We start from the raw sequence: 72,089 nt of genomic DNA on the forward strand, positions 1-72,089 counted from the left end.
CGTTTAAACAATGGTGATTGTGAGCGATTTTAGTGCACTAGCTTCATTTGGGTCAGCCATTGTTTAGAAATCCGAGCAAACACACACACACACGCAGGTGCTCTGTCACACACACACACACACACGTATACACACACACACACACACACATACAGTTGTATAGTCTCCCCACTCAGATGTCTCTCCATCTCTCTCTCTCTCTCTCACTCCCCCCCCCCCCCCTCACACACACACACACACACACACACACACACACACACACACACAGGTACAGCAGGTACAAACACACTGTAAAATAAGTGGGGCAAGTCACATGCTGCCTCACAGATTTCTCAGCACCTGGGAGGGGAACAAAGCCGTTTGGAGTGAGTGGGTTTGCTGCTTGGCCAAAAGGACACGCGGGGTGCTGCCCACCTCCATGGGAGGCGCAGTATGCTCAGCACTCATGCTGTTGGACATGCCGGTATCATTCGCTGGTCCAAAGCACCTTTCCAAGGGGCTGGAATGGCAACAGTGGGGAAACATAACTGAGACCTGGTTTGTTAATCCTTTATAATTTGCCATCTGTCAAATTCCTACATTCACAGGTATACATACAGTAGAGGGATTTGGACACTCTTTTGTGATAATTCCACAATGGTCAGCAAGTGGACAGATTCAGATCATAAGTATGTGTCCATTTACAGTAGGTATACATTTTCTGGAATTAATGATAATCGTTTGATAATTTTGCACAATTTACATTGACCCTAGGAGATCAAAGTGTATAATGACAAGCTATAGCTCCTCTATATCCAGTGTGAGGTCTGAGCGTTACATGATGCTATCAGGTGCCATGGCATCTTGCTTGTTTTCTCAGTTGAAAACATAGCACACCTTGAATGCAAAACTGCAAAAAGGAATATGCTTCCACTGTAAAGGATCTGCATTTTTGTTCTAAAATATGTGAGTCAAGTATGTTTGTATTTTGAGTATGTTTCAGTGATTTGATTGTATTAAACATCGGAGGGAATTTTCTTTTTTTTTAAAAAAAAAAAGACTTAGCAAAGATGTGCTAACATTAGACATTGTGAGACATTAGAAATTCACAAATTGTGGTAGTCATATTTCATTATCATAAATAGTGCATCATCAATAAATCAGTGTTAACCAGAGCTGAACTTGTTTTCTTCAAAGCGTAACATTAAAAATAACAAATTTTTTATGCTGATAAACTGCGGTTCAGAGGCCACAGTGACAGCAATGTTTTTGCATCCGAGCGTTTAGAGAACATCACAGAGACATCAGAAAGGCATTAACCTCATTGTACTCCCCCTCGCAAAGGAGCGCTTTTTCCTTTATTGCACATGGGGGTATTGATGGGAGTCCTAGCAGCGGGTTTGGCAAATGAGACTAATGAGTCAGAACCGTGAGTCAAGCTGTCTAGTAATCAAATCCCACCCAAGAAAAAGGCAGTTCAGAGGAACACCGAGAGCGAGAGAGGGAGGAAGTGGCGGAGAGCAAAACGCCCTACCTTTTATGCTTTTCCCCTTCCACTTAGTGAGCTGATACACTTTCAGTGGGCCTTTAGTGTGTGTGTGTGTGTGTGTGTGTGTGTGTGTGTGTGTGTGTGTGTGTGCTGTTGTGCTTCTTCACCCATGGTTTATTAACTGTAGAGAATAACCTCCGACAGCAGTTGTAAGTCTACATATTGTATTTAAAACTTAGATGCTTGCCTCTTTAACAATTTAGAGATGTCAGAGAAAGTTTTCTGTTATATTTTTCAGCCTTTAAACCAGTTTAATGATAACACCCGCATGGCTAATAGCATGGGTATTCTAAAGGAAAATCTGCCAAAAAAGGGAATTAATTCAGTTTTTATAGAACCATTTTGCAGATTTTAGTACTCGGAGCTTGTCACACATTTCAGAAAATTTAAGGCAGGGAAATAGGGCATGGAGAATAGTGCTTGTTACCGCTTTGCACCCGCTGGCTCTCGGGCAAAACTTTTCCAAAAGCACTGCCACTGCTGTGTTCCTGCATCATAAAACTGGCCGAAGCGTCTTCCTGTCAAGAAGTCAACAGAGCAGACAAGTATTTGCCAGAAGAAAGGTTAGGGTCTGTGTCTGTGTGTGTGTGTGTGTGTGTGTGTGTGTGTGTGTGTGTGTGTGTTTGGTGGATCTTTTCCCCCTGCTCAGCAAAAAAAGGCACCAGCAAAGTGTGGTGGCTACATCTGCTCCTGCTGGTGGGGGGTGAAGTCTGTGATGGCGATGACTAAGGAAGTGGTGCAGGAGCCCACTGTGATCATGTTTCCATGATACCCTCCAGTGTGAGCAATGAGACGAGAGAGAGGGGGAGAGAGAGAGAGAGGAAGTGAGAGAGAGATGAGGGAAATAAAGAGAATGGGGGGAAGAGAGGGGATAAAAATGAGAAGTCAGAGAGAAGTAAATTGGTATCTGAGCTCGCTCTTGATTAAATGGAGCTTCGTATTTTTGCACATGTTATTTTTCACACACATAAGACCTTTGCTCTTGAGAGGAAAGTGTACAGTGATCACAGTGATTTACGGTAAAGCAGCATTGTCTATACTTCAGTAATCACACCAGCCTTTTTTAATTCACTTCCTGTCATTTTGGGGGGATATGGCTTCTCTGCTTGAAGCCAGCATAGGAATCAGTGAGGAGATTTTTCAACAAAATAATTTTTTGACACTTTTGCAGTGCTCTAAATCATGTGAAATATTTTAAACATGGTAGAATATTAGCAATCATTAACATTTACCGAATACAAATATGTGTATACTGTATATTACATGGGTAGTACTGGTAGTTGGTGCCACACAACTCACTCAAAGCAAAATGCTTTAAGTTTACACGCAACAAGCCTTTCAGAGGTGCAGAGGAACTTTTTTGTGGAAAACTTTTGGGTTTGTTTTGTATTTGCTTTGAGGCAAAGAGCGCTTCTCTTTACCACAATATTGTTGTACACAATACCCCTTCAAGAAATTTATTTGAAGAACTCACAAAAAAACTTTCAAAAGAAGTATCTGAAGCAATAAAAACCACAAAGGTTTTCTTTTGTTCTGTAAAGATTTTGTGTTGATTTGAGTCTGAAGACATGTAGGATTCATATTTCCTTGACTTCATTCACCCCTCCAAAAAGCTCCATTACCACCTACTGGAGTAGATTCATCATCCTGTCAGCAGAAGATAAAAAACAAACCAAAAACCTTTTCTTCAAATATGTTACACATTTTAATCTGGTGGAAGTCCCGCTGAGTGGGGGTGTGATGTAGCTGTATGTGTGTGTGTGTGTGTGTGTGTGTGTGTGTGTGTGTGTGTGTGTGTGTGTGGCTATGTATACGTCAGTCTGCCCTTGAAGATCCATTAGACCAGCGTCTTCATATTGGCGAAGATGATGGAAGAATCATTTTGGGAAAAAAAACATTTGCCCCCTGTTGTATGTGAGAGGCCTGCGTACTCTCTTCTGCTCAGACTTGAGGATGCAGTCAGTCGGTCCGTCCAGCCAACCTGGGGAACGCAGCAGGCCTGTCAACCTTGAAGCTCTGACTGAAAGGGAAGGGAAGGCTGCAGGAGGAACGGGAATCTGGCTCGCTGCCTCCCGCTTCACTGTTGCCTGTTTCAGTGGGATCGATCAACACATGTGCTCGGCGGAGAGCCATCTTTTTCCCCATCCCTGTGTTTTGGCGAGATGAATGTGTTTTCATGGCAGGCGAGAAGCAGAGAGAAACAGAGATAGAGAGAGAGAGAGAGAGAGAAAGAGAAAGAGAGAGAGAGAGCTCTCTCCTCTTCTCTTCTCCTCTCTTCTCCTCTCCTGCACACTCCATTAGCTCCAGGGCGAATGTTTTCCTCGCTATCGGAAACGCCTCTCCCTGGATCTCCCACAGACGGCTGACTCCGGGGACGCGCGTGAAATCATCGCTCCAAATGGCCTATAAAAGAGTGAACGCCTCATTTCCGCCCCTTGTTTAAGAAATAAATACCTGCCGCCTACGTAGCCCAGTGCCACGGCGCAGGCGAAATGCATATGCATGTTAACACATGCTGCACAGGCGCTCTTCTCAGCACAAGCTGATTTCACAAGACACACAAACACAGCACAAACATGGCATAGCAGGAATGAGAGGCCTGGCAGAAGGAAGGAGGAGAGTGGAAGAGGGGCCTCTCGTCTGGCACTGCGGGTCTGTCCACATAATACGTCTGCTTGTTGCTTTTCAGTCACACCCCCTGTAATGAGATGACTATCGGATGGGTCTGGCTTTGACTGGGAATGGGACTGGGACTGCATCCGAACCAGATCAGAACTACACATGCTTGTGTGAGTGTCTATTGTGCAGTGGCTCCTTTCACAGTGAGAATATTAAAAAGTACTAAACGTTTTGGTTAAGGTGGCACGCTGGGTCTTAAAACATGGATAGAGATTTTTTGGACTTTTCTTTATAATAGTTCACTGGAGAGCAGCCAACTGGTATAATCCTGCATTTAAGCTGTAATCAAGATCAACACATCAAGAAAAAACATATCCTACTCTGCCATGTCTTGGCTGAAAATGTGTTTGTATCTGTGCAACAAAACAAATAGATGCAGGAGGGGGCTTAGCAAGTTTCGTATGCACTGTCTCACTGGTCAGTGTTGATTTCTGGTTGATATCACCTCATAGACTCACTCTGTGAGCTCTCTGTAAGCACTAGGTCTAATCTGACCCTGAAACAGCTCATAAGTCAAGCCTAATCTGCTGTGGAGTTACAGTAATTGATTTCAGACAATGTTACAAGCTGATGTAACCATGGTGATCCCTGAGCTTTTCTTACATGTATGCCACAGAAGCGAAAAACACACAAGGTAGAGCGGCGCCATTTCATTTCTGTCTTTGAGCAGGTCAGCGTTGTTTATTCCTTTTTAAAAAGCCAGCTGTTTCCTGGGGGCATTGGAGGTTATGCCTTCACCCCCTTTGCATAAGCCTTTCAGCAGTCTTTTCATTTGAATATTAATGAACAGAAATGCCATATTTATTGCTTACAAGTTTACATATGCATAAGTGTGCATGCTGTTTTAGTTTCCAGGAGATTGTAGTGTGTGTAAATAAGGGCCAGTGGCTGGGAGTGCATCAGATTTCAGCACCACGGCCAGTGCATCATAACGCCACAAGTCACAAGTCCTCTCACTGCTACTCATCAGCAACCCAACCCTCTCCCCAGGAGACTGGAGACTTCTCTGGATAAAAGGGAGGAATTCTTTGGCTAGACAAGCATTAGTTGGAATTTTATTTATTGATTTTCTTCTTTTTTTTTTTTTTTTACTTTTTTGGTTACTTTTTTGAAAACTAGATATTGGAAGAAATAATAACAGATACAGTATAAAGGTTAAAGGACCAAAAGTCTGGTCTAACAACAACCTATCATATATCTTTGGTGGATAACGAGTGTAAACTTTCATTGGGGACCAAAACAACGTTAATCAGAGTAGTTTTGAGTAAGACTGGAATATGCATTTACGACAACATAGCATACAGTGATAGACTTGAGGGCAAGTTCTTGGACTGGAATTGTGTTTTAACTAAGGTAACCCAGGAAAAATAATCAAGAAATAAAAACGTTCAGTACTGGTAATTTTTGTAAAGCAGGCACGAGATGACTGTGCTTCCAAAACTACTGTGCTTCCAAAAAATTTGCACAAGTCTCAGAGTGTCTTTGCTTGGCGCCAATCAGCACCCATAGGCATTTGTTTTTAGACAGTGACACTCGCTTTTTCAACTCGAGACACCTCACTCCGACACTCGTGATCACCACATTACAGATGTCGCTGCCTCAGGGGGTTGAGTAAAAACTAAAAATGAATCGCACATGAGACACAGATCTGTATGAATCACTATCCAATAAGCCAACAGTAAAGCATCACATTGTCCAACCATCGGAAAAAAGATGCGTTTCAGTAAACTATCAAAAATACAACATAGTATAATAATAATAGGTTTTATTTTTATGGCGCCTTTCTCAGACTCAGGGTGGCTTTACAAAGTCAGAGCAAGACAACACAAAGAGAAAGAAAAAAACATATATACAACAAAAAAATATATGCGAATATCAGGAGTGGTTGAGTACTGTACATTTGACACACACACACACACACACACACACACACACACACACACACACACACACACACACACACACACACACACACATATACACACAGGCTGGTGGTCCTGAAGTCGTTTCCGCACTGTAACTGCGTGCTTTGACACATACACACACACACACACACACACACACACACACACATATACACACAGGCTGGTGGTCCTGATGTCCTTTCCGCACCGTAACTGTGTGCTTTGACACACACACACAGGCTGGTGCTCTTGAAGTCCTTTCCGCACCGTAACTGCATGCTTTGACACATACACACAACTCAGGCTGGTCCTGAAGTCGTTTCAGTACAGTAAGTGAGTGCTTTGACACACACATACACAGACACACACACACACACACGCACACACCACAGGCTGGTGGTCCTGTAGTTGTTTCTGTTTACAGTAACTGCGTGTTTTGACAAACACACACACACATACACACACACACACACCACAGGCTGGTGGTCCTGTAGTTGTTTACTGTTTACACACACACACACACACACACACACACACACACACACACACACACACACACACACAGCTCAGGCTGCTCCTGTAGTCGTTTCCTTACAGTAAGTGCGTGCTTTGCTTGAGCGTGGAAGCTCGGCAGCTTCCCCAGGGGTGGATCCATGGCCTGGATGCGGGTGTCTCTTTTTCCAGGCGGAAAGGAGCGCAGCGGAGTGCCATATAAATAGGCCTGCCAGAAATAAGGCGGACGCTCCGAGGGAGCTCTCCTGAGATGGCCGGATGGATGGAGGGGTGGCCACACTTCCAAACGGACGGAAACCCGCATGTTTCGCAGGATGTGGGAAAAGTGTGTGTGTGTGTGTGTGTGTGTGCGCGCGCACACTGAGAGGGGTGTTTTTGTGGCTATGAAGTCACTCAGCATCTGTTTGGACATGCTGGAACTAATGAGGACAGGAAATAACAGGAGCCAATGACAGGAACCTGGAACAAAGCGCAAATGCACAGAGAGTTGCTGAGTTTAGCTGTTTGAGTGAATGAACATGTACACTTAGAGACGTGTCTGCAACAGAAATTTTTTTTTACTAATTGACAGTATCGACATAAGAGTGACATGACACTGTCATGACATATGAACCCAAACCCTAACCCTAACCCTAATCCTAACCTTTAACCCTAATCCTAATCCTAACTCTAACCTTAAACCTAATCCTAATCCTAACCCTTACTTGTTATGACAAAAACCAAATGACACTTAATAACAGTAGTGTTATGTCATAAACATTTATGACATGTTTATGACACATTTATGACAGTGTCATGTCACTCTTATGTCGATACTGTCAAGTAAAGTGTTACTGTTTTTTCTGTTGCAGACATGTCTCTAAGTGTACATGTTCATGTCGGCACTGTCAGCAAGTTAAGTTTAACCGAAAAAACTAGCATACTTTGGATACACAAATGATGTGCAAGTACTGTATGCATCCATGGTGCACAAACACAAACATTTTGGACTTGACTGAAGCCTCTTAGTCAGCTGTCTTCGGGGGAAGAACCCATTTCTCTTCCCAGAACTTAGCTGGACACGTAATGGAGGAGAGTGAGTGGAGATAAATTGGTTAGTCAGAGGTGATTGATTAGTTAAGTTCGGTGAGCACAAAATTACATGCAGACATCAATGACCCCATCAATACCATGCACCACACTGGCAAGCTATTATGTTTATTTATGATGAGCAGGGTCTCATTGACATGGAACATGTGGTGAAATGAGTTTAAACTAATCGATCGCTTCTACCTCATGTGATGCTGACCATCTCCTCAGCAGAAATCTTTCATGTGAAAGCATTGTCAACATCACTGTGCTGATACTCACCAAATGTTAGAGTTTTTGTGAAATAGAAAACTGTTGCTTGAGATATTAAACTGTACAAACGGACCAGTCAGTTTTGATGAGATTGCTCCGTTCTCTTTGCATATAATGTTGATTCTGTTTGGTATTTTCGTGTTTGGATGTTATTTGCATGCAGAGCACATTATTTTAATGAAGACTTAAGTGGACACAATGTTTTTTGTGTGTGAGTGTGTGTGTGTGTGTGTGTGTGTGTGTGTGTGTGTGTGTGTGTGTGTGTGCGTGCGTGTGTGCGTGTGTTTGTTTTGTGTGTGCGCGTGTACAGTAAGTGTCAGTACGTGTAGTTTATGCACATATAATGAGGTGTATGTGTGAGTGAGTGAGTGTGTGTGTGTGTGTTTGTGTGTGTGTGTGTGTGTGTGTGTGTGTGTGTGTGTGTGTGTGTGTGTGTGTGTGTGTGTGTGCTCATGTGACAGCAGAACCGTTTCCGCCTGATTGTATTTCCCTGCGGGGTGGATTTTGTATGTGTGCTAATCGAGATGGAGAGCGGAGGCACCTCGCGCCTCAACTCGTCATGTCGTATTGACATCACTTCATCACTCTCTCATAGAGGCGCCCGTCTATGCTCTCACGCTAGTTTAAACCAGCCATGAATCTCACTGGCTGCATATGTTGATGCATCTGATCCAACTGGGCGTCTATTGTGACAAATTCACAAACACTGCACAAACACTGAAAGATGGTAGGTCACACAGAAAAGGTTAATTGCTGGAGACTGGTATCATTTGTCAATAAAACCGAGTGTACCAACACCAATAAGTAGAGTAGTTAGCAGATAAAAAGCAGATAAAAAATATAATTATATTTGTAATAGCCAATAATGCTGATTAGATAGCCTGAGTGATTGACTGGTCTGTATGGTCTGGTCAGTGTAGCAGTGAAGATTTTTTTCTCAGTGTAGACCATTTAAGACCATTTAAGACCATTTAATCTCTGGGAATCATCTGTATGGCATGGCTATCACTTTCTTTGAAGGGCCAGAGGCTGTGTGTGTGTGCGCTCGTGTGTGTGTGTATGTGTGTGACAGTGTGTGTGTGTATGTAGCACAGGGCAGAATCAGTCATCTGAGGTGTACCTGATGCACAAACATCCCTGTGCCTAATCTCTCTCTCTCTTTCATGCCTCACTCTTTTTCTCTCTCATTATCTCTCTCTCTCTCTCCTGCCTGTCTCTCTCTCTCTCTCTCTCTCTCTCTCCCATCTCTCTCTCTCCCTCTCTCCCTCTCTGTGTCCGTCTCTCACAGGCTGTCCAGCCAGCAGGACCAGATGAGTGCTGATAATTACACGCCGGCTGTGAGGTGCAGAGGACACCTTGAGGGGAGGGGGGAGGGGCGGGAGGAGAGATGGCATTGCAGAGCAGTGGGGGGCGTTGGATAAAGGGTTGGCAAATGTGATGGGTCCCCCCACTGCTGGCGAAATCTGGGGCCATTTCTCATTCCGAAGGTCTGCACGACAAAGCCCAGCCAAACATCACCTCCCTCCGTAAATATCAACCTTATGAATAGAGACAGCTCTTAGGGAGTAACATAGTGGTAAAAGCCACATATGTCTAGAACATGCTTGGTATATGTGATGAATTATGAATAATTCCTCTACAGTATGTTGCATATTATAGCCAGTGCATTCTCTGGTGACTTTTATCATATAAAATCATCAATCAAAAAGCAATCAAACTAAACAACATAGCAATATCTTTCGATTGACGTGCTTTATTGGACAGTGCCGTTTGCATGAGTGTGAAAGCATGTGCTAAAAAGCAGGACATGTGTGCATCCCCGTGGAGCAGCCTGGCTGTCAGGAGACTTCCCTTCCCTGTTTCCCCTCCATCCTCAGTCCCTCAAGTCGCACAGCACTCTTCTCAAGTGGTACTGCTTTGCATGGATACCTTCCCCCAAAGGCATTCAGGAACAACTTCTGCATCTGATACGGAGACTAGATGGGAATCCTCTCAAAAGACCCAGGGTCTACAGGATTCCTTTTTTTCTTTAATTAATTCAGAAATAATGAGAGTTTAAATGTGGAGTTAGGTCCTATTTTCTCCGCAGTCCAGAGGGAAAGTCCCCATGACAACGCTACTGTTCATTTCACCACCCTCACCCACCCACACACTTACCCCTTAAGTCCAAAGCCCTGCCATTGGGAGAGTCAAGCGGCCAACCCAGCGCAAGGGCACAAACCTACCAGACGCAGGCCCTTGAAAGTCGTGGGTCTTATCGCTGTGCCCAAGGTGGGTGTCATGTGATTGACTCTGCGTCTACACCGCACAGTCACTTTATTTTTAGCCCAAGGTGAAACGGAACATTTTATTCACTCAATTGTGTCCAAATTAAGTTATAAGCACTCCTCCCATCCTAAAAAGTCTCTACGGCAATTAATCTTTCTTGGGTGTGTTAATTGTTTCACTTTCAAAATAAAATGAAAAATAATTAAAGTGATTTGCCGCACTTCATCGTTCATCCCGTAAAAAGTGAGAAGGCAGATTGTGGCAAGGACTTTTATTGACAAAGATGCCAAGTCACTCCGCTAATCTTGCAGAAATGATAAAACACTTGCTGACATAATGTTCACTGTTAGCTCAGTGCTTTAAGAGTTATTGCAGGAAGAGTATTATAAATAGACAGGTGTCAGTGTAAATCAAAGATAGCTCTAAGTAAGAGAGAAGCGGATGAATTGCTTCTAAAGAACTGGTCATCCATCAGGGGACGTTGGCTGTGCAAACTCATTGCGCTAGGTAGATATTCATGACCTGGGCTGTACGTTAAGGGTAAACTGATTAAAATGTGTCTGGCCAATCTCAGGGTAGGAGGACTGAAATAACCTCGGAGAGTCCCACTGAAATATTGGGGGGATTTATTCCCCTTCATTTCTCTCTGTGCTCTCTTTGCTCTCTCTCTCCCTCCCGCTTGCTTGCCATCTCTACACTCACTGTCTCCTCCTCTGTCTCTCACTCCTTTCATTCTCTCTCTCCCTGTCTCTCTCTCTCTCTCTCTCTCTCTGACGCTGACACACACACACACACACACACACACACACACACACACAAACACACACACAGTTCAGGTACTTCAATTTCTTCAATAGCCTGGGATTTTTACACTAGGAATTTGGTAATTATTCAGCGCTAGGCTAACATTTACCATGGCCCTGTGTGATCTATATTGGGAATGAATTGAACAAAAAAAATAATCTTTTCACCACACAAATCGAAAAGCTATTTACATATTTAAACATGGATTATGCAATTCCAATTTAAAACAGTAATCAGCACCTCAAAACAATTTGCATTCACTGTACAGAAACAAACTGCATTTACTGTCATAACATGCCTAAATAATTGCAGACAGGCAGAAATCAGATCTGTTCAAAGAGTAAAAATGATTAATCTGTACACGAAAAATAATGTCAGAGAATGTACTATATGTACCATAAATCAGCTAACACATTATGAAAAATAAATACAGTAAATTATTCAAAGGAGTCTCTTTTTGTTAATGGAAGCAATGCAAAGGCAGAGACAGAGCAGAGCAGAGGGATAGTGGCTTCATGCTGTGATCTGGAGTAGATTCATAGACCACACTCACCAGTGCCAAAGGGCTAACAGGATGGAGGAGGAGAGCAGGAGATAGCGGTTGGCCTCTCACACTGTATTTTGCCTCATAATAGATAGAGAGCAATACTGTGATAATGACCGTCATGATCAATGCCCCATTGACTAAACTGCAAGCTTTTATCACACCAGCTTTATGGCTGTCCCTTAGCCTCTCTTTATGCTTTTTTTTCTTTTTCAGATAATATATAAACATTACATATTGATTGTCTCTTCCGGGAAAATCATGACTACAAGGTCACTTCTAGAAACTCAGTTGCCCACTGGATGTTATTGTTTTTCTGCAGAATATTCAGCTTTTGACTTGATTATCTGTGTGGAGGGTCCTAGTTTGTGAGGCGTAAGATCTTGGAACAATGAACAATGGGACCTATTCTGAACCAAAACCAGCACAATACCAAAAGGCCTGGCAGTACGCCACGTGTCAGAGAGCAATTTTCTTTCAGGAAGGGAAAGCCTACCGTATGTCAGGCATGTCCAAACAATGCGATAAGTCCAGAAGTAGTCAAACAAAGAATATGAACATTTTCATTTATCTCTCACAGAGGAATCTGAATTCATGCACATTATGAAAAATCCCTAGACTCCCTTCGTCAGCCTCTCTCTCTCTCCCTCTCTCTCTCTCTCTCTCTCTCTCTCCCAGTTAATCCACCATTAAGAATAGAGGGGCCGATAAGGATTTCAACAAAGCTTTTTTTCCCCTCTCAACTTGCGTATGGAACAGAGGACAATAATTGAATATCGAGTTAAAAGCATGGGGAATAAGCTTCCTAAATCATGTTTTTAAAATGGTCTCTGGCTTATCTGCTGTCTTCTGAGGGGCTTGTTATTAAATTCTTGGAATGGGAGAGTTTACATTGAATGACCTGTGTGTGTGTGTGTGAGTGTGTGTATGTGTGTGACTGTGTCTGTGTCTGTGAGTGTGTGCTTAGACTATGTGTGCTTTCCAGAGAGAGAGAGAAAGAGAGAGAGAGAGGGTATGCATGAAGAGAAGGATGAATCTGAGGAACAGGCATAAGCCCTGCTATTTAAATTCTCTCCTTCACCTAAGAGGAAACGGGCTTTTCTTTGCCTCCGATGACAGCAAGGACAAAGGGCAAATCACTGGGCCATGACTTGTGCTTTTTTCCTCTCCCCTGTGTGAGCGGTGAACACTGCTCTGCTGTTCAGACAGACCCCTCCTTCAACACAGTGCTGGGTGGGTTCCCGCCCTCATTTCTCAAATGGCAGCTGGTTCTGCAGCTGCCCCTGGCCCAGACCTGTGCCACGCCTGGGCCGCATGTGCCCGCACGACAGTTAGCTGCTATGAGCGCTCAGCAGGAGCCATTCTCATCTCGGCCCATTTTCAAATCCCAACTGTGCTCGGAGCCTGACAGCCTCGCCAGGCTTGTTATTAGCTGAAGCGAGCTCTTCTACAAGCTCTTCTCCAAACCAGCAGCCTGTTTTTTTCTCTCTCTCTCCTCTCTCCTCTCTTTTCTCTTCTCTCCTCTTCTCCAACCTGTGCAAACGGCTTCATGTTTTTAGAAGCGCAGCGCAGTATCCCTTTGATCCCTTGGCCTCTAAATGCAACCTTCCATACATCGGCTGCGAGAATCCCAACTCCTTCACACATGTGCATATGTGTGTGTGTGTGTGCGTGCTCTCCTCAGAGGGTTGTGCGACCTGTGGATGTTAAAATTGCTCATGTGTGTGAGTGTGTGGGCCGCCATGGCGCTTTAAGAAGCGCGAGGCCACAGCGAGCAGCGGTGGGAGGTGATATATCTGTCTCTGGGCGTTCGGCACTGTGCACCCAGAGCGGGAGGAGTGGGTTTCTCAAATCAGCGGAAACATCACTGCCTCCCTCCCTCCCTCCCTCTCTCTATCTCTTTCTTTTCTCTCCCTCTCCCTCCATCTCTTTCTCTCACTCTTTTCTCTCTCAGCTGAAACATGACTGCCTCCCTCCCTCTTTCTCTTTCTATCTCTCTCCCTCCCTCCCTTTTTCTCTCTTTCTCTCTCTCTCTCTTTCTCCCTCTTTCTCTCCCTCTCTCTCACCATGCCTCCCTCTTTCTCACACTCATCATCTCTCTCTCCCTCATTTCCTATCTTTTCTCTTTATCTCCATATCTCTCTTTCTCCCTTTTTTTCGGTCTCTTTCTTTTGCTCTCTCCACCTCTCTGTCTCTCTCTCCCTCTTCCACGCCTACCCCCCCCCCCCCCCTCTATGTGTGAATCTCCCCTTCTCTCAAACAGACCTGTAATCAGCCACACACACACAGGTAAATAAGTTGTAAATCTCCCCCTCTCTCAAACAGACCTGTAGTCAGCTACACACACACACAAAAACACACACACACACACACACAAAAACACACACACACACACACACACACACACACACACACACACACACACACACACACACCACACACACACACACACACACACACACACACAGGTAAATAGGTTGTGTGATCTGCCATTTTGCTCCACTCTGCGGTTTGACACAGTTTTTGGCCCATGACCCATTTGAAAGCTAAACCATCATGATGATTCATTTACATAATGCAGATTGTACTAATATACATACTGTAGCAATGCCACCTGCTGGATATACACTATGAGCTAAGTGATGCTTTCATGGGCATTGTATAATACATAGCCTCATGTCATAAGAAGCAAACACTTGATATTTTGTAAGTACACTCATCACAGATACTTACTGTGTTTTGGTTAATATGTAGATTTGTTTCAGTAAATGGGTCAGTGTAATCATTTGAATTTTCTATATAATGGGTTGGGACACACCCATCTAAATGTATTTATTTTCCCCCGGTACAAATAGGTAAAGGCTATTTTCACCCCGGTACAAATATCAATGTATGCTATTTGTACCAGTGTATAATTAGAAGTGGATACTAATCGTACCCTGGTGTATATAGCAATGTGTGCTATTTACACCCTGGTGTAAGGACTGATGGGCAAAGACTTTTCACCCTGATACAAATACAGTAATGTATGTTATTTGCACCAATGTGTAATCAAAAGCGGATACTTTCTCAACCGCTCTAGCCCATAGACTGTATGCTCTAGCAAAGTATGCTCTTCACAAGAAATCGAACCCCGGGCTCCCGTGTGCTACCGTTGCACAACACATTTGCTGTCACACGTCATACAGGGTGTGAATAGCCCAGCTGTGTGCCAAGGCTAATTGTACCAGGAGTGCAAAAGTCACTCTGGTACAAATATCGGTGTATGCTATTTGTAATGTCAGTGTATAATTAGAAGTGGATGCTACTCGTACCCAGGTGTAGCAATGTGTTCTATTTACACCTGATAGCAATTATTTTAGGGTTTCAAAACTACTTTTAGTTAGCCATGTGGCCCCTCTTGGCATTAAACAAAGGCACCCTCCCCTCCCCCAATGAAATGCTAATGTACTGGTTCCAAGGGCAATCAGATCCACAAGACAAAGGATGTTATGTAAGGGATAATGTATAGAACGCCGGTCATTATGGGGAAAATAAGTCCCGACAGGGCGAACCGGACCCCGACGCGCCAGCGGAGGGGTCTTGTTTCGCCCTGAAGGGACTTATTTTCCCATAATGACCGGCGTTCTATACATTATCCTGCTTATTATACGGCTACTTGCCAAAACGAAAAAATAAACTCCATGATATGTCTCTTTACACTTATTTGTTACCGTTTCGTCGTGGCTTTTGCTGAGAAACAAATAGTTCGCAACACACGCTGAACTTGAATCAAACATTCTTTAGAACTCAGCTGATCAACCGTCTGCTTTCACTTTTGAAAGAAGTTCCAAGCGCAAACTCCGTTGCCATTGACAGCGGTCATTCTTGTTTTCAGAGGTCCTTTCCCAAGAAATAATGACCGCTAGAACTTTCGGAAATCCCATTCAAGTCAATGGAGCATTCTACTTGCATTGTGAAGAGCCGTATAATAACTTGCTATACTGAATCCATATGTCATGAAATGTAAATATATTCATGTTTGGTATCATTGTAATAGTCTCAGTACAAGGATTGTAATGATTTGATTGTGAGAATGTTTGGAACATTCTATAAGTGATATTTCTGATATATAAGAGATCTCTCCTCATGCTATTCAGATAGGTGTGAAGTAGGTGTGAGTAGGTGTGTCTGATGCCATCTGGAGAACCAATCATGTTGACTTGTTTTGCCGCCAAATCCTTTCTTTGTTTAACCCATACAAAAGAAGAAGTACTAGAATAAGATGTAGAACTGAAGAAGAGAGGGAGAGGTTGATCCAACAGAGGCCATGACCATAGACCATTTTTACCCTCTCTGCTTGTAACAGAATAAACCTGATTCCTGAGTGTTCCTGAAGTTTACCAGTCTAAGTTAATATTAAGTAATTATTCACCACAATTACTTTCACACCCTACTGATGGGCAAAGACTATTTTCACCCTGGTACAAATAATGTATGCTATCTACACCAGTGTATGATTAGAAGTGTATATTCCTGGTGTATAGTAATGTGTGATATTTACACCTTAGTTTGAGAATTGCTTTCTTCATTGTATCTTCTTCAAATTGTGCGCCGTCTCTGCAGAGTCGATGGTACACATGCACACTTATACTTAGGGATGCAAATATTGGTCCCGTAGCTACTTGTCTTAACCACTCTGGCTTCTCTTACTCTTACACTTCTCACAGGAATGGAACCCCAGACTCCCATGTGCCACATCGTGTACGAACAACTTACTGTTGGGAGTTTGCAGGCAAATTTATAGTTCATAGGACTGACTGTCATAATCAAGAGATTGCTGTTAACTAACAGACTGGCGGTTGTATGTATTCACTGAACAAAGATTATGGAAATAAAACACAACTTTTCCACTAGAAAATTCATCAGAACAGATTTTATTGCCGAAACCTTTGTGAATTCTTTACTTTGTGTTGACAAAAAACAATTGACCGCCATGTTTTTTTGTGCATGCACAATACATTTGTTGTCACTCATCATACAGGGTGCGAATAGCCCAGCTGTGTCACCAAGCCTAATTGTACAATGGGTGCAAAAGGTCACTCCGTTAATGGATACCATTATGGTCAGGTTTGCTAGCTAGCTGGTAGAACAGTATCAAATCAAAGGAGAAGTTTTAATATTGGCTGAACCACAACTCTCATTAGTAATAGTTGACTGCCCTCCCTGTAAGCACACGGTCAAGTCATCACACCCTGAGGCCAGATATAGTGGTGCAATGGCCTCTTTGAACGTGAATATAAATAACAAAGAATTAACGGTTACACTTAACTTGACAGTATCGACATAAGAGTGACATGACACTGTCATGAATGTGTCATAAACAAGTCAAAAGTGTTATGACAACGCACAAATTCAGGTGGTACAGGAAAGTTGTTGTTGTTTTAGTTAAACAGGAACAATGTTTACCTGCGCTGGTTCAATGGCCGTGGTTGTTTTGTTGAGTGAATTCAGGGGACCTCATTGTAGTGCAGGTTTTCTGTTTCACAGTTTGGCAGTTTTTTGAGACTGCTGCTCAGTTTACTTTCCTGCTGTCCCCTGTAGCCTCACACAGAGTTATTCTGGGCACAACCTGTCTTAGCCGGGCCGCGCCGAGCAGCCTCTGCGGAACTGAGCTGGCGTCTCCCGAGTTTCTCTGGTGTCACCGCGACGACGAGCCTGTGCCTGTCAAAACAACACAAGGGGTGTCACGCAGGCAAATGGTCCCCACAGACCGTGACTTCTGTCTCTGCTTAAGAGGGGATTAATGCGACTGTGAAGGAGGTCGTGACAGAGGGGTGCAATGTGAGACTGTGAACGGGTCGCAAAGGAGGTTTCATCTGCTCAGGGCATTCAGTCTAGGACACAGAAACACACAGAGTGCAGGCCAGGGCAGGCTGAAAATGGACTGTTACTGGGTCAAATCATCAAGTTGACATAGTAGTACTCCGGGCTATTTGTAGAGGTCTGCTCATAAGTCACACTCAAATGCAGGACTGACCACATGTCGTAGACACCTCATGGCCGAGTGCTTTTTTGTTGTTATGACAGACAGCCTGTGAGGAACAACACACTACCCACAACCCCCCAATCATCAGTATGACCTTGGAACGTAAGGACACTTCCTGTGGTTCATGGTACATTTCAGCACAAGCGTCTCTCCCTGCAGAACGAGCGGCTGATTGCAGCCGCAGGGTTGTCCCGCTCACTCCATTAACCCGGCATACAGGGAGGGACTTGTTATTTCGTTGTCATTTTTCCACCCTCCCCTCTCTGTTTTGTTTTTGTTTCTTTTTGCAGTGATCATTATGATGAAATGTCCTCGCTGACCGTCCAGTTTGTCACGCGATGCAAAAACAAGCCTTGTTTTTCGGTCATGGAAACAAACAAAACAAATCAAATCCTCAACATGCAATGTGACCTTTTGGAATATATCTTGCAAATGTTACACGGTATAACACAAGCGTAAAACATCAGTGAATATCAGGGCCTATGTGTTGACCACACTTAGATTGCACAGCTAGACTGATGGTTCATATGCAGAAAACGATGTGGCACTGACCTGCATTTTGAGAAATCTAGGCTTCCAGCGCCCCTGGGATGCTTGGGCATAGTCCGCTCTTTGCGTCATAAAAAAAGAGGTTCATCAGCTTTCCCCCTAAGACAGTCCCTTTAATGGAAGCAAACCTTGAAAACAATCTGGGGAGAGAAGTCATATCTGTGACTGGGCCCTAGGGTAATGGAAAATGTCACACCAGAACACAAAGGGTGTTACGGGAAAAAAAGATGGAGCCTGGAAAAGACTTTGGAGATCCACTTGGTTATTTGAGGTATTGCTCCATGAGCAGTTCAGACAGGGGAACTATCTCCATGGAACAATAAGTAAGCACCGCTTTGAAAAGGACACAGAGGACAACAAATGATATAATGAATAAGCACACACTCCCTGCTTGACAATTCACACTCAGGAGTGTTCATAAAGCAGAAACAATTAAAACAGCAACCCTCAGATGTTGTGAGCCCACAACAGGGAGTGCAAGGTGAGCGTGTAGATTGGGGAGAAGTGCCGCTTGTGGGCTCTGGGAGAGGATTGAGCACACCTTGGATTATCGGAGTTTCCCGCAGCTCCTGGGAGACGCTCTGATTAGAAGCCATGTTAAATGACCTATATACACAGGAAACGCTGTCTGTCTTGGATGGCTCTATGTGTTCCAGCGTACGCGCTGCGCTAAAATTGAACTTCGCATGGTACCACAGGGGGGCCTCCGCCTCAGCCCAACCCAGCCGCAGACTGCCCGTATTAAACCCTGTCATTCCCCGCTCTCCCATGGAAAAGCCTTGAGCTAGAGGAATTACACAATACAAGGTTTCAATTACTTCATCATTATCAGTTCTGCAGGCATCGTGGGGACAAAAGAGGCTAATAATGTGGGAATTATTTATTTGATTTTCAAAATTGGAATTATTAATTTGTCATGGATTTTTAAAATGAAGTAAATGAGAAAATGCAAATGCATCAACCTCTCTTCCAGAAACCGGGGACTGTTATTTGCGAGATGTTTCTGCACGCATATGTCAAAAATGATTATATCCATAGAGACAGTATGCTAATTAAAATGTGCTAACACACAGTTTGAAAAATCTGTGCTTTAAGCAAAGGACTGTGGATAATCTAAATCAACATTTGAATTTGTATTTTCGCCACAAGTGATTTCTCTGTTCCTTTCCTTTGACATGCATGGCTAAAGCCCACAATGCTCATGTTGTTAGAAAGGTGATTTGTAGAGGAGAAATGTTAATGATTCTCTTCAGAGGCAGATGGAAATTTGTTTGTGTGATATCTTCAAAGAGCTTTGTCCTAGCCTGAGGGTGGAGCAGAGAGAGAGAAAGATCCAGAATTAACGCTCGCTGTGGGGAGACCAGCAACGAGGCTCTTTGATAACAGATCTGCTCATATTTTTAGGGATGGTGATGATAGAATCTCACTCTGGCTACATTCATTTGCTAAAATGCCCAGTAACCTTGCGTAGGTTCAGCACCACAGCACACACGTGACGAAAGATTCACTCTTCTGCACCCGTCCACACCTTCACACAATGAACCCATTCTTTTTGCAGTCTCCCAGAGCTCAGACAATCCACAGCGATCAGAATTTGCATGTTCTTGCCCGGTCACTCTGCAATCAATTTGATTTCTTTGGGGGATGGGGGTGGTTTGACAGCATAATTTAGCTGTGATATCCCTGTGGTCTCCACTGGAGGTGACTTCACAAATCTTTGAAAAGCAGGGAAAAGGGTATGAGCAAAGTACACCCGAGGGTCGGTGGTGTGGAGGATGAATTAGGCTGGTGCTAATGAGAGTATACTCTCGGTGTGGGCCAAGTGACTCACAGCACACACACCAAATCTACTGGGGTGCTGTGCCTGGGCTCGTTAGTGTGCCTTCCCTCATGTGTGAGTGTCTGTGTGTGTGTGTGTGTCTGTGTGTGTGTGTGTCTGTGGTGTGTGCGTTTGTGTGTGTGTGTGTGTGTGTGTGTGTGTGTGTGTGTGTGTGTGTGTGTGTGTGTGTGTGTCTGTGGTGTGTGCGTTTGTGTGTGTGTGTGTGTGTGTGTGTGTGTGTGTGTGTGTGTGTGTGTGTGTGTGTGTGTGTGTGTGCGTTTGTGTGTGTGTGTGTGTGTGTGTGTTTGTGTGGGTAGGTGTGGGTGTTTGAGTTTATGTGTGAATTTACTCTGTGTGAGTGTGTATCCTATTGTTATTTATTTATTATCTGTATTTGTGAACTTGTATATGATAATACAGTATATGCAGCTGAAACTTCAATATATGTATGTAAGTGTGTATGACTATAGTCTGTTTTTTGTTGAGTGTGTGTGTGTGTGTGTGTGTGTGTGTGTGTGTGTTGGAGCTGCGTTCAGACTTGTCTCAGTAATGTGGGAAATTGGCCTTGCTCTGTGGAGACCCACAGTGTCATGTTCCATTGACTGTGATAATGGGAGTCATTTATTTAGTCATTTCCCTGCGTGCAGAGCATCAGTCCCAGCAACAGAGAGCCTGTCTCCTGCTTCCCTCCGTGCACAGCCTTGACCTCGAGGGGGGTTTTCCAAGACAGACGGGAGACAGAAAAGTCTGGGTAAGTGGCCAGCACCTCTGTTGAGTTCAAAAATAGTTCCCATTGCGCTAGGATGAGATGTTATTGTAAGGTATCGCATAACACTGTTTCAAAGGAACAAAACACAATACAGAAGTTAACCTGACATATGTGTTGATGCAACATCAAAATGTGCCTTAATATCATGGTGAGTCAAAATGATCTGCAATGTGTGGACAAATTAGGCATTGTTTTCACTTAACAAATGGAGTCCATTATATTCTCTGTTGATGCTAGCTGCTAACAGAGTCTATTTCATAACAATTAAGCTCAGAAATCCAAAGATGGTGTTCACATATTGCGGTTGTGACAGGAGGTATTTTCATATTCATATAAAATAGTCAAAAACTATAAAACTCACCAGAGCCTGACACTAATGTATTCTGCAGAGGTGAAATGCAGCAAGGGACTCGTCAGAATGACAGCTGCCCTTAATATTGCCTAATTGCATTACATTTTAATGAATGTCTGACAGAGTTGATAAAAATGGGGACATAACTGTAAAACCTAGTGAAACACGCATGTGTTATTTTGAAACCAACCTGGCTCATATTATGAAATGTAAACTATTTTATTAGCCTTCTTATGAATAAATGAACCTTTTTATTTGTACACACTGTTGTAGTTGTATAGGGAAGTAACTGGGTGTTGCAATTCTGACATTACAATGACTAAATCATTACATTAGATTTGATTCAACTTTTGTCATTGTGCAGAGTAGGCCTACAAGTACAGAGACAACGAAATGCAATACAATTGATCAAGGTTCAAAATCCCTGTGTACAGCGCTTCTTCCTCCTGGTGCTGATGGTGTGCAGTATAACTATTGAAAAGTCAAAAAGTAGTATACATCGCCAGTGTGTGTTTCGGGTAAAAAGTAGTGTAACGCACTACTACTGAAAATTTGGCAACTTAACGTAGTTCTTTTTTCAAATTGGAGCAACATTACTTTCCCCAGGGACAGATTTGACAGCAACGCTGCTTTCTCAGCTGCGCGCTTGTGCAATAGGCACGAGCTCCACACGGCAGCCTACATGACCGAGGCTGGTTGCATAAAGTGCAATCATGGCTCCACACGGTACGTGACAGAGGCTGGTGGCAATAAAGAGCAATCATAGGAAGCGAGGCGCAGCCAACGCTAACTTCTGAGGGATGATGGAGGTATTCACATTACTTCAAACTTGTTGAAACTAAGGGGAGGAATGTGAGGGATGAGCTACACCAGACCGAAGTGAAGTTAGTTTGATATTTGATATTCGGATATTGGACAGATATTCAATTTTTTTTAATACGGCCGGTTTCACTCCATGTTTGCAGACAATGTACAAACAGATGACCTGTCTACTTGCTCCCAGCCGACCTACTTAGGGACCGTCTATAAAGTACCTTCTGAATTACCTTCATAGTCTTTTTTGTCAATAGCTTTGACATCATGTGACCTAGTGACTCCAAACCAATGCAGAATAGTTATCCTATATGGGACTCATCAGACACACCTCTTTTTAGTCACTGTGTGAACACTGTATTTTATAGGAATATTTTAAAGAAAATACATTATTTCCCATAAGGAATGGTCTCCTTTTTTCAATACCTCCTAACTCATGTGACCTAGGGACTCCAAACCAATGCAGAATAGTTATCCTATATGGGACTCATCAGACACACCTCTTTTTATAGCGACTGTGTGCGTGCACACTGAATTTTTAAAGAAAATACATTATTATGACCACCGCGCAGCGAAGTCATATAGGTTTAGTCAGATTTTTTTTTTTCTTCTTTTTTTTTTTTTCTTTTTCGCATGCCCAAATTTCCGTCAATGATTCCCGGGACACTGAAAGACCGGGGTACACGAAACTTGGTGGGCATGTAACCCCACATGGATAGCATGGAACCATCGTATTTCGTTTTGATCTGTAGCCCCCCCGCTGGACTGGACCAGCGCTGATCTGTAGCCCCCCCGCTGGACTATGTTGATCTCAAGGGGCCATGTCAACCCATTCCATAACCACTCATTTCATGTATAGCGCCATCTAGTTAAACACAAAAAAGTAAAAATGAGGTGTTGTAATTGAAGGTATCTGTGACCTAACATAGTCAAAACTGCACGAAATTGGAAGTGTAGGATCATTATGACACCCTCTGTATGCACGCCAAGTTTTGTGGAATTCCGTTCCGTTCAATAAATTAATATATGTTACTATACACCAACTGGCCTGTAGGTGGCCGGAGACAGTTTTCTGTGAATATCTCGAGAACTGTAGGGCCTAGGAGGTCCACCTTTTTTATGTATGTTGGTCTTAAGGGGGCATGTCAACACCAAAAATTAGGTGTTTTCATCACAATATCTCTGGCTGACAAGGTCAAAACTGCATGAAATTAAAAGTGTAGGATCATTATGACACCCTCCGAATGCATGCCAAGTTTTGTGTACTTTCGTTCATGGGGGGCCTTACAATAAAATCATTTATGTGTACATTTAGTGACGTACACCAACAAGGATTCCCGGGACACTGAAAGACCGGGGTACACAAAACTTGGTGGGCATGTACCCCCACATGGATAGCATGGAACCGTCATTTTTCGTGAACCCCGCTGGACTGGACCCCCCCGAAAGGAGGGTAGGGCAGACACAGTTCTCTGTGAATATCTTGAGAACTGTAGGGCCTAGGATGACAATTTTTTTTCTGTATGTTTGCCTCCAGGGGTCATGTTAACCCATTTCATGTGCACACATGTGCACAAACAGATACACACACACACACACACACATACATTCACAGTAATCATACGTATGACACATACTCACACAGTAGACATATGTACGCTTGCATGCACAGGCACATATACAGGCACACACACAAGCACGCACACACACACACACACACACACACACTCACACACCCACACACATAACATAAACATAACACAAACAATCAAGAATTTCTCAGAATTATGAACAGGCAAGATGGAGGTGGGGTTGTATAAAATGAATTTTACATGTGAAATCTATGAACTAATCATGTTTTGGTACTTGTTGTCTAGCAGATACCAGTGAGAATTGAGTGTGGATAATGCAATTTAGTGAGACAGTTAGAATCATATAGGCCTTTCAGCGTGATTTCTTTTTGTGGAAAAAATGTGCTGGACTGGGCGGCAGTCATATTTTGTACCGCTCTGCAGTACATCTAGTTTCATATAAGAAACAGACTCCTTTTTTCAATACCTCTCAAGCCATATGACCTAGTGACTCCAAATCAAATGCAGAATAGTTATCCTATATGGGACTCATCAGACACACCTCTTTTTATAGTGACTGTATGCACGCTGTATTTTATATGAATATTTTAAAGAAAATACATTATTTCCCATAAGGAATGGTCTCCTTTTTTTCAATACCTCCCAAGTCATGTGACCTAGGGACTCCAAACTAATGCAGAATAGTTATCCTATATGGGACTCATCAGACACACTTCTTTTTATAGCGACTGTATGCACACTGTATTTTATATGAATATTTTAAAGAAAATACATCGTTTCCTATAAGGAATGGTCTCCTTTTTCAATACCCCCCCGCCCCCCAAGGGAAGTGACGTAGGGACACCAAAGCAATGCAGAATATCCTTTATGGGACTAATCAGACACACCTCAAATTAATATCATTTTTGCACATACTATTTTATAGTACCCATTTGTTTTCTATGAAAACTGTTTTTTTCTCAATACCTTCCATAGTAGATGCCAAATAATTTTCCATATTGAGGTGTGTCTGATAATTACCCCATAGCAAAACAGTTCTGTATTGATCTGTGTTGTCTAGGACCCCTCATATGGCAGCTATTGAGCAAAAAGCTGTTTTCCATAGGAAACAGATGTGAAAATTAAATATAATAGTTCATGCAAAATATTATTTCACATTGACGTGTGTCTGATTAGTATCACATAGCAGAACAGTTCTATGTTGATCTGTGATGTCTAGGACCCAGTATATTGAAGGTATTGAGAACAAAGCAGCTTCCATAGGAAACAAATTGGTTTTCTTTAAGAAATGAATATAAAATAGTATGTGCAAAAATCATATTAATTTGAGGTGTGTCTGATTAGTCCTATATAGGATAACTATTCTGCATTGGTTTGGAATCATAGGATAATTATGCTATATTGGTTTGGAGTCCCTAGGTCACACGGCTTGCAAGGTATTGAAAAAAGGAGACCATTCATGATGGCAAATAATTTTCTTTAAAATATTCATATAAAATACAGTGTGCATACAGTGACTATAAAAATAGGTGTGTCTGATGAGTCCCATATAGGATAACTATTCTGCATTGGTTTGGAGTCACTAGGTGACATGATGTCAAAGCTATTGACAAAAAAGACTGAAGGTATTTCAGAAGGTACTTTATAGACGGTCCCTAAGTACAGTAGGTCGGCTTGGAGCAAGTAGACAGGTCATCTGTTTGTACATTGTCTGCAAACACTGAAACCGGCTGCATTAAAAAAAAATTAATATCTGTCGAATATCCGAATATCAAATATCAAACTAACTTCACCTCGGTCTACAACCGGCACGTAACTGAAGTGTTCTGTTCGCGTTGGATCTGCTGCAACAATTAGCTTCCACTATAATTAATGGAAGTAGCTACAACAGACGTGATAGCGGCGCGTACGTTCGAAAAAAAATAGACTATTATCTAAAATGGATTTACACGTCGTGAACGCTTCAGTTATGCGCCTGGTGTAGCTCCCCTGTAAGTTGTAGCCTACACCTGTGCCCTGGTGAGAAACTTTTGTCCACTACCGTTAACTTGACTGCCAGCCTATTGATACGATTTGCACTTTGCACCAAATTTCGGGGAGCACCTGTTTAATGAAAGAGTATAAGCAGAGAGGGTTAAAGCGGAGCTAGTAATCAAGAATCTTTGGTATAAGGCCTCATGAAAAATAAGCCCTCATGAATTTTGTGTACACCTATATGCCCTTAAGATGTATCGAGGCTATGTTATTTGATATTGTTTCATAGGGCTTTATTGGTGGTGTTGAAGCCTATGATAGCCCAATGTTTTCTTGTCATGTGCTCTAATTGTGAATTTTTTTTATATAATAAAGAGCACAAAAGAACTGTTATGTCCTCCATAGTAGAACTTTATGTAGGCCTACACATTTAGGAACAGATAGTGGGTTCTGCGGAGCAACATAAAAGTAACATAAAAGTAACGAGTAACATAAAAAGTTACTTTCCATAGAGGGTAACTAAGTAAAGTAACGGGCTACTTTTTTAAGAAGTAACGAGTAACGAGCAGACACTACTTTTTAAAAGTAACTTCCCCAACACTGTACATCGCACACTGGAGGGTATATTTTGCTGACTTTATTTGCCGTGAACAATATAATTGAGTCAGTGAATTCTGTTAAATTTAATCTATTGTAGCGTCGGTGCAAAAAGACAGTGTTACCGTTCTCCCGCGAAAGGCATGCTGGGATACTAGAGCGAACATTTGGGGGGTTTATGTTGTTAATTCTCCTTAGTTTTGAGTGTAATGTTAACGTCTTTATTGTAACATGTTTCCCTTTTAGTTCTCCCCCGTGTGTTCCTTTTTGTGTGGGGGGCTGCGTCCTCCCCTCTATGTGTAGTGTGTGTGTCTGCTGTCTTGGTCTTAGTCTGTGTGCTCTCGTTCTCAGCGAATAAACCTTTTGTTTGGACAACTGTGTGTGTCGCTATCAAATCGTTACATTGGTGTCAGAAGCGATTTTCGAACATGGCCTCCGTCAAGCGAGAGAAGCTGGGAATGGAAGACCATACCACTGGGTGGAGGCCCACGCAATAGGATCCAGAGAGAGCCCTTGTAAGGGCTGCTAAGAAGCTTGGGGCCTTCTATCGTTACTGCCGACGGAGGAGAGGAGCTGTTGTCTGGACCTGCCTGCTGCCATGGGAGGAGATCTTACCGGAAGAGGGGCCTGAAGAAGCGTTCGCGGAGAAGACGATGCTGGGCAGTGACTCCGAGCCGGGCGGTTCGAGGCTGGAGCTGGCGGTGGCCGCGACGCGTGAGCAGAGCCGAGGGAGAGCCTTTGGAAAAAGAAAAAAAAAAGTTCGTTGTGTGGAGTTTGTTAGCATGGCCATCTCGGGGGTCGTGCCTTCGCCAAGGCCGCGAAGGAGTGGAACGGGCCGGGAGCAGAGCAGGACGGCTCTGCGAGATGGCAACATGAAGAGGGACGCCGAAGACGGTAGCTGCAGCGGGAGAGCTCAGTGCGGTCCGGTTGCTGCGGAGTCGGTGCCTGTCTGTCCTGGTCGGCGACTCGACGGAGCAGAGTGGCGTTGGTGCAGCTTCATCTGGCCCCCCTCGAACCCCGGTGCTTGGTACAGTGTCGACGGTTGAAAAGGCCACCTAGGGCCCCGCCAGGAGAGGAGGAGTGCTGCAGTGACACGCCGCGGAAAGTGCAGCCTGAGGGCGGCTGCTGAGAGGGAGCTGGTGACGAGCGGGGACGGCCACGTGGCTGCTAGCACGCCCGCACTGGATTGCTAGCAGCGTGGCGCCCCGTTGAGTGAGCTCCTGCGGCGTGTGCACCCCACGTGATTTGGCGGTACTGTCGCACTGGACTGAGTGGCGGGCGACGCGCGCCGACGCTAGCATGTGGCTACCTCGCGGTCGTTGCCGAGGACGGCAATGGCTTGTTGGGGGAGCTATGTAGCGTCGGCGCAAAAAGACAGTGTTAGCGTTCTCCCGCGAAAGGCATGCTGGGATATGAGAGCGAACATTTGGGGGGTTTATGTCGTTTGCTCTTTAGTTATAAGTGTAAAGTTAGTGTCTTTAGAGTAACATGTTTCCCTTTTAGTTTTCCCTCATGTGTGATCCTTTTTGTGTGGGGGGCTGCGACCTCCCCTGTTGGTGTAGTGTGTGTGTGTCGTCTTGACCTGCCCTGCCCTGTGTGTATTGTGGTCTATGTCTTGGTCTTAGTCTGTGTGCTCTCGTTCTCAGCGAATAAACCTTTTGATTGGACAACTGTGTGTGTCGCTATCAAATCGTTACACTATTATGAATTTATAACATTTACACTTGCTAAAATATGCTCATTTTTAAACCTGATAACAGTTGCAATTACCATTCTGGATTTTTGTCTCATTTCACATCATTCACAAGAGTAGGTTGACACTTATCACTGAACCAATTAGTTCTATTTTATCATTTTATCATTTGGATTGGACCAATTGAAATATTCAGCAGATTGAGTTTGGCATATTCTTCTTCGTACTCACTGACAGCAACCTAGTGTGTTACGTTTTGAAGAAAAGCCTTTTTTGAGTGGCTTTGATTGCTAGTCGTCTCTGTGAGTTAGCATTCAGAGCTGTAGCCTAACTGTGGGGATGAGTCTGAGGTAGGCTAAGTCTCACAATGGAACCGGCGCTGGAGGACATCTGAGATTTGAGCGGATTTGAGCGGATTTTATTTGTGACCGTGGATTTGGAGGCTGGAAAACGACGTGGCGGAGAGACAAGTTTGCATTAAGAGTCGCCTTCAGCATAAACACAGGCCACTTTGAGTAACGCATGAAGCAGAGGGTTAAAAGTGAGAGCTACTGCTCCAAGATCTCAACAACTTCGCCCTCTGAATGTCTCTGGAGGAATTTCAAATACGCTCGCATGTTTACCTTAACAAAGTATAATTAAATGGGACAACCGACCTTTTAAAGAGTCAGTTGTTATTATTCTGGTCAAATACAATCACACATTAATTATCAACTTGTCTCATTATTAACTAGTGACCCAAAGCGGCAGAGCCAAGACCAGTCCTGGGTCCCCATCTGAAGATGTATTATTAGTATCACTCCTAAGCAGCTGAGGACGGGTACGTCATGTGAACAGATCTGATTGGGGCACGTGCACGTTGATGGCTGAGTGTCCTGTCGGCTCGCGGTGGGGCGCGGAGCTGATGGCACGTGCACGCTGATGACTGAGTGTCCTGTCGCCTTGTGGTGGAGCGCGAAGCTGCGACGACCTTAGGCCAGTGGGAGCAGCCCAGCGTGTCCATCAGGCGAAGGGTAGCGCTGCTGACAGAGGACGATGGCTCTCGCTCGCATCTGCTGCGGTCATGGGGGGGTTTCGGGGGGGGGGGGAGAGGAGAGGACAGGGATGCTGACTGGTCGTGCATAAGGCAATGTGAAGTGTTCTGATGTCTTCCAGGAAAGACAAAACGGAAGGGAAGAGGGAAGAAGAGGGAAGAAGGCTTTTGTTCAGGATTTCCAACCTCTCATTGCCACTTGCAAGTACTCATTACCAGCAAGTACTGTAAGATAACAGTGTGCACCATCATTATAATAACAACATCAAAGACAATGTGGTTGTCAAATAGGCACCTTCATTCATCAGTGTTTTATTGAATCAGGCCAACAAGTCTCAACAGGATCGTCAGGTGCCCCAAATTCACCCCCTTATACTTACATGTCAATACCAGTGATAACAACAGATGCACCTAAAGATACACTTTGGAAAAAAATCCACATGCATATCTCAGGGTCTGAACAACACAATGCCTAGTTGTAAACATCAATGTCATCATGGTATGCCACAGGCTAGCCAGGGTTAGCCTGGTTACAACCATTCACACATTACACATTACATTACATACAGACACATTCACTTCTTGAATTGAGTCTGGGGACTCAAGATTGTGAAACCTTTCCAACACTAGCACAGTGACGGGCATAGACATAGCATTAACTTTGAAATCATTGGCCCAGCCTATGTCCATGAAAAGAGATGTAGGTGGGCTTGGCCAGGGTAAGCTAAGGTAGCAGATTGGAGGGTTGGAGGTAGGGGGTGACCCCCTCAGGTGTACCAACCTGGGTTAGGGTAGATACAAACCCAGGGAAGGAGTGGGGGTGGGATAAAATATTCCATTCCACAACATTTCCATACAATTCCATATTTAATTTGATGAGCCCACAAACTCATGTAAAACGTGCATTTTACAACACTCTCTTCACATTGTTACTAGACTGTACACCAGAGAGCAAATGTTTTCACCCAAAGGCTTGGATTTCCAGATGTTGTTCTTTTGGCCAAGTAGTCTCCTGAAAGCGTAGTTTCAGGTTAAATGTCAAAGACAAGTATAGGCCTACCTCAGACACTACATAGAGAGAGCATGGGCATTGACAAAGTATTTCCCTAAAAAAGAAATCAATTTTTTGTGTAAAACACTTGCAGAGCACACCACTGCAAGAAGTCTTGTTTCCAAATGTCAGTGGTGTTTTATCAGGGAGGAAATTAACCTCTTACGCAACGAGGTGATGGCAGTGCGTCACTGCGTTCCATTTTTAGGGTTGAACGGTTCTGTTTAATAGTCTGTCTGACTCTCTGGGTGCTCTCTTTTCCACACACACTGCCAGACACCTACATCACGACGGCTGTCGCTCCCGTGCTCCTGTTGGGAGTCAGCAGTGCGGTGGTCCCTGTCTCCAGGTAGATAATCTACTTTTCATTAAGATCCCGGGCACCCCTGCGACCAGGAGCAGGTGTGTGCGTGCAGAGTCAGCAGCATGCAGGACAGGGCAGCAGCTACCTGCTCGACAATCTGTGCCCACTGCTTCACACGCTGTGACGTCTGATTTGCTTGGCGGGGAATCAGGCGTCAAAGTCCGCCGCATCCTCAGATTTTAATCCCTGTGACCTTTTGGAATCTGCAGGACATAGGCTGAGCAGAACTAATAAGTGGAACCTGACGTGTGTCCTCAATATTGCGATGGGGGCGGGGGATGGGGTAGTGTTCTCTGTGAATATGAAGGGTAAGGGCGAGAGATGAAGGGTACGCCAATACTGTAAGTCATGGCCTAGTTTCGCTGAACCACTTTTTGATGTCTGTCTCCCCCTGCTGGTTTCAACATGATTGCACTGTTTGAGCCTACTGGCTCGCCGTAGCTGAAACATTAATCACGTGTGAGTTGTCAGGAAGAGGAAACAAAAGGATAGCTAGCCCTGATCTAACACGTCAGGTGAAGATGCTGCATTTGACTGGTCTGTCACAGGTCAGACATGAGACTGTTTGGGCCAGTTCAGCACCTCCTTACACAACTGTAAACCGTCATGTTTAGGCTGCCTACAAAAGGCGCGTCTGGTTTTGCGATTGTTCTGCCTTTAGGTAACGTTAACGTGTTAGCTATGATTCTAAGTTTGTTTCTAGAATGATGATCCTGGTCACTGATATGTAGCTTCTCGGCTAGCCTGTCACCTAACTATCCAGTTTCAACATAACTAGCTGATCGTCCTGGCTCTCCACTTTGACATAATGCCATGGGGAACTGTTGGTCTCACTGCTATGCGTTATTTAGAAAAGAAGCAAATAGAATTCAACGAGGAGGAGGGTGAGTCAACGTTTCTTGTTTAACGTTACTGCTTGTGCCACCAGTATCCATGCTAAGGAAAGCAGCTGTAACCTCTGGTGTGTTGATAGCTAGTTGTCGAAAACGTTACCTGTAAAATAAGTTGATTGTTGCCAGCTAACTGTTTTCCTCTATTAAGTTGAAACCGACAGCTTTCAGGAAGCTGCAGTGTTTGCAGGTTAACAGTCTTAGTTATTACGGATCTGACAACCTTAACTATTTCCGCCTTACTTAGCCACATTTTCGAGTGACCACGCCCCGTCTTGATTGCAATCCAGTATAAACTGAAAGACAAATTTACTCATCACTATTTTACATTTATAGTGTTTGAGTGGCATAATTGAGTGTAAATGTCCATTAGCAAATAAACACCCTCAAAAACCTGAACAATGACAATATGTTACTTTAAACACACAGGTCCAAGTACTTCAGAAGTAGTACAACAGGGGAGCACTATACTATAGAGGTACAGTAACTCAATGTCTTATAGAGTTTGAATGAAATTAAATTAAAATGTAATTTGATTGCTATGGCATTGTTGTTTGACACTTTTCTGTCGTTCTTGCATATATTTTCAGTTTGAGAACCTTGTTGAAAGCGATGAGGTAAGGAATAGAGATCATGAATTTTTAAAAATGTATACTTACATGTTCTGGGTTGACTTTCTTTACTGTGACATGTCAATACCACCTTTACAATGGACTCTCTGTTTCAGGGGGAAAGTTCAGAAACTTGTCCCAGGTAGGCTATAAAACATTTCCATCTCATGTGATCATATCAGTGTGATGCAGGTCTTCTTCATGTAATTAAGCATACAGAGGGCTAAATTATAGATATTGGTGGCGTGTGTCTTAGTCAGTGTTCTGTCTCATCTATGTACCTAACTCTGATAACAGTCAGAGTCCAGACAAGAGGGACACTGACTCAGACGTGTGTCACCCCAAAGGCTCGCTTTCTTGTCATCTCTGCCTGCTCTGTGCATATAACATTAGCCAGCTGGTCCAGCAGCTGGGCAGGAGGTGTGTAAACCTCCTTCCCGACTCCTTAAGAGATTGTGTTAGCGACTGGCACTTACATCCATGAGTTTTAGCCCACCTGCTAGCACGCCCGCCTCCAAGTCTGAAGTGCTGCAAGTTGCGGGTTTAAGTCTGAGCAGGAGCAAGGCTGATCAGTGCGGTCAGTGTACACAATGCAGGTTAGACATATGACATCTGTATTTCCAGTCATGCATCAACTGGATTTCCAGTCATGCATCAATTCATTGCTTTTGATTTTCAGTCATTCTTATAGGCCTACTTAGTGTAATTAATTCATCTGGAAAGGCTGGCATTTTTAAAGGCATGGGCCAATGACTTCATTAGTTCATAGAACACTGAAGATGGTTCAGTCATACTTACTGTATGTCCAATAAATACCAGTGAAGGGTACCACTGGAAGGCTTTCAGTACCAGGCTTCTATTGCTTGATTGATTAATTAAGTGATTGATTGACAGTGCAGTATAGGCTGCATGTAGAATGTGAGGCACGCTTTGTATCAGGGTTCCTACGCAGTATGGAAAACCTGGAAAAGTATGGAATTTGATTTTAGTAATTTCCAGGTCTGGATAAGTATGGAAAAAAGAAACAAGGGCATGGAGGAATATTTGTGTTTCCAGACTATTGCATTTGCAGTACTAATCACTCCACTCAGGTCATAATGAACCATTCCTACTGTAGTGTAGCTTAACTGTCAGTCCCCATCGTCAAGATACAACTAAGATACAACTAAAAATGACCCAGCTAAATGGACAAATATTAAGTGTCATTTTTTAATTCACTTCAGTTGTCCATACCTTTGTTTTCACCAAGTTATCCCAAACCAGATGTGGCCGCAATGTCGAGAATATGGTCAGCAAAATCTACCGAGAAGTTTTGAAATGGAAAATGTGTAGGAACCCTGTTGTATACACCTGTGGGTGCAAAACCTGGAAACTCTTAGAGGCTCCAAAATTAGTATTCAGTTGTGTTTCTGGTAGAGAAGTAGAGTGATTTATGTTGACTTATGAGACTTGAAGCTTTTGCCTAGCATGTCAAAAATAACCCCATATATGTATGGTTCACTCCTCTTCCAAATGAGACCCTGTCTAGAGCCAGCTGCGACCTGGTATCATGGTCTTAATATAGACTCAATCTGTTCCTAGAGGGTTTCTGGTTGAAACGTTCAAACCCAACGTAGATACTTTGAAATGAAAATTAATCTTTAGCGTGTATCTGACTGTAGCGTGATTCTCTATAAAATGTTGACTTTAAACCTTTTTTTTTATTATTGTTTGTCCCAAAGTTACCATTAGCTCAATGTTGTTTTCTGTGCCACCGGAAATGCCTTGGGAACGCACATGTTAGTTTATGCAGTTGAAATGGTCTATGAATGCCCATCTCTTCCTGTTCAGCTGGGTGTATATTTATGTGGAATGATGAGAACAGCAGGATGCACACCACATTATACAGGTATACTTTTCAAACACGGATGACATCCGTGGATGTTTCTTCCTGGTTTCGATCCCACAGACCAATCAGTGAAGAGGAGATCAACCACCTGAAGGAGCTTCGCTACACTGCCATTGCAGACCAGCAGACATTGATCGATGAGAAGCTGCGTGCGGAGGTATGAATGGGGGTCCTCTAGCTCTCCTTGGCAAAGTCCTGCCAAAATCCCCCAGTAGACAGCAGCGAGATTACATTTGTCCTCCAGAAGTGGCTGTAAGCTGTTTCTGCTTTGTTTCCGAAGGAAGTCATAGATCAGCACAGAACAAGTTCTCATCATAAGCACAGGAATCTTCAATCATTGCCCTTGTCAGTTAGCGAAGCAGTGTAAAAGGTAGTGAGGGGGATTTGAACAGTTTAAATATAGACACTTCAGCTCAGCAATACCTAAACAATGTTGAAAATGAACAGATGGTGAAACAGAAAAGAATTCTGGAGTCCTGGTGAATGTCATCAGTTAAGATCCTAAGGCTTTGCTCTTTTTCTGCTTTTAAGTTTAGCTCTTGTGTTTTTATGAACTTAATTTGCAGTTGTACATGGCTTTTGTTACCTCCTTGTTTTTGAGTTTTTGTATGTTTTCTGTTTTGGTTCTGTTCTGAGTCGCTTTCTGTTGTCATTTCTGCCCAGTTAGTGGCACAAGAGGAGGCGTTAAGGCTAGAGGAAGAGGCTATATGTGCAGCCCAACGGGAGGCCGCCCGGTTGGCACGGGAACGAAGGCTGCAGGAGGTGAGGTGGCACAGGACACGCCCCTCTCCTCCCATGTCCTGACCACACCCACGTTTAGCCACTCCTCTAGTAGAATACGAAATGCACCCTAAGTATACACCCTTACATAATGAATGAAGAAATTTTCCCTTTAGCCCTCGTGTGTATAAATTTGAGTCATCACTCAGAACTTCCCCTTGGTCTGATTTAATGTGGTGATAATTATGTGCTGATGGTATTACCCATTCTGGCTACCATATCTCATGACATTGTACCAGTGTCATATTAAATATATAAGTATTAAAGACTAACATGCCTCATGCTAAATAGATAGTTATCAAACTCTAATATTTCAGTAATATTACTTGAGCTGTAATATTACTTAAACATCATCAGGTTTTTCATGTTATGTTGTACTTATTAGTTTATCTTCTGTTGCTTAGCTTAAGTTTTTATTTTTGGTTGTTGCTTTAAACTCCCCTGTCTGCCCTTCTTTACACGTTATTGCAGCAAAACCTTTGTGTTGGTTCCTCCCATCATCCATACATACTTCATTTCAGTTCACAACAGACTCTTGTGCTCTATGAACAACCTTTTCCAATAATACTGTTGTCAGAATATGTTCTATACTGGTATAGAGGCAAGTTATCTGTCTGTATACTTACTCTTACAAAATGTATTACTTTTCTGAAGCAGCAACAAGAGCAAGGACACAAAGGGCGGCCTGAAGCCGAGACTGCTCCGACTCGGAGGAAGTGAGTGCCTCTTTATTGTCCCATTTAATTTGATACTTGCAGAGAGAGCATCTCCTATTGATTCTGCCAGTCATCTTTGGTTGCTGACTGAAAAAGAAATCCCTGGTGATCCTCACCTGCGTATGAATTGCTTTGCTCCGCCACAGACCTGGTGCTGGTGGGGAGTTTGATGTCTACCTGCAGAGTGTGAAGGCCCAGTCAGAAGCCTTCCGCAGTAGCCGTGAGTCATGCTAAGCAAATCTCTCTCTCTCTCTCTCTCTCTCTCTCTCTCTCTCTCTCTCTCCTCTCTCTCTCTCTCTCTCTCTCTCTCTCTCTCTCTCTCTCTCTCTCTCTCTCTCTCTCTCTCTCTCTCTCTCTCTCTCTCTCTCTCTCTCTCTCTCCGTCTTTCTGTCCTTGTGCATGTCAAGTAATGCATAGCATGAACCTTGTGCCATAAGACTAGCAGAGCCATAGCCATGACCTGTTGGAACTGAGTCATGTTAAGGGTCATGCAGTGGTCACCGTCAGACAATCGTTCGACCCGAGTTTTGATTCCCGCCATTGCGGGTCCATGTCTGTATAAAAGCATCTGCTAAATATCAGTAAAATTTAACTTTAAGATTACGTTGCCAAATCATTGATTGTCATAAGGATTAATAACAGAAAATGGTGTTGGTCAAAATTTTGATGGTTGGTCCTGTCTCGACTTTTCTGACTCGTTTTGAATCGCCTTTGACTTCTCAGGGTGGCTGGCAATGGGCATACTGTAGTAGGCTACTCAAACATGTCCTAAAACAACCCTTAACATTCGTTTTCAAAACTGTGAAACTCAACGAGTGGTTAGTGGTGAAGTTCATAAGATGTTTCTGACTTGCTAACACCTACAAGACACGCAATGCCCTTTCCTAAATGATGGTGTTTGAACTGGAGATTCTGTTATCTTACAGTTGTTTTTGTTAATATATTTTTTATGTTAGGTGACTGTTTTTCAGTTAAATGCAGTAGCTGTAAGACACCAACTGGCTGTTTAGCCTGTCGGTCTTCTCAAAAAACACTGCTATTTCCATGAGTGTAGTGACATTTTCATGACCCTGGGCTGAAATAGAAAAGAAAGGAAATTGGTTGGATTAAAACTATTAACTTAATGATTTAACTATTAACTTAATGTGAGCTAGAATCTTTGAGCCAGAATTATGTGATTACAGACTGAGCTAACAACCGTCGGCTTTCCCTATAATCTTTTTTGGCAAGAATTGTTACAACACTGGTCCAAGACTTTAAGCAGAAACTGCCCAGTTCTACTTTAATGAAAATTAGGAGTGGTGTAAATAAGTACTTGTTTCCAGGCTATGTGATTAACATAAAAACACTAATTTGACTCCTGCTGATGGTCTACACTAAAACCTTTGTTAGTTCAATTGGACTGTAATAGTAGTCATTTGAGTGTGTTGTTGAAGATTGTGTTTTCACAATTTTTAAAAGTGCAGTCATTTGTTTTAAAGGATGATACAGTGATACCTGAGGCTTTCTCAGACTTGATTTCTGTGTTTTATTAGTTGGAAAGAAAGTTTGAAGTGAAGAATGTTGTCACACAGCTTGGATTAACAAATGCATCAATGTACATTTGGTACTGTTGTAGACAATAGAATCTCATGCTCTGTCTGTTCTGACGGTCGTCCTTGTGGAATAAAAGTGACTTGTCTCCTCAGGGTTGTCATCGGAGACAAATGTGGTCACCCCAAACACAGAGAGCAGCTGGGACTTCACCAGCAAGCGCTCCACAAACGATGATGGCACCTCCTTGGACTTGGAGTGGGAGGATGAAGAAGGTGAGGCTATCAAATATATTCAATTCACTTATTTCAGGTCATAATTTAAATTTATTTCCTTTTGCCATTTGCCATTTTGGTAACCATAGAGATTCTAAAGTTGTGTGGATTGTTACCCACATTCTCTCTCTCTGTGTGTGTGTGTGTGTGTGTGTGTGTGCCTCTGCAGGCATGAACCGCTTGGGTCCAGCGTGGGAGCGCTCGAAGACCGAGGAGGACATTCTCCGTGCAGCGCTGCGTCCCTGTGGGAAGGCGGTGGGTAGCGGTCCCACCTCCACCTCGGAGGACTCCAACGCCCTGGAGTGGGAGAACGACTTTGTGAGCGCCCACGCCGAGGACAACGAGGATGACGAAGAGTTTGAGGGCTTCGTCAACCCCGTGTTGGACACGCCCTCGGAAGGCACACCGGAGACGCTTGACGTGGAGAGTCAGGAGAGATAGTCCCAGCTATGTGCCAGTGAAGGTGCGGTCAGCAGACCACTTTGGTCCAGTCTCAACTTCAACCTAAACTCCCTCAGTCAGATGCAGCCCAAAACCTGCAGGAGTTGGTCTGTGTACGCCCAAACCAGCCCTAACTAGATCAGAAGACCTACAGTCACTTTCCAGAGTTGTCTATAGTCAAATGTTTATATTCCTGCACTGTAGGAATTAAAATACCACTACTGGTTAGACTCTGAGACTGGACCATGCGCTAGAAGAGTTCCAGTTTGAATCCAAATTTGACAGTTTGTTTATTACACTGATCAGGTAAAAACTTTCTAAATTAAATGTAACAGTCAAGATTGGGGTGAAGTTCTTCTCCTTCTTTAAGATGTACTGTCTCCCATGTGTTTGAAAGGGTTGTGTTTCTTTCAGCCTTAATTCTAAATTGGCCTGTTTTCAGAACATTTAATTATTAAGTGCAATTCATACGGCCTCTGATTGGATGTGAGAGAGCTTCTGTTCACAGAGTGGGTTGCATGAAGACCACCATTTCTGTCATTGTGTCTCGTCCAAAGCAACATTGTCTGCTTGAATTCAGTGCCTACAAGAAAAATAAGACCATAAATAAATTGTAAATACAAAATACTGCAACCTTTGGAGAAAAAATGAAAAATTTAAACTCCTCTTTCTTTAAAAAGAAAGGTTTACATCAAGGCAGTGGGAACCATCTCTTGTGAAATTGTGATCTTGTTTCTGAATGACCCTGACTTGGGGCCGGGTGTCCATATAGCGTTTTTCACTGGTAGTACGCTGGAGAGAACTTCATCCCAGCATTTCATCGTAAGAGAGCATGTGGGGTTCGATATTACCACTCCAACACCACCAGCGCCTTTTCTGAAAAGTTGACAAATGTTCAACTAAGTTAGAAATGCTCAGATCGATTGCACAAGAAAGGCGGAGCACTCTGAGAGGGAGGGGAAAAAAATGAAGAAACGGAAATTCTTTCTGGGCACAGCACTTTTTCTCCAGGCGGCTGCATATGATTGCGCCTCATTGGGGGAAAAATAACTGGCTTTCTGAAGAAAAAAAATGCTATATGAACTGTCAGCCTTAAGAAATGTTGCTTTTCTAAAACTACCATTTGAACAAAGGCCAGAAGGTTTTAGAGACTGGGTTGATCTGATGTCAAATCATCAGAGGGAAATCTCAATCTGTTTTGTACGCTTGATGATGTTCTACCTCTGGGTTTGATAGGTCACAAACTGGAAAACAAATTCACTAACCCAAAACTGCCACTCTAGTCTATTGAGTCAATGGCACAGAAGAATGTAGAGGAGCCTAAAATTCAGTGATGTATAACCATTTATTTTTACCTTTTATGTTTTGGATTATTATTCTAGATGTGAAATCACAGGGATTGGGGGAAATCTTATAACAGTTTTTTTTTTCTCTTAAAAAAGAAGTAACAAGCATGTATTTAGATCACATATGTATGCTGTAGGTGTTTTAGAGGGTTAAAACTACAGACTTAAATGTAGGCTTTTCCACAGCACAATCACTGACCGGCATCCAAGAATGACTGAGGGCACAATGGTTGTTGACAATGGTCCATTATTTGCAAATGAGTTACGGTACTTTTACATGGGACTGTACCTAGCTTTCTGAAAGAGCATCTATTACTGTAGTCAATGTGGTAAGAACACAATCTGAATGAGCTTCTTGTTGTCCTTCATGTGGTTTTGTTATTTCTTTCATCGAATGTGCTTTTGGGACTACCGTAATATCACAAGCAATGTGTTTCAACAAAAAAAGATGATCATTTTGATAATGCCTTTTTTTCATTGGCTAAGATTGGTGAGGGTGCACTCACACAGTAAGTGGAGGCAACTGTGACTTTTAAAATGCTTTAACACTCACTGTGTTTTGTCCTCACTGTGTGACCAATAGCTTTAAACATATTTTTATGGGTTCATGTCCGCTTCTGTCTAAAATATCCAGCACTCAGTTGTAAAATATGTCATATGTTTCAAATCAGTGCAGTGCATATATCTACTGAATGATAGCTATTTTAGAGCCAACCGTTTTGTTTTTTTTTTGCCCCCCCCCTTAGTAGATTTTAAGATGATGTGTCATTTGCAACATGTTTACCAGAATAGTGCAGGTCACAATAATAAAAACAAAAATCATTCCCTAGAGTGCTTAGGAGTGTGCTTCACCGGCTGCTATGTTCCCTGAAGGCATCACTATGCGACCACATTACTGAGTAACACCGAGAGCGTGGGCATTGTACAGGGATGTTTTTGAGAAATGCTACCCTTATTAATTTGGGAAATAGCAGGGTATTTGTTAATTTAGGCCAAAACGCTCTAAGTCGCTCAAAGTCCTTAGAGACCGTCAGCACCACCCCTTCACACACTCCCTTCATATTAGTCAGAAGGATGTCCACACCCTGCCGAAAATACACAAGGAAGTGGACGCACTGCCAGCCGGACAAGTGCTGTACTGTACACTCAGTCAAAGGACAGATCTGGGCACAGTGAAATTTGGAAGGAGCCATATGTGAAAGTGTGTGGTTCATTCACCGGGCTCAGTGACTCACTTTCCTCTCAGAGCTATTCTATATTTTCGAGCTTACAAGAGCTTAATTGTGTTGTACATTTGGCTCTGTGACTGGAAGAACCAAGGGGATGTGTGTTAGGAAATCTCCAGAGCCTTCATATATTTTTTATTTGTGCTTGTGTGTTAATCTTTTTACTTTTTACTCTTTATTAACGTGAGTCTGAATAATTATGTGGATGTTTGCAATCCCACTGGCCTCGTGGAAAGAATGAAATAAACCTCCTGTACTTTTGATTTGCCCAGACTCACACAAAAATCTGGTAAATAACATGTAAATAAAAGTGAATAAAATTAAGTTGCTCTCTCTCTGTACATGTTTTTGGGTAGAGCAGGGGGGGTGGCTGAAGTGTACTCAAATGTGACAAATGGGAGTACGTGTTCTGGGCAGCCTTTAGTTTAAAAGTGGTCAAATTTTTGTTTCAGACTTTAGGCTACATATAATGGCAAGCAACAAGGCAATTTCCCACAACCTTTTTATCTCTGCTTGCCCCCTGACCTCAAAGACATAAAGTACACACGTATAGGACCATGTATTTTCCTGTACATATAACATTACACTTTATAATGGGACTTATTAACAATGAGTTGTATGTAGCTGATTAACAATGGGTTGTAATGACTATAGACATGGGTTTGAGGCAGGGACATTTTTAGATAATTCCATTTCATGGTTTGGCGCAGTGCGAGGAACTGTAGTAGCTATACTATGCCAGCAGATGGCACTGCTACCTCATGATTTGTTGTGAGCTCAGCCAGTAAGGGGTGAGTAGGCTATACTGTAGGCAATGTGTTCCTACAAGTACACACGTGGAACCAGACCCTAGCTGTCATACCATGAGCTTCATAGTGATGAAATAAACTGCACCAAGCACTGAAAATGTCATCTTAAACATAACATGACTTTTGACAATGTAACTTTTGACGATGTCACTCAACTACAGATTATATATTATATTATTATATATTATATAATATTATGTTGTTTGTTCTTGTTACATCGTCAGTGCAGTACAGTATGAGGATGTAGATAGTTCTGTGATCATGAGCAGAAGGATGGGAAGCAGTGTTTTAAAGGTTCTGTCAGGGATGAAAGCATTACCAACATTCACTGAACCCTCAACATCGGAGCATTGGACGGCCAAACATTTGGCAGAGACTCTTCATTCTGGGAAACTACAAACACTGCAGAATATTCCTGGTTAAGTAAATTACTGTTGGCCACATTTATATTGCTCGCTTTGATCCCTTATCTCCATGTCATGACAGCAAGCTCTGACTGGATTTTGACTTTATGTGTGTGTTTGTGTTTGTGTGTGTGCGTGTGTGTGTGTGTGTGTGTGCGTGTGTGTGTGCGTGTGTGTGCGTGCGTGTGTGTGAATGTGCGTGTGTGTCTGTGTGCGTGTGTGTGTTTTTTCAAAGTCCCTTGGGTGGAGGCAACTTTATTTTTCTCCTGGGAAGGGGATGAGGGTCACAAATGAAGAGGCATGGCAGATGGACAAAATAAGGGAGAGCCAGTGGCTTAAAATCAAGTCTCTAGTCTCTAATGTGTATCTGTCTGTATGTGTGTTTGTGTGTGTATGTGTCTGTGTCTGTGTCTGTATGTGTGTGTGTTTGTGGAGGTGTGTGTCTATGAAGGGACCATGTGGACAGCAAATGATTTAGTGGAACACGCTGGGCAATGCAAAGCCCCAAGGAATAGCCTTTTATTCATGTTACTGTGCAATTTTCTAATGTTGATCAATAGCTTCATGTGAGTGTGGAATATAACTGGGTTCCCGGCGTCTCTCTGGCCTTGCATTCTTATTTATCTCTCTCTAATAGGCCAATTGATTAGAAAATGATAGTTGCTCATAATTTAAGCTCTCTGCACATATGGAATACTTTATATGAACATTTAATTACTAATATTCGTATTTTCTATGATTAATGGTGGCCAGGTGAAGTGATTTAGCTCGGTCCAGTCTCCACTGTAATTGGCTCCAAAACACTGTACATTCTAACAGGATCAGGCACTGCAACATGTGTGTAAGCTGTACCCATACTGAATAGGAGCTATGGCCAAATCCAGCCGCACCACCATGTGTTGCTATCACAGGATTGTGTAACACCGTTAAGACGTTTCTTTGACACCTTTGTTCCTTAAAGTCACTTTTTTTCTGTAAACATGCGACAAGTGGGTAGAGACTGTTTATGTTATCACAGAGTCCATACCTCAGATCACAGCACTGAGGATTTACTGCTTCCTTCCCTCTCTGTGGTGGGGTGGGGTGGTTACAGCGAGCGGTTGCTCCTGACTAATGTCTTGCCTACAGATGTAAACACTATGTTCCAGGCTCTACTGCACCCCACTCTAACACTTGCATCTAGCACATGTGTGTTCCCTCGGTTTAAAGGATGATAGGGCTTGTTTGGCATGACCCACATGTAGCACACACACACACGTGTGCTTCCTCGGTTTACAGGATGGTCGTGCTTGTTTGGCATGTTCGTGTTGATTCAGTTTGCCACAGTGAAGTGAACAATGTCTTTTTAATAGTTTGACTGCAGATCACACTAGGCCCAGCAGAGTCAGGGGGGAAAAAAATACTCTGTTGCCGTCTTCGCTCGAAATCGTTGTTTTTTTTTACAGCGTGTTTCCCGCTCAACACGATCTGTGTTCCCGCTCTCAAGGTTCAGAAAGCGAGGATTCGACAGTGGTGCTTGCGGCCCATTTCATTCCGTGGCATTTTGCGGTCACAAACAGTTAGAGACGTGTGCAGTGTGAGAATGAGCCCCCCCCCCCCCCCCCCCCCCCACACACACACACCCTCCCGCCTCGCTGTATTGGCACCCAGCATGAAGCCAGCGAGAAACAGAGACAAAGAGGAATAGTTGGAAAGCTGGAGAGAGAGAGAGAGATGGATAGGAAGAGAGAGAGATGGATAGGGAGAGAGAGAGAATGCATGAAAATGCATGAATGAAGAGAGAGCATGTAAACATGGCCCTCAGTTATGAATCAAACGCTCCAAATGCATTCCTCCATCGCCCTGCAGGCCTCCGACACAAAGACCTCGCCTTTATCCCCTTCTCCACGCCGGGCCATTATACTGCCCAGCACTGAGCCACATTTCATCTCAAATTTACTGCCAAAAAGACGAGGCCACGGCAGGGTCAAGAGGACCCTAAAGTGAGCCAAGGGTCTAAGGAGGACGCATTGTTTCAGCAAACACTTGAATGTGAAAACATGTTGGGTGCATTGTGGAAACCGGGATCATTTGCACGCACGCTCGTATTTATGGGCCACTAATGGCAATGGCAGCGGCAGCTCGCGGTAGACTGCGATCGTAGCTCATTCTTTCATTGTTGGTGCTCAGACAATGTCTTAGTGCCATCGTCAATGAAACATGCATGAGACGTTATTGGAGATGGAGATTGGGGAAGGGAAATCTGCTGCCAAATGAGCTTGACCCATCAGGACGGCCAGATTGATTAAGATACCTTGCATAATGCGAAACTATTTAGCCGTGGGTTTGAGTCTAAATGGACTGGGCTCTCAGGCGATGATCTAAAGTGTCAGTGACAGCTCCACTGATTTGTTGGCACATATCAGGCACTGGTGGGGATTACAAATGAAATCAGCGCACCATCTCATCGCTTATGCAAATGCTTGGCGCACTTCGTTTGACGGATACAGGAATCAATTCTGACCTGTTTTCATTTCCGTCAAGAAAACTCGGGCCACAAACTTGGGCAAGAGGTTTTCAGCACACCCCCACATGTTTAGACAGTTGATACACTCCACTGGTGTTTTAGTGATGATCTGTGTTACATAACAACGCAGGCATCACGGGTAGAAGAAGCCTGGGAGGGTGTGTGTGTTTGTGTGTGTGTGTGTGTGTGTCTGTCTGTGTGTGTGCAGGGGGTGAAGATGTGGGGGTAAAGGTGTGTGGAGTTTGCATAAGGAGGAGTGTGAATTTGATAAGCACTGGCGGTGGAGGTTGGAGAGGAGGCAGGGGCCTGAATTAACATCCATTAAAGTTGATTGACAGCTTCAGGAAGGGAATTAGCCCCGGCCTCCCCCAGGCGAGGGAGCTGGCATGCCGTGCCGCCATATCCATCATCGTCACCGGGGCCATGCGCTCCGGCACAGGAGCCACCTGTTCAATATTTATATGCCCCCGTTTCCACGGACACGCGCGTGTGACTGTTGCTGTGGTGTTTCCCTAGAGCCCATGCCACAATCACAATCACCTGGCTTGGCTTATCTCTCTCTCTGTCTTTCTCTCGCTCGCTCTCACACACAAATACACTTTCTCTCTCTCTCTCTCTCTCTCACTCTTGCTCCTAACTCTCTCTTTCCATCGCTTCCTAGCTCATCCCATCTAAACTTCACTTTCAGTTAGCTCCCAGTGTCACCCCCCTCCTACACACACACACACACACACACGCACACACACACACACACACACACACACACACACACACACTTTCCCCATTCTTAGAAGCCTGCATCCCACATTTTCCTCCCTGACAGAAACACTATGCAAATATGGTGTTCTAAGCAGCTTTTCCTTCTGGGCCTGTCTCAAAGTAAACATATTAGGAGTAATTGTTTGCAGCCATACACCATTCACAGGCTTGATAATAGATAGGACTAATGTATTCCGCGTATGCAAAACCCCTTTGGAGCCGCATTGTCAAAACAGCTGGGGTGGGAGGACTTGGTAGGAAATGTCATTGACTTTGCTGTAATTCCATAGATTCAGTGTGTATGGTGGAAGAAAGGAGAGGACAAGAGGAAGTGGAGGCAGGCAGTGAACAGTGGTGGTGGTGGTGGGGGGGGGGGGGGGGGGGGGTGGTGGTGGTGGTGGTGGAGTGGGGGGAGGGGGAGGGTGGTATCTCTGTGAATACTCAGTGTCGATCTGAAGACACTGCATCACACAGAGTTGAATAGACAAAGGAGCAATGGGAGGAGGAGGAGGAGGAGGATGGGTGAGGGTGGTGGTGGTGAGTGTGGTGGGGGTGGGGAGGTCATGGCGCATGTACCAAATATAGAAGCCCCCACAGCCCCCGTGAGAGGAAATCAAGTGTCCCTTTTTCAGCTTGGGAGGCTCTCCCACTGGCCAGAGAGAGCACATCTAAAGTCTCTCTCACAGCAGAGGGAGGAAGAAACAGAATCACAGGGTGGCGGGGGGTAGTTTGTGTCTCTGAAGGGTGGTGTGTATGTGTGTGTGTATGTGTGTGTGTGTGTATTTGTGTGTGTGTGTGTGTGTGTTTGGCGGGGTGTGGGGTGTTTTTGTGTTTGCGTGCATGTGTGTGTGTATGTGTGTGCGTGCATGCATGTGTGTGTGTGTGTGTGTGTGTGTGTGTGTGTGTGATGGGTTGAGCGGGGTTGTTGGGGGAGTCATTGCCAAGGCTATCTTGCCCAGCGCTCTCTCGCTCTCTCGGCAGACTGACGGAGCACAGCTGTGTCCTCCCTGATCCCGGTCAGACACTTTCTCACGCTTCTGGAAGGTGGCTGCCGCCGCCACAATGAAATTAGGCCCCTCACAGCCCTCACTGGGATGTGTGGTCAAGTCAATCATTAACGTCCTCTCCCTATTTCATCCTGAGGGGAGGACGGCTGGTGGCTGAGGGTGGTCAGGCCTGAGAAGAAAGCTAGATGAGAAGGCACTACTGTGCCAAAGAGAACAGCACTGTCCGCACGGGCATTTGAAGGCTGGGGCTGGCCATACAGTGGGATAGTGTTGTATGGCTGGAGCTTACCCAGACTGACCGGATGCATCATCCCTCCGATTTACTCATAACTGTAACTGTATTATGACACCTGTCGGGCTGTGGCTAGTAATTTAGCATGCTAATTCAGGTTGATATCTCTGCAGCACTATACCTTGTTAATTTTTTAATGACATCATTGCCCTTATTTCTTCTCATTCTTTTGATGCGTGTAGCTCATTTTTTGGATAGTTTTACCTCAATTCTTACACATGGCACCTTTAAATCAGTATTGTATCATTTCACGTATCAAGCAAGAGGCTTGTCAAATTGCTACACCTTAGAATGTATTATTTTGTGAAGCTACACTCACTGATTTGAAAAGAGACTGAGCCAGATAGAAAAGACAGTGTGTGTGTTTGGGTCTATGGCAGCAGAAGAAGTGAGTCTCACTGAATAGACTGCACCAGAGAGGAAAACATCAGCAGAGTAGCAGAACAGCAGCAAACAAAACAGTCAAACCATTTGTCTTTGCAAAACAATAATATTGTTGAATACATCAGACATTCTCAGACATCACAGAGCACTTGTGTGTTGTAATCCACTCCCAATCTGATTAATGATTAATCATTTCCCTGTTTTCTTGTCATTAGTTCACATGTCGAGACAAGCTAATATACGTTATCCCATCATGTGGAATGTATTGTTATATATGCATCATGTGAGATTAATCCACGTAGGAATGACTGCGTTCTGCCTAACCCACTCAGACGGGAATAGGAGAGGCTCTGTCCAGCCCAGCTGGCGGAGAGTTCTGGCTCTGATCCTGGTCCAGTCTGGCTCAGGCCCGGGCAGATCTGCTCTGGATCCTCCAGCTGTTCTGGTTGAGTGCACTGTACGTCAGCGCTTCTTTTGAAAACGGCTCCCACGTTCCCCTCTGCCCTCTCCTTCCCATATCCGTGGCCTGTATTCTGGGAGAGCGTGGGGGTGACGTGTGGCACGTCAGATGTGTGTGTGTGTGTGTGTGTGTGTGTGTATTTGTGTGTGTATGTGTGTGTGTGTGTGTGTGCGGTGCAGACATACATTAGAGTGAGGCCACCGGAGGTGAGGTGCCCCGCTCACCGCTGGGGAGAGGTACTAGAGAGGGCAGCAAGAATGAGAAAGGGGAAGGGGGGGGGGGGGTAGAGAAAAGACAGAGAGAGATAGAGACAAAGACAGGAGTAGATAAAAGAAAGCAGAAAAACAGTAAAGAATTTAAAAGCCAGGAAAGGAACGAGTGCACCTGATAGATGAAAGAAAAACGGAAGAAGAAAGAGAGAAAACAAAAAGCTCAAATTTCTTGAAAAAAAATAACATATTTCTGTCTTCTGTCTCGTCCTCCAAGCTGCTACATGAAACATTTCAGTTGTCTCCAAGCACCATAGGGGGAGACAGGAGTTCAGCTCAGCTCACAACACACACACACACACACACACACACACACACACACACAAACACACACACACACACACACACACACACAGATATTAGATCTATGCCATGCAAATTAATAAGTGCATTTTAAGATAAGGACAGTGGTTTTTCGACAAGACTCATATCAAAGTGCATGTCCAGAGGCACCACACTGGTTCAGAGGCAAACATCAAAAAAGCCTGCCTGTCGTTTCATCCTCGCTTCTCTCTGTGGACGTGCACTGCCTAAACCTCCAGCACCCCTCCTCCCCAGCCAGCTATTAATTGTGTTATTTACATTTTAATGTGATGGTTTGAACATTTGAAATTCAGACATTTGAAAGTTTGCAATGTGCCAGGCCCCCACTTGCAGCAGGCTGCACATTAAAAATAAGCACATCACACCAAGGCTGAATGCCGGCGATTGTAGAAGAACTATTGATTTCCAATTGGGTGCTGAAGGGGATGGCCAAGTTCACCTGGGGAATGAAAAGTAGCTCAGTTCATATCGGAGTCACTGGACACAAGTGAGGGCTCTCTCAGTTTAGTATTGGGCTCTGGTCTGGTTCTGATCCGACCGCAGTTGATCCGTGGTGACACCTATGAAGATTTAGTGACACGCAGGTGCACGTGCGGGTGATGCTGCAACCCCCACCCCCCATGTTTATTTCAGGAAGCATGGAGCTTCTGAGAGCGAAAGGGAACGTGCCTGTGGACTCGCACATGAAGCTTGGAGCTCATCTCTCTCTCTCCCTCGCCTCTCTCTCTCCCTCTCTCTCCCCCTCTCTTTCCTCTATCTCTCTCTCTCCCCCCTCTTCTCTATCTCTCTCTCTCTCTAGCTCCCTCCCTCCGTCTCTCTTAACTACTTCTATCTACAAGTGAAGGTGCCTTCACCACTTCAAAGCCCCGGGAATCTGTCAGCCCAACGTCTAACGCCTAGCACCCAGCACCCTTCCACTGACTGTATGAATAATCCAGCACCTTCTCATAGTGATCTCTACTCCAATCGGCCTAGCGCTTGGAACCCGGAGAGAAACCGGCTCTTTAGTAAAGGCTTTGTCCCAAAAAGACTTGAGTCGGGTCATGACCATGGAAGTTCAGAGGATCTGCCAAATAAAATGGCTGACCACTAGACATGAACAGTAATAGGACTAATTAAAATGCATTAACTTCAACAGATATTTTGTGTGAAATAGTCTTGCAATACCTAGTTGACCTCTGGGGGGCAGTGCCATGTCAAATTCTCTCGCCGCCTTGAGGGAAGCAACTCGGGAGCAATCCCAGCCAAACTACACACGCGCGCGCACACACACACACACACACACACACACACACACACACACACACACACACACACACACACACACACACACACAAAAGACACAGACTGTACTGTAATCAGAACCAGCATTTAGTGTTACACACTCTCTCAGAGTCTTTCTGAAAGCAGCCCATGCCTAAGTTAGACCAACTTTCAGTTTGGGTTTTGGCACACAATCAATACCCTGATCCCAATACACACCCACAGATTTCTTTACAACCAGCTCCGAAAACCAGACTTTGGCCAGACTGACTTTTGTGTGACTACTGTACTGCACTAATGCAATGTGTACCCAACAGCCGGAGTAAATCTGCAACCAAAGCACCATAATGTTTTCACTTTAAACATCAGTAATCTCCTTATGTAAGGATCCTCACACCAGCCACCACTCCTCCTCTTCGATAGTCCTCCCACGGCTCAGACTCAGCCTGTTTGATCGAGCAGGGGATTATCTCTGAGTAACAGGTACATGTGCTCTCTGAAGATGAGGAAGTTATCATCCAAATGTGCTGAAGTAGAACATACGGCTAAGCAGCGCATTATAGTATGGCACAGTTAAAGGTGTTTTATAAAGTTTCAGATCAGAGCAGGTATCTTTTTTAGCGTAGTTGATTGGATTTTATTTTTCAGGCTTTGCTATAGATCTGGAACAGTCTCAGGTGAGAGGAAAACGTTTTCCACCATATCTATTATCTATATCATACAGTTGTATTAGCCGTCCTTGCACACGGAGACATGTTTGACTTCGGGTCCTGTGCCTGTGTTATTTGTTTCTGAGCATGCATGAGAAATATCCTGCTTCATATGACAATTAACACAAACAGTAGCTGACTGTGAACCTGATCTGGCTCAGTTCTGGTCCTGATCTGGCTCAGTTCCGGTCCTGATCTGGCTCAGTTCTGGTCCTGATCTAGTTCTGGTCCTGATCTGGGCCGGCACACCGCAGGTCCTCATACGGATCAAGGCCAGATCTGTCCAATTGGCAACTCTTATCTGCAGAACCTTCCCCCTCCTCTGACCTTTATCTGGCCAGCCCGGTGCAGGATGAGACGTTTAGAGAGGGTTGATAAAGCAACTCTGTGCTATCTTGGCCGCCCCACGGGCAGTTCAAACCCGTTCCTGTCCTGATGCCTGAGGCCCCGCTGGATCGACTCACTCCGTTTTATTAAAGAATCAATTGTCTCTCTGCATGACAGGTTATCACAACCAAATGGGACTATTGATTTATGGATGAAATGTAAATGCACATTCAGATGCACCGCTACACAAATCCAATTCCTTCCGCCTTGGAAAAATACAAGCATGCCTGACGAGATTACTTTATAATGAGCTGTATTTGCAAACACATGCAGTACCAGCCTAACATCCTGCAAAGCCTTTTAATACAGTCATACACACACACACACACACACACACACACACACACACACACACAGAGACAGAGGGAGAGAGAGACTCGAGTGTAAACATGGCACCTGGTTTATATGCAGCACATATAATGATAGTGCCCTTCTTGAAGACTGCCTTGTGTGGCATGAAAAAGGTAACACATTATTTCCCCACCGTCCATTAATGCCCCCCCCCCCCCCCCCCCCCCCCCAAACACACACACACACACACACCACCAATAGACTAATGCCTTGCAGCTCTGTTCTCCTGACAAGCACTGCACTGCCCTCTTGATAGCAACTCTGGCAGCATTGGTCATCTGAAATGGCCCTCATCTTTTGCTCAGACGTGGACGGCTCCGCTGGGGCTCTTTCTGGGCACCTCTGAGTGGAAATGTTATTTCCTTTTTCCTTTTCCTTTTTTATTGGGGGGGGGGGGGGGGGGGGGGCAACAGGCTGATGTGATTTAGGTCTCCAAGAGAAATGTGTCTTCTTTGTCTTTGGCACACGCAGCGGTCAACCCTGAAGTTTGTTCCACGGGAGCTCTTCTCCTCTGGGTTGATGTAATAGTGGAAGCATCCGAGTCCATCAGAGATGTTGTTTGTCTTCTTTCTTTCTCTCTCTCTCTTTTTCTCTCCCTCCCTGACAGCAGGGCTCTGATATCCATCTCTGCCTACAGTAAAGCTGCATTATCCCCTGCAGCAGCTGAAAGCCTCCCTCCCGTCAGGAGATGCGGGAGAACATCCTGCACACAATGAAAAATTAACAGCAAACGGGATGACCCAACACCCCGGGAACTAAAAGCTGATACGCACCACAGGCAAAACAAACCTGGACAGCCTTGGCCTTCTCTTGGGATTCGACCATATGGAATGTCAAAGATTTATCAAAAGACTTATTTTCTTCCTCTTTTTATCACACAACCAGACCTGAAATAAAGAGGTGGGAGGTGTGTGTGTGTGTGTGTGTGTGTGGAGGGGGGGGGGTCTGAGACTTAGATATGATACTTTAGATTATATATGATACCCACTGGGCTATATAAAGCTTGAAAAGAGAGAGAGAGAGGTCCAGGCAGGAGCCAGAGCTTTGGTTTCTGTTTTCTCAAATGAGGGGAAATAATCCAATGCAATCAGGTCTGGCAGGGCCCCCGCCTCTCCTCCAGACATTCTTCATCCTGGACCTTTAATGAAAATCAAATATTAATAGGAGGAAAATGGTGAAAGTGATCTGAGGAGACCACATCTCAGGGAAGCAGCTGCACTCTACGACTCATTGAGCGTCCATTGAGACACAAAGGAGAGTTTTCCATTCAGCCTCACTCCTTTTTTTCATTTGCTCACTCTCTCTCTTCTTCTCTCTTTCTCTCTCCCTCTCTCTCTCTCTCCCTATTCCCTTCCAATCTCCAGGGACAGAGCCACACAAAGGCGTGTTTTCTCGGCGGTGAATGGATTTTGTTTTGACAGGATGGAATCTCTCTCTGCGCTCTCCTGTGAAGTGGACCACTCACACATGCCTGTGCATCTTCCATTGTCTTGAAGGGCCTGTTGTTTTCAAGCGTGCTGATCCACTCTTGAAGGGCCTGTTGTTTTCAAACGTGCTGATCAACTCTGCCTGAATGGAGAGATGGCCATTAGAATGCTTGCCATAGGCGTAAACACAACAAAGAATGACAACCACCGACAAAGCTCCCTGACCAGGAGAATCATTTCATCCGCCACAGATTTCACTATCTCTCTTTCCCTCTCTCTCCCTCTCTCTCTCCCTCTCTCTCTCCCCTCATTCTGTGTCTCTCATGCTATCTGCTTTAAAAGTGTACTTTCATAGATTTCACATGCTGCATACGTTAGACTGTGATTTTACTGTGTGCCCAATAATAACATATTATAGCATCATAAATCATTTATTTGGTTTCAAGTTCCATACCACACACACCACAGATGTGATAGCAGCCCTGCTAAAGATGAATAAAATATGATTTTTCCCTCCTCACAGGGAATTGAGGGCTCCCTTAAAGCCAGCGTATTTCCAGTGATTTCTAAAATGAGTCCATTTTCACATGACACTGAAAAATAGACTCTCTCTGTGACACTTTGATGCTTTGATAGTCAAGGCAGAGGAGAAGACAGCGAGGGAGAGTTGGTGTGCATGCTGAGATGTTGGGTGAAGTGCGAAGTGGGCTTGGCAGTGTCTCACCCTGCACTAGTCTGAACTGTTTAGTTTTTTGGTGGTGAAGAGACACGCACGTTTGATTTCTGACATTATTATTGTTATTGCTGCTTTCAAGACAAGGAACAGAGATGTATCGGGTTCTATGTGTTTACACAGAGGTGTAAATAATTAATCAAATTATCATTGTGCATTCATTTGCTCTCTTGCACATACACTCTCTCTCTCTCTCCCTCTCTTTCACACACATTCTCCCTCTCTCTTTCCCTCTCTCTCGCTCCTCTCTCTCTCTTCCTCTCTCCCTGGGAGTGTTGCAACAACAGTACAAATCTGCAGTTTCATCAGCTTGAAGATTTATTCTCAGTCCTATTTTTTGCCATCCTGAAGTGCGTGATATTGCACAGGAGCCCTGGACGAGCACTCAGAGGTCCTTGGGTACATTTGTGGACATTGTATCTTTTGATTGGACCAGCAGTTTGGGCCTGAGCTATGTCTTTTCAGCTCAGGGGAAGCGCCCATCAGATGTGCTGACCGGTAACTCTTCCCTCTGTTTACTCTTTGAGGATATCATCAATTTCTCCGCTGATTTGGCAATGCTCCGCCATTCTCTTCGGCCCTGGCTATCTTGTTCAGCGATACACAGCGGTGTTTCTCTTATCAAAGGCAGTAGTGGAAACTGATGTGTCTATGCTTTTTAAACAGGCCTGCCAGAGCTGTCTCAGATTTGGAGCAGATCTGTTCCACTATTTCAACATTCATTTCAATGTGTCATCAGCCATTCTTTTGTTTCATTTAATGTTCAGTTTTTATTAGATTTTTTGTCATGCTTTGTTTTTTTCAATGTTTTCAAAGGTGTCAGTCTTAAACTGGAAAAAAGCTTCATTTGTCTTTTTTATTCAAATCATATATTCATAGTGTAGGCACAAAAACCTATTTGTTATTCTTTTTGAGGTCATACACCCTTTGAAGTGTAATAAAAAATACATTTTATACAAAAATATTATATTAAGATAAAGATGAAGATGATTCGATAGTCTGTCATCATCTCAACCGTGCCCAGTTTTTCATCCATTCATTACATATACTATAACATATGAATGTATGAATAATTCAACATATTAGTGTTCATCCGTCAGGCAGAGTTACAGTGCTGTCTGTGAAACCTCATGAGCGGTCCTCACGCTACCCACGTAAAAGCCCACCATGGCTCCTGACAATTATCACACATGTCAGAATACATCCAGTACACTACAGGGACACTTGTAATGTGTGATAAGTGGGTACCAAAGCCTTGATGACCTTGGCGTTGGTGCCACCTTGCCCCACCATTTGAACTAGAATTGCTAACATGTGCCTCATGGATGATCACATACTGTAGGTATTTTCATCCAGTAAACCATGTTTTTCAAGAAGATCCTGCTGTACCTTGCTACTGTTACTGTACTAGCTTGAACAAAACCATAAGTTAATGACAAGTTAATGATTACACATTAACCCCCGTTTATTCCCATAGCCCCAGTATCCCTTTCCCCCCATGGTCACTCAAAAGACTCCAAAATTCATTGGAAACCAGTCAATTACCCACCGTGGCAGCAACACTGCATCATAATTGTCAAACTTTTAAATTAGGTTTCCAAAAAAAGTAACAGGGAGAGTAGGAGAGATAAGGCAGGGAGAGAGAGAGAGAGAGAGAGAGAGAGAATCAAAAAAGATAAAAAGTGAGAAAGACAAAGAAAAGACATAGACAAAGACAAAAAGAGAGAAGGAAGGAAGGAAAAAGAAAAAGTTCCAAAGACAAAGGAAAGAGAAAAGTCTGTACAGTGTCTTAAACACTGTGCTTATTAAAAAAGGACTAGCATGAGCTGCAATGTTCCGGCGGTACATTAGCAGAGACGAGCTCCTGGAGAAAACCCTCGGTGGGAATGGAGAATCCTTGACACTGCTGTTTTACTCTCCTGAAAAGAGAAAAAGTCGAACTTCCTGCGGCGACGAGCTGTTTGCCTGACACCTCGCACCACTCTTGTGTCCTCAGGGCTGAAGTGCTACAATGGCCGCCGCAGCCTGCACGATCCACCGCTCTCCTCTGCCCAAAATAAAATGAATGCCAAGCAAATTATGTAATGGGAGCAACACGCAGCCTGCAGAAATCCCTTACAAACCCAGTTACCATCCCATGAGAAATCTCCATACATTTGAACAACCTCCCACTTGCTTTTGCCTGTGGCTACTTATAATTATTGCTTCGACACTCGAGTTCCAGGAACTGCATCTGGAATTACTATTAGATAGTATTACTGCTGAAAAGTTCCTCAGACCTGGAGGTACATGCAATTTTAAATTTGTAAGTCAAAGCTAAAGTGTTTTGTGTTTTGGCAGTGCTGGTGATAAGTTATTCCACAAATCATATATGGCTGAACCCTTTTGACTGGCTGTTTGTTTACAGAAACTAGAGCTCCTCTGGCGCTGTTGACTACGTCTCTCCACTATTGACATTTAAATGGTTAGCAACAACCTACAGAATCTTGTGCTCCAACCATCTTTACCAAAATGAAATTTAAACTTATTTCTATCTTTATGAGGAAGAATACACTTTTATTTTGATGGGTAATGACTGTTATACGGTAGTTATTGGCATATCAATTAAGAGCAAGGAAGTCACCAAGACAGCTATTGTATCTTTCCTTTTGGATCTTATCATGGTGGTAAATGTTTAAGAACTGAGAGGTCGGCACACTATATATATATGAGTATTTATTTACTCTAAAAAGGCAACGTTTTGATATTCAACAGATATTCATGAAGAGTTTGAGAACTCTCAAGTCATAAATAAAATAATTTTAGAATATCAGAATGAAATGACTGATGCTGCATTGATATGGTGCCTCATCCGTGATTTGGCTGTAGTTTCATTTTCCATTCGAGCGTTGGCAGCCCTGCGTGAGGTGAAGGCTGCTGAGACACCAAAGAGCCATTTAAGAGAATGCAACATCTCCTAATTCACTCATCTGTTGAGGACAGCATTGATAGAAAAGCATGTGCGTAAAACCACGTGCATAATTGCCTGTAATGCCCCATTAGCCATTCGTTAATTAGCACAAACACATCTTGTTCATCAAATGTTCTGCGCCATTACTGTCATCTCCCTGCTCATTTTTCTGTCTTTCCACTGACAGCGTCACAGGGGCGATGAAGATTGAACATGATGGTGGGAGCTAAAACATTTCCTTTCAGTGCAGAGAGCAGGAAATCAAAAAGCGGGACACTGTTTTTGATAGCCACGGTCCTGGGTGACTTATTGTGAATAGTTAATGTCTCTTCTTGTTACATGCCGAGTAACTGTGCACCTTCAATTCCTCCTGCCTTATCATACAATTTAGAGTAGGATCAACTCCTGTGATCAACTCCTGCGGAGGAGTGCGACAAAAGGCTTTCACACAGCTGGGTGTGATTCATCCTGAAATCATTTACATGTGATTTCTGAGCGGGCAAGGTGATGACACACTGTTGACTGTTGATGAGAGAGCCAGGTCGAGGCAAGGAGAAGAGAGAGAGCGAGAAAGAGAGAGCGAGAGAGAGAGAAAGAGAGAGGGAGAGAGGGAGGGAGAGAGCGAGACAGTGAGGCTGCTTTTATTACCTCTGCAATGGCGCGTAGCAATTTATTCTTTTATGGATTCCATCTTGCATTATAGGCTTGCCACCGTCATATAGCCTGGGCGGTATATGTGTCCTGCAAGGCAGAACAGAAGGCAACCCATTTGCACACTTCAACGCCACAAATAGCGGCAAAGAAACCCTGCTTCCAGTTCCCTTTCACAGGGACTGGGTCAGATCAAAAAACAAATGTTCTCGGCAGCGCCCATAAAACCACCAGAAGGAACACAAGAATCGGTGTAAAAAAAAAAAAGGCGGCTTGGCCTCTGCTGCGTGAGTGGAATATAAACACAGTTCTCTCCAGCTCTTTCGCAAACACCAGCCGCGTGCATTCAATACACTGTCTAATTGGTATTCACAGCGTAGCGTGCACTGATTACATTCTGCAATCATAAAAAGACTGAGGCCCGTGACCCCTCTTTTCATCTCTACCCCATGTCAGGCACTGGCATAAGATAGAAATGCTGGGTCTAATAGGAACACATACACTAAGATTTGTGAAGGCTCAGGTAAGCAATTAGATGGAACCTCATGCTATGCTTTTGGAATTGGGGTTGGTCTAATTGTTAAGCTACAAATAAAACGAAGCACTCTTTTGTTGACATTTGTGAGGCCCATCATCTGAGATTGCTTTCATGGAGATTTTCTGCGATTGCGCTTTAATTGTCAGCATGAGAGATTGCCTTTCTTTGTTTGGCTGCTTTAAATCTTCATAATGAATAAAAATTGCATGTGCAGATTGATCACCTTTTATTTAACTCATTAAAATGCACCCACTGTGGTAGGGCTAGATTAATCTACAGTGGCAATGTGTTTCTTTCTCCCTCTCTCTCTCTCTCTCTCTCTCTCTCTCTCTCTCTTCACTGGTTCACCCCTCTCCTCCTTACATCCATTGTTCTGTGCTGTACTATAATGAGGAGAGAACAAAGGAACAAGGATAGATGTTTGTTTGTCAGGGAGGGAGAAGGGAAAGAAGGAGAGTATAGGCCCACTCTGTAACAAGAAGACTGGCTGCAAATGCATCATTTTCTTGTTTAGTTTCGCCTTTAAGCTACAGTTGTTTTTGTTCTCTCAAACTCATTCAATAAACGACAGTGTTTCATGAGGTACCATTTTTCTGTTCCTGGGCGATGAGGGACAGTGATTTACATTTCACAATGTAAAGACACTTTCATCCAAAATGAACTGCAGGCAAACTTGCAGGCAAACTTGCGTAATGTCACTTGTGTAAGGTAGAAATTCTTAATGGCCCGCTCCAGTGCTTTGTGAGCTACAGCCTTCACAGAGAACAGGATGTTTCAGTCATTTACATTTGACTGCAGGCACCAAGGCCACCACAAAGTAAGAAAATCAGCCGTCTACAGTTGTATGCAAAAGTTTGAGCGCCCCTGAGCAAAAGATTTGTTGAAATATTTCTGCACTGTTATTTTTTTGTTCAATGAAGTTACAACAGAGCAATAAACAAATACCAGCAATAATGGCATATTTTCCCGTCTCAGAATATAAGAGCATTAAGCTTAATTTAGCAACTAGTGAAGTACGTCAAGACAAGAGTTGTCATTCAGTATATTCTCTGACTCCTGAAAGCACTCTACAAATACGCTGACACCTTTAACCAGCTAGCATGTACACTACCCATGCCTGAGCTTTTGGACACTCTGATCTAATCAGGGACTGTGGTAGTTTACACAATGTAGGTGACACTTGCATTGATGTGACACTCTCCCACATGATGATTCTGTTGGTAACTCCTAAACATGATGTGCATGCAAGGCACTCTAAATGCACAGTATCTCAAAACTTGATTGCACAGTATCTCAAAACTGTCTGCAAGGAAGAGTCTGTGAAAATTCATAAATTAACATGAAAGAGGTCTTGATCTTGAGACTGGATGTGGTATATATCTCTTTTTTGTAAACCTCTGGAATTTGAGATTACGATTAAGTACATTCGGGAATGTGGTGATTCTGACATGCACTGGTTTAATGTAACATCCCTGAAAAACTGTAGCGCAAACATGAAATATGAAGGGAAAGCTGTTATGTAGCTGTAGTCATGGGCGGACTGGCCATCTGGTATACCGGGCATTTTCCCGGTGGGCCGACACACCTTTTGGGCCGATAGAATAGGCTATCTATAATTTAATCATTTTGGCCAATGATCGGCCCAAAGAAGGATAATCAGCGGCCCATTGGTTACATTTCCATATTGACACTCGACTGATCCAATAACAGCTCCTGTCAGCCCCCACCCCTCCCATTTGGGCTCAGAGCCCTGATTTTGTGAGCGCATCAAAAGTTAATTGAAGTTGCCTACACGAAATTTGCGGCGGGTGCCGGTAGTGACAATTGTGCAAAAGTAACACCAATGTAGAAGCTTCAAAAATACAATATTGCAAGTAGGCTAGCATATGTCAGCAACATGTTGAAGTTCGTTGAGTTTGAACGAGGATGTAAGCAAGCATACAGAGGAGAGGGACAATGAGCAGGTGGTGGAGAAAGCCTAGCTGAGGCTACATGATAAGAACTTAGCGGTGGAGCGAGGATTAATTGCGATAATGTAATTATATGGTAGGCTAATGAATTTTCTAAATGAAGGATTTGCAAACCCGGACTGCAAAAGAGTATCAAATCGACGTTAATTGTTGGTCAGATTGATCAGTTTAGCCTAGGCCTACGTCAGACACCCAAAATTCAACATCGATGGCATGAGTGGTGGTTGGTCTCTCAAAGTAGAGTGTTGAAAGGGTTCTATCTTGGAAATGTTATCATGGTAAAGATGGGCTAAAAGACTGTAGACTGACGGAAATGTAGGCTACAAAACGTCAAGTCTTATTCATGCACAAGCCAACTAAGCTAGGCTATAACCTATAGGCATTAGTTCATGTAGCTATACTGTTCCAAAATGTACCAGCAATGTAGGTAGGTAGTAGGCTATAGCCTACAGGAATAAAATATTTCCAGCAACAGCCCTGTTTATTTCGTGTTGTTTCAGTTGTCCTGATAGCTGGTATAAATTACATTAATGTCTACGACAATCTAGGTAATTTAGCTATTTACACATAGGCTTCAGTAATTGTTTGGTGCAGCTGCCAATTGAGCATTGTATAGTTTAAATGTAGCCTATTGAATCATTTGAAATGATACTTTGAATTCAAGCAGAAACTCTTCTTTAATAATTGCTTGTATAGCCTACTTGAATATGGAGATCATGTGCTCTATGGCTACCTCTAATTGGTCAGAGTGATAGCCGTGGTGATAGCCAATGAGGCCTACATCACTTTCAGTGCTCCATGACAGTTGAAACATACATATTTAAGGGTAATGCAAAGATTGTGTATTTAATTAGGTGTGCCCGAACGATTTGAGGGCCGCTTGGGCCAAATATGCCAGGGCCGATTTTTGGTCCCAGTCCGCCCCTGGCTGTAGTGAGAAAAAATAGCTAAATAAATGACATACTTAATAGCTGAACAATTATGCGAACTAATTAGAGTGAAAATCGAAAACGATCTGAGCGTTTTTCTCTTGTGATGTGATGTGTGTCTGGAGAGTTGAAGTCCTCCCAGATAAGGCTGGCTGAGAGAGTCTGATGGCATCGCTGCACAATCCCAGCCAAGCAGCAGAGAGTGACCACAGTCTCACCGACCCTCAGGGTCAGCGCTGCGATGAGTAAGAGCGACATTTCAAACTTCAGCTGGAGACAAGCCGGGGACGAGTGGTGCCCATATGTGCCTGGGCTTCTAATTGAGCCCCAGCTAAAGTGACCTCTGCTCCCCTCCTCTCAACCTGCCCAGCCTCCCCCTATCAGTCAAGGCCAAGTAATTGGAGCAGGCGAGAGTGTGAGTTTGATTCTGGGAGAGCGCCGGGGCTCGGCAGACGTGGAGTTTAGGGGGAGATAGGGGCGGGTGTGACTGATACATCTCCAGAGGGAACGTCTCCCAAGTGACAACTGACTGTGAGACAGATCTGGCTCGGACCTGGTTCTGATCCGGCACGTCTGTGCCAGGTCTGGGTGAGATCTGGTTTGATGCTGTCATGGTCCGAGCTCAGAGATGCCCGTGGGTGGTTTTAATTCAAACACAGCTGTTCACATGGAGTGAAAATTTCAGACCTCCAGTGAGATAACAGCGTGGACAACTGACCCCTGCTACTCTGAATGAGAAACCGCGGGAAGACAAGAGCATCCAAGCTGCTTCAGGAATACTAATGCAAAGAGGCAATCTCTGGGAAACAGGAGGACTTTATCGGCCGCCCTATTGAGGAGGCTATTACCTTCGATGCAATATCCAGTCCAGCTGGGAGGCAGTCGCCTCGTCTTGGACTTTGTTTCGAAGTGAGGGATTTTTATTCCTGGAGAAGAGGTCTCTTATGAAGCTCTCATGGCAAACTGACAGCTCAGGGAGTTTGGGATGCCCCTGGGGGGCCACTCTAACTCAGGCTCATCTCTCCGAACCTGGTGCTACTCGAGTTCCTCTCTCAGGGCCAAGGTTTTGCGTCTCCACTCAGGCAGACAGGGGAAAGATGCCCTAGCCAGTGTGCACAGAAAGAAAAAACTGTGCTCCTGTGCACCAGTGAGGGGCTTTTTTGCATTCACTGTACTAAACAGCGTGAAAGGAAGTGTCTACTCACATAAGGCATGTTGTTCTCTGTGACACATATATTATTGATTTAAATTGCTGCATTAACATGCTCATTTTCTGCAGTTCATGGTTTGGATGTAGATTACATGCCCTGATGATAACAACAATTTAGTAATATCTGCCTCCTAAATAAATAAATAAATAAATAAATAAATAGAGTACTGGGGTGTAAAAAGGGCATCTGCATTATACTCTACTACTATAGAAGATGAGCTGATTTTTTTTGGATCTCTAAAAAGTATTTTTAAGTCTGCTTTTGTGTTCTGCATGAGCAAAAATGAAATAAGACAGTCGTAATGCAGTCTTTATAATTCTGAGCCTCAACATAGTCTTCATAATTCACATGAGGAGTTTAAAGGTGAATACAGGTCAGAGTACAGTAACCTAATGTTCAGTAAAGGAGCATTGGTGCAACTCTAATAAAGCTTAAAGGATGTTCTTTTCCATTCACTGAAGGCCTCTATCAGTGCTTTGTTTATACTCTTGATGTGTTGCAGTTTATAAGCCTAATCTTTGGTTTTGGAAGATCTTTGCTGCACAGAAACAGCCAATTGTGAGCCTGCATCGTCACATTTTCCTAACAGAGATCTCTGTTCAGTGTGCTTGGTAGATATTAAAATCCTGCGGGACTTGAAGTTTTACATTGGGTGAGAATGCCTTTCAAAAACACTTATCCTTCAGCTCTCTCTCTCTCTCTCTCTTTTCTCTCTCTTCCAATTTCAATGCCTTTCTGCCTGTGGACACAAAGCACAGCACAGTGCAGCTCCAGGTACTTTTCCTGGATGACGCATCCCGGGGGAGCTGAGTTGAAGTCTGTGGAATAAAACCCCATCCATGCTGAGCGCGGCTTTGTGTCCCCTGACAGTGGAATGTACAAAGAGACCCAGAAGAATGAATTGGATTAAGGGGGAAAATGAGCAGGAAAAAGACTCAAAAAAAAAAAAACACCCTATTGAAAATGCTTTGTTAATATAACTTAGCAGTGCAGAGGAAATGGTTAAATATACTCTGCTTGTCCAGAGAGCTTCAGGTTGATGTTGATTGATTTCTATACTGTGCTGCTCTACATACAAACGGTTTAAAGGAAAAGACAAAAATAGCGCAGTTCGCACAGACACTTTTACTTTTTGTCTTTCCCATTCTACCCCTCCATATGTGCTCTCGATGTGTCAAAGCTTTTTTGGTCTGAAATACTGTGCCAGCTCCCTTTCCTCCCCACCCTTCCCCAGCTCTGTTGTTCACTCTGGAGAATAGGAGTCCCCCATCAGGTTGTCTAATTATGCAAGCTCTCGTGCTGCAGCGCTCACGGCCAGAGGCTCAGCTCTCGCTGGGGCCTCCAGAGAAGCCTCTCTCCTCAGTGAGTTTTAAAGGTCACATCAGCCCCCCCCCCCCCCAACCCCCACCAGCTGAGAGAAAGCATTAGCCTGCCGTCTATGGAGAATATTGTTTTCCATCCAGGCCCCCCCCCCATAGCCCCCCATCCCCCCATCCCCCCTCGAGGTGCATTTGAAATGCACTCTCCCAACATGTCTATGGAGTTGCTCACAGCACGACATAACAAACAGCCCGCTCTTGTTTATGCCCCTGGTAAAAAAAAAATATAGGCAGGAAGGAAAAGGTAGACTTGAGTTATTGGTCTTCTAAGTCGCTTTTACTGACGGAGCAATTTCATCAGTTTAACCTCTACGCTTTTTAATATTTGTGTTCTTAAACACATACAAGCACACATAGAGGTACACACACACACACACACACACACATTCTCGCACACACTCACACACAGACACCGACACACGCACACTGACACACACACATGCCTTATTCAGGTGTCACTAGTGCATTCTCTGCAGCATTTTTTACGGGACCCCCTTATTCCCCATGGTCTCTCTATTCGGCGCAGGTTGGAAACAGAGCTCTATGAAACACCGTGGCCTCCGTGTGTCATACATGTGGAATATCAATTTACCTACTGGCATGTTTGGCCACCGCGCCTCGGCCTCGGTGCCTCAGCCTCAGTTCAAACGCTTTGTGGCTTTGAAGGTCATATACATTACACATCAGACATGGGCATGACACGGCACAGTACTTTGCTATACTTTTTACTGTCAACCACTTACTGCTCATTTCTGTTTGAGCTTGACATCTGCAAAACCAATAATACCCATCAGATTGTAATTAAGATGGATAGTGACTGTGGAGTGATGGGATCCGATGCATTGTAAAATAAATTTAGTCAGTATATATCTATATACCATTTATGTACAGTGCAAGCCAGTAGGACATGTCCTGAGGTGACGAATATTATGCTGTCAGTTCTTTTATAACTTTTAGCAATATTTCTAAGCCTGGGTTGGAGATTAAACCATGGCTATGTGTGAACAAAAGCTTTACTTCATCCAACATTATTACATAGCTAGGTTCCATTTAGCTGTCGCTGGATATGCGCTCTCGTGCCAGGGAGGAAATAACTTGTGCCAGATCTGGCCAAGACCCAGACCAGAGCCAATGGCAGTTGGGCCACTAGGGTGCATGCAGGAAATAAATGCGATCTTGATGTACTGTGACATATTCGTTACAGAAACAGCGCAACAATACACATGGCTCCTGAGAGGACTGACCTCTGCGCTACTGTCAGGAGAAATAATGCTCGCCGAGCTGCGTTGCCATAGCTCCCGAAAGACATCAAAAGAAAGACAGATCTGAGGCCGCCATGGAAACACTCACACAGTCACCCTGAGGTTGTCATAATTATGCCGTCACCACGGTTACATCTCAAGTATTGCATTTGACAGTTTTTTCTCCCCATGCTATTAAGTGTTTTTGTCTTGTCATGGTAATATAACTTTTATTTTTTTCCCCTCAGGAACTACTTTTAACGCTACTAAGAAAAAGCAACAGTAACACCACCAAGAATAATAGTATAATGCCATTTATCATTGCATGCAGAGAAGCAATTGGTTATCCCTTGAAAGGTCATTTACTTTGTTTTTGTCCTTTGGTAATATAAATAAGTCTATTGCAAACCTTACTGAACCGAGTGCCTTATTTGTTTTACTTGAGTATTTGTATCAAAACAAACAATCCTATACATGCACTCGTGTATGACATAATGTTTCACCATTAAACGAGGCACTGTGTGTGTGTGTGTGTGTGTGTGTGTGCGGGGAAAAGACGAGCCTTTTTTGTTTCTGCTTTTCTGTGGCACTCACCAGATGCTTCACACAAGTCTGAATGGGATGCATCTGGTGTTTTTACCAAACTCCACTGAAAAGATGTGAATGCCATTGTTAATGAGAGCAGTATGACTGCAAAGGCGTCCCTGTTTTTCACTCTTCTGATTAAAAGCTATGAACAATGTTGCAAACAGGAACACAAAGACATGTGTTGTGCCGATAGGATCCTGAAAAGCTTTGTTTTTCTCCATTTAGCGGTGCCTCCCTTGACAGATTCTTGTTTCAAAATGGTAAGAGTGTGTAGGTAGGAAGCTGGAACAAGGCTCTGTTGACAATGAAATTAACGGTTGTCTTCATGACACTGCACTCAGACGCTGTATGGTAAGCCAGTCACTCCTGGGCCCCCAGACCTATTAGTGGCCTGACTTCAAATGATACCCTTAACCATCCGCTGGCATGTCACAAAGACAAACAAGCTACAGGATGGAGAATGGAGAATGCTTTAGCTGCCTCACCACTAGGGACGAGTTCCACTCCACGACACAGACACACAATTCAGTCGAAAATAACACAACACCACACCTCATCGCAGTCTTCCTGTCCTCTCCTCTCTTCTCCCCTCCTCTTCCTCGGATGTAATGAAACCAGGAATCTGTCTTTACCCCCTTATCGCTGACTGCAGTTATGCCACCTCACCTTTAAATATTCATCATATGCCTATTGCGCCCCGAAGGCCGGCATTTCAAATTATAACAGTCCGGCCTTTAATTGCCAAAATGCCACCCAGGCTAGGGGATCTGAGTGATGTCCCTATTCATTATTAATGAGTTGCCGAGAACAGCTTGACATTTGCATTGTGCCAATGGATGTAAATGAGTCATGTGGGTGCGGGGCTGAGGCTGTAATGTAAGCTGTTAGACTGCAGCTGCTGGGAGAGCACTGGCCATACAAACACTACTGTATGTGCAGATTATGCACAGCCCAACAAGGTCTGTGAGTGTGTGTGTGTGTGGCTAATTATCGTGAGAGCTGCCACTTGTCAAGGGGGCAAAGATGCCTTTTGTGATAATACTTAAATGTGCTGTAGGTGCTGTTTCACCAGAATGTAGAGGCAGATTTTTTTTTTTAACTAAGCAGCACTTCTGTTGATTTATTTGCAGTGGACAGGGTGTTCCATGTTGTAGAGAGCCACTATCTTACACAGCAATCAACATTTTCAGACCGTAAAAACGGTCAGTGTGTGTGCAGTACCTCAGTTTTATCAGTGAGACTGTTTCTTTGTCTGTTTCTTTATCCACCATGTCCATGTAACCTGCTGCTCAGCTCTCCCCCGGACTCAACCCCACAAACTGCAGCCCCTCATATCAGAATTCCAGCGTGCTGTAAATCAAGCTAAAAGCCCCGGCTGCTAGCTCTCTCACTAGCATGTCTCTTAAGGCATCGGGAGGGAGGTTTACACAACATACATACTGCACGACTACATACCACCTGGCTACCCTTACATCTGCTCCTCGTGTACCTTTCTGGTTTAAGTTTGATTTACTTCTTCATGGGCTCCTTTGTTTGCCACTGTCATGTCCTTCCTGTTCCTTGTGCCAGTGTATCTGCCCCTCACCTGTTGCTTCCTTGCTGATGCTCACGCGTGCCTTGTCTTAGTTTAGTCCAGTGTCATGTCTCCTAGTCTTTGTGTCAGTCTTTGTGTTCGCCTGTTGTGTCTGTGTCCTTGTGCTTGCTTTCATGCGCTATGAAGTTGGCTTCATCCTTTCTCTTGTAGTCCTTGTTCTTGTAAGTAAAGATCTTTGTTTGTTTCTAAGTTCACCAAGTCTCAATTTTTTGTTAATCATTTAAATCAGATTCAAACGCTCAAGTAAATCTGCCTTTAACTCTACAAAGAATGTTACCAAGCTGACCATGAGCAAAAGATAACAAAAGAATACAAACCCGACTGCAGAGAAAATCTCCACTCTTCACACCTGCATTCCAAATCTCTAAAACCCTTGAAGAACAGAACCTCTGGTACTTTTAACAGATTTCTAATAAATAAATATCTGTTTTTGTCCTTGCCTGAGGATGTTTGGCTCCATGTGTTGCACTGTTTTAAAGGTAAACAAAGCGTTTCACCACTATTTCAGCATCTCTTTGCATATGACCTACAGGGGGGAACTATTATCTCATGTTTTATGGTGAATGCTAACAGGGTTTAGCAACGTCTTAACCACATTCACTATTGTTTCTTTTTGTTTGAAGTGTCCTTGAAAAGGTTTCTAAAGATGTCCAACATTTGTATGAGTTGCATCAGTAACAGATTATAATAACTACACACTATTAAGCATTACTTGGGTATTAGTAAATGCTTAATTCATAAACTATTTTTCTTTGTTAGAATTTTTTTATATAGGAATGATGTACTTTTGTTTTTCAAGGATTAAACTGTGTAAAATAATTATTTCGTATATTAACTTGTCTGTTTGTGTTTTCAGTGTGACATTTAAAACAGTTGAGTTGCTCTTATTGAATTGCTCTCTTATTTTTTAATTATGAGTGAGGCTATTTGCACCCCTGGTACAATTAGCAGTGTACAGTATGCTATTCGTACCTGGTGCAATTAGAAGTGAATGCTATTCGTACCCCGGTGCACACAGCAATGTGTTCTATTAATACCCTGTCTGGTACAAATATCAGTGTATTTACCCTGGCATATTGATCACACAATTTAATTTAAAAAATATAAAAAATACAAGCAACGTGTTTTTGTCACAGGATGTGAATAGCTCAGCTGTGTGGCCTTTGCTATTTGTACCAGAGGTGCAAGACACTCTTAATAAGGTATGCTGTTTGCATTAGTGTATAATTAAAAGTGGATGCTATTCTTACCCTGGTGTATATAGTATTGTGTGCTATTTACACCCTGGTGCGTGAACTAGCTAATTGTTGCAATCAATACTTCCGTTTGAGAAATGATTTTTTCTTCAAATTGCGCGCCTTCCCTGCAGAGACGTTCGTACACATGCACACTTACACTTATCTCTGCCAAAACACTTTACTCAGGAATCAAACCCCGGTCTCCCACAAATTAAACCATGGTGCTATCCACTTCCACACCCAGATGAGAGTTTGCAGGCAAACTTATAGTTTATAGGCCTGAGCGTCATAATCACGAAATTTCACGAAAATAACAAACTGACGGTTGTATATATTCACTGAACAAAGATTATGAAAATAAAACACAACTTTTTTACCTGAGAATTAATTTGAACAGATATTAGTACCGAAACCTTCCGTCATGTTTTTTGTGCACGCGAGCAACATGTTTTTGTTGTTAGGTCACAGGGTTGTAAATAGCCCAGCTGTGTGGCCAAGGTTATTCATACCAGGCAACAGGGGTACAAATAGACACTCCGAATAATTATTTTGAGTTACTTTTGTTTTCCAAGGATTAAGTTGTGATATAAGTTCGAATTAGTTTGCCTGTTTGGGTTTACACTGTATGAAGTCTAGATGAGAGAGACCCAGGGCCAACCCAAACTAGACCAGGGCCAGATCCATGCCTGGTTACATGCTGATCCAAACCATAAGGAAACATTCGCCTTATTCACCCGGCGGCCATTACGAGTCTGAGGGGTACACTTGTCATTACACCTCAGTCCAGCAGATGGTGGTGGTAATGCACTCCGTTTGCAAACTGCTAAAAAACAATTCACTGAAGAAGAAGAACAGGCCAGTGAACCCTTCTTCTTTAATCGGTAAGCTTTTTTCGGCAGTTTGCAAACGGAGTGCATTACCACCACCATCTGCTGGACTGAGGTGTAATGGCAAGTGTACCCCTCAGCCTCGTTATCGCAGCCGGGTGAATAAGGCGAATAGCTTGCCATTCTGCAGGACCAATTTTGCAATCCAAACATAACCAGTAAACCCCATGAAATGTCAGTTTTGCAGTTAAAAAATCAAGCATTTTGGCAAAAATACTCCCATTCAATTTCCAGCAAGTTTAGCCATGAATAATCACCAATGACCCTTTTTTCTGCTTTAACATTGGAATATTAAGTCCAGTCACACGGCCACCACCACCAAGCTACATTTCTGTGGAAGAGGTCAATCTGTTAGATTTCCAAGACACAATTTTTGTCATGCTCTCGTTATGCTGTACCGTGCCGCCCCGCTGCTTGGACCGATGTGGTGATACAGGCGGACTGCTCTGATGGATGGTGTATTTGATTGTTGCGCCAGGCAGCACTCAGGATGGTGCCCAGAATAGTTTGGGTCTCAAGGTGATTTGTCCCGCTGCTTTCAGCTGAAAGTGGGTCATCATTTGATGGCTATTGGAGGCCGAATGGCAGCCCACTTTCTGGAGGCACATCCAAACGTCTCAAGGCTTACAATCATCAGCCTTAGCAGGATTATCTCTGTGATTACGATATGTTCGACTTTTTTCAGTCTTATGTCACTTATCAATAAACCAAAGGTGGAAAAAACATTATACAGTTTAGTACCAAACTTAAGTATATCATCATACATCAGTAGTGAAACACAGTGCTTTGTTTTACAGAGCAGTAAAAATAAGTACAAATATTGACAGTAAGATTTTCACTAAAAATCACAGTGTAATTAATGTATTTTTGTTATATGCACACATACTCATCACTTCATTACTACACATCGGCCTCTGGAATGGATGTGTCATACATGTGATATATCAGAGCCAGAATCTCATCAGCCTCTGTTTGGACATACAAGCTCATGGTACAGCATAAATAGTTTGGGATTTGAGCAAGCACAGAGCCACACATATGCTCTCTCTCCCTCCCTCTGTGTGTCACACACACACACACACACACACAGATACATAACCACCCCATGACAAGATAACTTGTAAAAAGAAGTGAAGCAGCCGAAATGGTTGATCCCACTCCCTAGCTCCCCACGCCCCCCCTTCTCTTCCTGTAAAGATATAAATCAGGCACATGACCCCCACCTCTCTCTCTCTCACACACACACACACACACACCACCGCCATCACCACTGGCTTCCATTTGTATCTGTCTCTGTGGCAGGTTTTACTGGGCTAAGAAGAGCATGAGGATAATTTCATCTGTGACCTATTGACCTCCGCAAAGTCCCTTGATTGCGCGGAGGAAATGGTGGAGGGTGGGGTGAGGGTGCATAGACGGGAGGGGGGTTGAACTTCTAACGGTGTCAGAAAGGGATGCCTCCCTCCCCTCCTCAGCCTAACCCCCCCCTCCCCCGCCCTCCAGTCTCTTCTGGGCCTCCACAATTTAGGCAAGATTGATCATCCAATTATCATCTGGCCAGGAGGAGGGCTGCGAAGTGCGATTTTCATATTGTACTAACAGCCTGCAAATGTTTCCATACTATCCATCAGCCTCTCTTAATTACTCACCAGGCGCAATCAGCACACACGCGGCAGTGGGAGAGGGCAGCAGCCGGATCCTGGGAGGCTATCAAAGAAACACAGGAACCGCTGTTGCCTTTGAACACGGATCTGGGCCACACGTGGGCCAGAATCAGCCCCCATCAGCCTCCTGTATGCTCTGAAGCACTGAAGGCTTGCATCCAACATTCACTCTCAGAGAAATCCAACTACCGTCAACGCTGGCTGGCTGTTTTAACATATGAACTGAGCCCAAATCAGCGCTTAATAGCAGCCTTATCAGCAGCTGTGGCCCTGGATTCTGACCACTCTTTTTTGCTGGTGTTTTGGTGGTGTTTGGATCAAACACAAAGGGTCAGATCTGGGCCATATCCCAGTCAGATCTGGACCAGACTTGGTCCCTGTCTGTCTGTGAGTGGGTCGACTGTATGGCTCTGAGTCTTCAGACGGGTCGGTATTGATTTCCCTGCAGCTCAGTCAAAGCTGATTGCTCACACAAAGCAGCCTTGTGTTTTGTCGAAGATCACACAATGGAAGAGGATGGTATAGTTAAAAGCCAGTTGTGCTGTCGATAATTCTGTGGACCGCATCTAAATATGACATTTTAAGAAATCCAATCGGTATTCACAGTCATTACGCCAGGTTACACAACACACTAAGCCTGTTGTTTTGAATAATTAAAACGCCATGGCAGCATGTCATTTTCTCTCGGCTCCTTTGTCGAAACTGATGCAAATCGACAAAGCAGTGGACAATATTTCATGAAATTGCTGTTGCTGGGAAACGGCAGAGTTAAATGTTCATGCAGCCATGTTTTGAATAACAACAAGGTTCCTCAGCTAGCTCTATGGGCATGATGCCCTCTCCTATCATTACTGAAATCAGTAATAAGCCAGTACGGATGGAGCCAAATCATACGGATTCTGCATTCAGATGTGCACCGTTATTAAGCCAAGTCAATATTACTTCCACTGCTAGCTCATAAACTATGATACTCTGACTTAATAAACAATTGCTATTGAAATGAAAAGAAAGTTAGAGTAATTCAGATTTGAAAACAAATGAGGGCGGTCTTACACAGGTAGTTTTCTGAGCTGAGGGCTATTTATGTGCATGCAAGTAGTATGGTGCACCAGGTTTTTCTTTTTTCCACTCTCTCCATTCACTCTTGTCTTTCTCTGGGAGCAATTAAAAGCGTGGCCTGAAAGATCTGCTCCAACTGGAAGGCACTGGTGGGATCGGGGACTTCAAAGGCTGACCTCAAAGGCTACGGCTAAAATGGGCCTGAAACACACCGGCTGCTCCTCGGGACCACAGAAAGGGGGCTTGTTCCTGTGTGTGGGGACGGGAGGGCATGCCAGCCTCAGAGCCCTCCTTAAAGGACACGCCGAAGAGCCATGAAAGTCTCCGCTGAATTAAATGCCTCCATTCAACATGCCAAAGAATGTCAAGGTACTGGGTATTAGAGCACACCTATGACGAGGTTGAATAAGAGAAAGAACGAGGGGGAAAAAAACAAGGAAGTAAGGAAAGTATATGTGGACAAAAAAGCTGTTACATCCCCTGAAGTTATTTCTTAGACCTTTAAAGGGCACTTACAGGGAGGGTAGAGTAGACTCCAAAAAAGAAAGAAGAAAAAGAGTGTTTCTATAGCACCGACTGTGGTCCTGGCTTGGCGCCAGAGATCTGTACCTTTGTGCGGAGTGGGGCCCTTTTGTTCTGTGGCCCGGTCCATTAAATCCCATCAAACCGTGCACTTCGCATGCAGCCAAACAATGCGCCGAGGACACCTGTTAAAGTAAAGTGATTAAAGCCTAGCGGAAGCATTTGAAACCCAGTGAAAAGAAAGAGGAAATTAGTGAGGTACACGGGGAGGAGTCTCTCACTCTGGATTTTCATCTCCAGTCATACAAGATGTGACAAGTCAGGGAATGAGGAGATAATCACTATACCAAGATAGATACCGGTCTATACCAAGGGTATAGATTTTAATCGTGGATCAGACAGTGATTGCTTTTCTTAAATGTGAAATACTGACGTGAAAATGTAAACACAGCAAAGCCTTTTTGCTCAATTTGTTATTGTAAAACCTTTTAGCGTACAACCACTTCTCTTCATTTTACCCATGACCAGCGTAAAGTGTGACAATGATGCTAAGCTTTTTCCACTTCAACACAAATAAACATAAATGCCTGTTTTAGACGAGGACAGGTGTGTGGTTTCATTCTAACAGCACCTGCTGCACTGAGGCTGTTTCTGAGTGCATGTAAACTGCCTGGTGAGCGCTCACATGTGGTTGGCTCTCCGCTTTCACTTTTGCTGGAGTGACACAAAGATTGTGCCACGAGGAAGGCCAACTACTGTGAATTTCCACTGCATTTAAAGAGGAGTGTGAGTGAGAGAGAAAAAGACAGATGCAGGATGGGATAAAGGCTGAGAGACATTGAGAAAGACAGATGCAGAGAGGGAGAGAAAGAGAGAGAGAGAGACAGTCCATGAGATAAAAGGAACAATACCTGTCACTAAAAAAGAGAGAGAGAAAAAAAGACCCCAACATCTGCAGACTCATCCATTTGTCTTTGAGTAATGAAATCCCAAGGGGGCGACCAGCCATGCCTTAGTGGGGAGCCTCATTTCAGGAGCTATTAAGTAGCGAAGGCGCGAGGCTCTGGCGCTTTTATCGCAACGCTCGTTAATCTTAGATCCCTTCTGCCCGGCGAAGCGAAGCCCGCTCGCAGGCTCGGCAATCACACTAAATCAACCAGACAACTGGTGGGATCCCTGATACAGGCTGATCCGGTACTGATCCAAACCAGGGACAGCTGCCATTAACTGCTGACTGAGCTCCACACCGATGGAATGGAGGAAGAGGAAGGAAGACAAATGAAGAAAGATGACATCACTACTGTAAGACACCTTCTCATTCATGTGGTGTGTTTTCTCCAGTTCCATGAAGTTGTATGAGTGGCATGACTTCTGTTTTCATCATGGAGCCCTATAGCTGGCATGGATCAGGCACAGAGACAGCTGCTGTTTGAGAGCATTATATGGGTCCACTCTGGTCTAAACTGCCAAGGAAGGCCTCTGAAGCCATGTGAGAATCCGTGGCAGCTTCCAGAGCCCGCACAGGCTGTTTGGCGAGAGGATCCCACCATTAATCTTTCAAGGCCTGAACCCTCATCTCCAAGAGTTCATCTAGACTGGTGTAAATGGGACCATATGCAATATCATGGGCAATGTAACGCCACAGACACTGGTTTTATAGTT

At 43.9% G+C, this 72,089-nt stretch overlaps 1 protein-coding gene and 1 long non-coding RNA gene across 3 annotated transcripts; one reads left to right on the top strand and one right to left on the bottom strand.

Moving 5' to 3' along the window:
• Positions 1 to 15,856: 15,856 nt before the first annotated feature.
• LOC121681846 lies at positions 15,857 to 34,987 on the bottom strand. Its single transcript, XR_006022313.1, has 3 exons — positions 34,976 to 34,987; positions 23,628 to 23,638; positions 15,857 to 16,016 (listed from the first exon to the last, which is right to left on the bottom strand). It is a non-coding gene; the product is annotated as an uncharacterized LOC121681846 (long non-coding RNA).
• Positions 30,695 to 40,245, top strand: ap1ar (adaptor related protein complex 1 associated regulatory protein). Of its 2 annotated transcripts, none has more exons than XM_042061792.1 (10): positions 30,695 to 31,099; positions 31,535 to 31,583; positions 31,696 to 31,722; positions 31,833 to 31,858; positions 33,665 to 33,761; positions 34,268 to 34,366; positions 35,039 to 35,100; positions 35,247 to 35,320; positions 36,789 to 36,908; positions 37,078 to 40,245. In XM_042061792.1, exons 1-10 carry the CDS (start codon positions 31,029 to 31,031, stop codon positions 37,347 to 37,349), a joined length of 897 nt encoding a protein of 298 aa, XP_041917726.1. In that variant the 5' UTR covers positions 30,695 to 31,028; the 3' UTR covers positions 37,350 to 40,245. The 2 variants fall into 2 exon arrangements, with proteins under 2 accessions (XP_041917726.1, XP_041917727.1); XM_042061793.1 differs by having other exon boundaries at positions 35,042 to 35,100.
• Positions 40,246 to 72,089: the final 31,844 nt, after the last annotated feature.

Source organism: Alosa sapidissima, chromosome 14 (genome assembly GCF_018492685.1).
Source record: "Alosa sapidissima isolate fAloSap1 chromosome 14, fAloSap1.pri, whole genome shotgun sequence".
NCBI classification, from domain to species: domain Eukaryota; kingdom Metazoa; phylum Chordata; class Actinopteri; order Clupeiformes; family Clupeidae; genus Alosa; species Alosa sapidissima.

What these genes read in the sequence shown, in the direction of transcription:
- ap1ar (XM_042061792.1), top strand. Translation starts at nt 31,029, where the DNA reads ATGGGGAACTGTTGGTCTCACTGCTATGCGTTATTTAGAAAAGAAGCA. An exon ending in GGGAGCACTATACTATAGAG is followed by an intron (nt 31,584 to 31,695) that starts GTACAGTAACTC and finishes ATATATTTTCAG; the next exon opens with TTTGAGAACCTTGTTGAAAG. An exon ending in GGGAACGAAGGCTGCAGGAG is followed by an intron (nt 34,367 to 35,038) that starts GTGAGGTGGCAC and finishes ACTTTTCTGAAG; the next exon opens with CAGCAACAAGAGCAAGGACA.